The sequence below is a fragment of the Cucurbita maxima genome, unplaced genomic scaffold (assembly GCF_002738345.1).
Source record: "Cucurbita maxima cultivar Rimu unplaced genomic scaffold, Cmax_1.0 Cma_Scf00103, whole genome shotgun sequence".
NCBI classification, from domain to species: Eukaryota; Viridiplantae; Streptophyta; class Magnoliopsida; order Cucurbitales; family Cucurbitaceae; genus Cucurbita; species Cucurbita maxima.
The window spans coordinates 158,360-221,362 of NW_019272119.1; the positions used below are offsets into that span (position 1 = coordinate 158,360).

The following is a 63,003-nucleotide window of genomic DNA, read 5'->3' on the forward strand; positions in this document are numbered from 1 at the left end:
TCAGTTTACTTCATATGTTCATAGATGATTATAAACTTTTAGTTGGATTACAATCTAGATCTACAATGTTTCATTAATGTATTTTTCAGTATTAAAATTATTTATTTATTTTTAGTTATGTTTACGTGCTAATTATAGTTATAAAATATGAAAATGGCAAATCTTGAAATTTTTATTATTTTGAGTATAAAACCATATATAGAGTAAACTTAGAAAATGCATGACAAATAGTATTTATTTTATGCAATTCTATATAGTTCAAGTTCGTATGTTTAGAATCATTCAAATTTAATATTATCAATCTCACTTGAGTGATTTAAATCTCAAACAAATTTTCTTTATCTTAAAATAAAATTATTAGATCTATTATTTTGAAGTTATTATATTTTTTAGATCTAAAAATCTTATTTTTCAATAAAATTGTTACATCGAATTTTCAAGAACATTTAGATCTAATTTAGATCGAATTTTCAACCTGATTTTATATCATTAAAAAATATTTTAATTAGTTAATGAATCATATATATTTTTAAATCAATATTAGTTCATCTTTAATTTTTTTCAAGAGTAACGCATTCAGACTAACGATCGTTGGAAGCTTAAAAGACGAGCTCTTTTTCTCGCCCCTCTCCCTATCTCTAAAGGGGCATAAGCACTGAACTTGATAGGGCATTGGATTGGATCAAAAATTTTGTTGTAGACTCGAAATAATTCAACACATTAATAAGGCATCTATACTGATTCATTATGGAAGAACAGTTCTTTACAAATGTGGGTGAGAAGAGAACCTGTGATCTATGGCTGGTTGTGATCATTTATTTACAAGGGAACTAATGCAGAGGAAGCCGAACCTTTCCCGTCATCGCTCCGACTACGAGCCTCCCCTTTCCTTGGTGGTTCCGATTTCTAACAGTAAAACATTACTCTCTTCACATTTTCCTTTAGCCTCCCCTTTCCTTGGTGGTTCCGATTTCTAACAGTAAAACATTACTCTCTTCACATTTTCCTTTAGAGCTGGCAAGGGGCGAACCCCGGTCGCACTCTTAGCAGAACGACCACTCGTGCCATTCTCTTGCATCTCTGGTTCCATGTAGAATCGAGCTCGGAATGCTGCTAAATGTGCATAGTATGCTGGAGGGACTGCATCAATGCCAAGACTAGGAACTTCAGTANCACCAAATATGTAACTCGGAACCAATCAAAGAATGAAAACTGGCTTACCGACAGAAACCGAACGCGTACACCTTGCATACGTGTAGCAAAGATTATTGGTTAAGGACTGAATCCCATCTGCTGTAAAATTGTTTTCATCCCAAAGAACATGGTAATGGATTATTGGTTAAGGACTGAATCCCATCTGCTGTAAAATTGTTTTCATCCCAAAGAACATGGTAATGGGCTGGCCGGCTTGTCCCCTACAACAAATCAAAGAACAAGAACATGGTAAACAATTGGGTGGCATGGCTACAAAGAGACATGAAATCAATACCTGAATTCCAGCATGGCTACAAAGATAGAAATCAAAGCATGGCTACAAAGAGACATGAAATCAATACCTGAATTCCAGCATGGCTACAAAGATAGAAATCAAATTCTGTCGGGTGGCATATTTTGGAGTCGACTACGGTGCCTGAAGAACACGTAAGACGAACGAATATCGGATTAAAAACTGCATATTTTGGAGTCGACTACGGTGCCTGAAGAACACGTAAGACGAACGAATATCGGATTAAAAACTTGTCCTGCATCTCTAACAGAACATGTTTGAAACGAGGATTGAGCTGTGTACCAGGTAAAATGTTTCCACTCCTGTCTGTGCTACTTCTGTCTCTATGGNTGTTGGCAAACAGTTGGGTGTGATGTCGTGTTTCCACTCCTGTCTGTGCTACTTCTGTCTCTATGGTTGTTGGCAAACAGTTGGGTGTGATGTCGTTTTTGTACGATGATGAACGTCACGGGTGGCTGGTAATTCAGTTCTAAAGAAGCACATGCCTATACCAAAAGGAGAACTAGAAAACTTATGATCGGTAATAAGAATGGTTAGGAACAAAAAATGGAGAGGCTGAGTTCATTGGTTCATTACCTTCCTGATTGCATCTAACTCGTAAAGCAATACTTGATAGAATTGTCCTTCACTAACGCCATCCCTGCCAAGATGATAAGCAATACAGAGAACTATAGTAAGTAACTAGTTATGCATATGTAACTGCTCGAGTCCACCACTAACAGATATTGTCTTTTTTGGGCTTTTCTTTCCGGGCTTCTCTCGAAGTTGTAAAATTCGTCTGCTAGGGAGAGGTTTCCACACTCTTATAAGGAATGTTTCGTTCCCCTCTTCAACCGATGTGGGATCTTACAATCCACCCTCCTTGAGGACTCAGCGTCCCTGCTAGCACACCTACACTGGCTCTAATACCATTTGTAACAGCCGAAGCCCACCACTAACAGATATTGTTCTCTTTGAGCTTTCCCTTTCGGACTTCCCCTCAAGGTTTTAAAACACGTCTGCTAGGAAGAAGTTTTCACACCCTTATAAAGAATGCTTTGTTCCCCTCTCCAACCGATGTGGGATCTCATAATTCATCCCCCTTGGAGGCCCAGTGTCACAGTCATGCTTGCCCAAAGCATGTCGCTCATGGCCACATGCCCGTGACACGCTGAAACCCTGCCTTGTACTACTTTATTGCTTTCTTTTACCGCTTTCATGTTGTATTATTTCTTTCTTGTTTTTTTTTCTTTAAGAGTATGATGTTATGGTGAACTCATGGCTACGCTTGGTAGACATGAAATGCCTCAAAATGTACTATAGGGGGATGCGACTAGTTATCAAATTCTACTTACCCATAAAGTTATATATTGTTTAAGTTGTTGTTGCCTTTTTGCATGCATGCTATATAACACACACTCTCTCTCTTTCTTTCAAAACTCTCTTTCCAAAACCTCTCCCCCGCTTTCTAAAATCTTCTCTTGAAATTTAGACCCGAGGTTTGTATTCACGTAGCCCGACCATAGGCAACGTGACTTGAAGTAGACTTGACTCACTCAGTGCTGAGAGTGAGTGCCGCACAATTGCAAATTCCGCTACCTAGAAACCGCGATTGTGACACCCAGCATCCCCGCTGGCACACCACTTGGTGTCTGGTTCTGATACCATTTGTAACCACCATCATTTGTAACAGCCCAAGCCCACCGTTCGCAAATATTGTCCTCTTTAGACTTTTCCTTCCGAGCTTCCCCTCAAGGTTTTAAAACGTGTCTACTAGGAAGAGGTTTCCACAACCTTAAAAGGAATGTTTCGTTCTCCCCTCCATCCAACGTGGGATCTCACACTCAACAAGAAGCTAGCAGTGGGAGTGGAGGTGTCAGCCATTCTTCATGACAATGACTATGATTCAGTTGCTACAAGTATTGTTTTTTCTCAACATGAAATGTGTTCAATCTGCCTAAAGCAGGAAAAACTGCTTTACCTGTAAAATAGTTTTTTCTCAACATGAAATGTGTTCAATCTGCCTAAAGCAGGAAAAACTGCTTTACCTGTAAAATATTATTCTTAGAGGCTTCTGCCCTGTTGCTTTCCTAAACGAAACCAGAAGATCCCTGTGACAAAACCGGTAAAGTATAAATTACAGTCTATCTGTTTCCATTTTTGAAGAACGGAGTAGGATAAACCGATACCTGATCATGCCCCCGCTGACGGTGCCACGGACAGGATCCTGCCAAGTTTTGTAGGATAAACCGATACCTGATCATGCCCCCGCTGACGGTGCCACGGACAGGATCCTGCCAAGTTTTATACAAGTCTTGTATAAGTTCTTGTCTATGAGCCTGAGCACATACTAGTCCAGCATACTTTGTCACTTCAGGCCAATCCTGAGATGCTACAACCTGCCGTGGATCTAAATGCCATTAGTAACAACAAAGTCACTTCAGGCCAATCCTGAGATGCTACAACCTGCCGTGGATCTAAATGCCATTAGTAACAACAAAGTCAGGAATGTTGAATGAAAACAACCTCAAAATATCAGTAACTTCCTAGGAGACCGTACAGCAGCTATCGAAGGGCTTGAATCTTCGCCGTTCTCTGGATGAGTCACGTCTGCNCCAAATATTATAGTCGGTATGTCGCTTACGAGCGGTATCCTGCAGCTGATAGCATCTAGAAGAACAGTGTTTCTACCACCCATCTGAGGTATCAAACAGGAGAAGAACAAGAGCAAATACATCTAGAAGAACAGTGTTTCTACCACCCATCTGAGGTATCAAACAGGAGAAGAACAAGAGCAAATATCACTCATCAAGTGGATAACATTTATAAATTTGTGCTATCACTAAACTGCGGAGCTAAATTGTACCTTGACATTGATCTTCAGTGAAACATTAGCAAGATATTGCTTACTAATCTTGAACACATGTTTGTACCTTGACATTGATCTTCAGTGAAACATTAGCAAGATATTGCTTACTAATCTTGAACACATGTTTTGTAAGACAGCATTGTGATATTAAACCAAGATCCGTCTCACAGATTCGCTTAAGATCACCTACAAATCCGAATGATATCAAAGAAAAATCTCAGTTTAGAAGGGTCATCTCCGTTTTCGGATCATTTTACGAGTTGTATGAGCTCACCGTAAAGCGATCCGTTACTGTCGGGTAAGATCGTTTTCGGATCATTTTACGAGTTGTATGAGCTCACCGTAAAGCGATCCGTTACTGTCGGGTAAGATGGCTAATAATAGCTCTAACTCTTTTCCTTTAGTCTTGTTCATGGAAGCATGATAAACATGCTTCAAAGCTTTCTCTACTTGTTCTGGCCTAGCATTGTATATTGGAATAACTGGTTCTGTATTGAATTCCTACAATATGTTATGTTGCAGGTCAGTAAAATGAGACATCTTAATCTTGAAGAACCAATAAAGAATCAGCCAAAATGTTACCATTCCAGAAACTTGACACATTTGAGCAAGTTCAGAACAAAATCCACGAGCAACGCTCTCCTGCACGCTCCTAGAGAAGTTGATACATGCCCACCGACTAACCGTCATTCCATTAATCATTTTCTGCATTACGTGAGGAAAAATGTAAGCATGGATAATATGATATTTGATAAAACCTCATAAATAGTCTGTGAGATCCCACATCGGTTGGGGAAGAGAACAAAACACTCTTTATAAGGGTGTGGAAATCTCTCCCTAGAAGACGCGTTTTAAAACCTTGAGAGGAAGCCCAGAAGGGAAAGCCTAAAGAGAACAATATTTGCTAGCGGTGGGCTTGAGCCATTATAAATGGTATCAGAGCTAGACACTGGGTGATGTGCCAATGAGGAGGCTGAGCCTTGAAATGGGGTGGACCGCTGAGTCTCAAAGGGGGTGGACACGAGGTGTGTGCTAGCAAGGACGTTGGGCCCTGAAGGGGTGGATTGGGGGGGTCCCACATCGATTAGAGAAGGGAATGAGTGTCAGCAAGAAGGTTGGGCCCCGAAGGGAGGTGGATTGTGAGATCTCACGTCGGTTGGGAGGGAGAACGAAACACTCTTTATAAGGGTGTGGAAACCTCTCCCTACCTTGAGGGAAAGCCCAAAAGAGAACAATATTTGCTAGTGGTGGGATTGGACCGTTACATAGTCTCTACCGATTGATAAAATTCTCGTAAATAGCGCCTACCTCACAAAATGGCGAGAGTTTTATCAAACCATTGGGCCTAATTCTGACATTTAAAGCCATAGGAACTAAATTCTAACTTTTCAAATCTAAGTTGACGTTCGTATAGAAACGATGAAAAATAAGAAAAACGAACTAAAGTTTATAAAAAAAGAGGCATATACCTTATTCATCATATTCCATTGACAATAAGAAAAACGAACTAAAGTTTATAAAAAAAGAGGCATATACCTTATTCATCATATTCCATTGACCCACTTGAGGCAAGCAATCCTTCTCTTTTCCAGTATCATGGTATTTCAGCTGCATCAGTTCATCAAGAAGTTGATGTCAGCATAAACACGACTTTTTCGTTAACGTAGCAGTGGATAACATGCAGTTCATCAAGAAGTTGATGTCAGCATAAACACGACTTTTTCGTTAACGTAGCAGTGGATAACATGCGATTTGAAGAAGTAATGCATACCCATGGAGGAGGAAGAATTCTAGCTTCAACAGAAGTCATCTTTTCACTAACATTTATCCCAAACTCCTTTGCATAAGGATCGTTGTTATAGGCATTATGTTGAACTCTTTTCACTAACATTTATCCCAAACTCCTTTGCATAAGGATCGTTGTTATAGGCATTATGTTGAACAGTCTATCAAAGTTTGAAGGCCAAGAGAAGAAACTGTGTTATCCAGCAATCAGATAAAGAGTCAAGAAAGTCTACTGCCTAATTGGACATTGAATATCTTGTTCCTTTGAATGGATTATAGTCTCAGTGCAAACTTCACATCTGCCTAATTGGACATTGAATATCTTGTTCCTTTGAATGGATTATAGTCTCAGTGCAAACTTCACATGCAGTTTTCATAGGAATATTGGAAAAAATAGGACTTCATATGTGAGATCCCGAGCATACGTGTTTTAAAAATCTTGAGGAAAAGCCCGAAAGAAAATGCCCAAAGAGGACAATATCTGCTAACAGTGGGCTTGGGCTGTTACAAATGGTATTAGAGCTAGACACTGGGTGGTGTACCAACGAGGACACTGAGCCCTGAAGGGGGGTGGACACAGGATGGTGCGCCAACGAGGACGCTGGGCCCCGAAGAGGAGTGAATTGTGAGATCCCACATCTGTTAGAAAAAGGAACGAGTGCCAGCGGTGACGAGGCCCAAAGGGGGGTGTGGATTGTGAGGTCACACATCGGTTGAAGAGGAGAACGAAGCATTCTTTATAAGGGTGTGGAAAATTTTCTTTAGCAGATGCGTTTTAAAAACCTTGAGGGGAAGCCCGAAAGGGAAAACTCAAAGAGGACATATTACCTTTAGAATGTCGTTTTCTCGATCCCTTGGTCTTTGACATGTGACTTTCAGAAGTGCAGTTATTTGTTTCTCATTCAATCTCTTTGTATACCTTTGTCCCCCAACAATTTTGCAGGCCTGCAGACACAAAAGCATTCAAATAAGGCCGGTGGGCATCAATCTAACAACAATAGCAATGAGGGAAGAATTTTAAGCTACCTCCATTGGTAAATAATTGGCCTTCTTCTGATTTCCTACTTGGAATGAGGGAAGAATTTTAAGCTACCTCCATTGGTAAATAATTGGCCTTCTTCTGATTTCCTACTTGGAGGCAAGGCAGATGAGCATGTTGGATGGTGAAGCCATACATCTCCTGGAAGTACTCGACAACCGACTTCATGGTCGAGTTGTCGTCAACAGGAAACCTGACCGAGCATTAGCACGCATGGATTAGCCATATAGAGTAAAAGCTTACACTAATGCAAGTGTATCTGCTTGAATAATTCAAAAACTTACACTAGTTCTCTTGTAGGCTGTGACGTTAGCCCCGAAATACGATACTTACGCCTTACATTACCCCGGTGCGTTATCTCTTGTAGGCTGTGACGTTAGCCCCGAAATACGATACTTACGCCTTACATTACCCCGGTGCGTTACGTCGACTTTCACCCCTCTAAGAGCCTTTTTGATCTGTTTTATCCTCTCAAGTTAAAGGACAAGGAAACAGTGAAAAAATGGACGAGATCAGACAAAAACAAACACCTTTACGCGATCGGAATCAGACAAGGAAACAGTGAAAAAATGGACGAGATCAGACAAAAACAAACACCTTTACGCGATCGGAATCAGACAGTGGCCGTGACAAAACATCTTTCCCGAGAAGCTGAGCAACAAACTCGAGGATAGGGAGAGGCTCGATGAACGCAGCTGAAGCCATATCTATTAACATAAGAGCATAAACAATAGTAAGAGAAATCACTTAAGTAGAATCTGTAAGCCTTTGTTTTAAGATTCTTTAGAGCATAAACAATAGTAAGAGAAATCACTTAAGTAGAATCTGTAAGCCTTTGTTTTAAGATTCTTTTTACCAATGTTCAGAGACAGTCCCATTTGAGTAGGCCTTATACTCTGGTAAAAACCGCGCCATGATTCTAGGCCATCACCGAGCCGTTGAGGTGACCTGATATCAGGAGAAAAGAAGGATCTCCCTATATGATTCTAGGCCATCACCGAGCCGTTGAGGTGACCTGATATCAGGAGAAAAGAAGGATCTCCCTATAGGACAGTACCTACACGAATTCGAAACGCAACGAGCATAACAAAACTACGAAAATGAGCCATGTTTAGCTGATCTTTGTAACAAGTTTAACATAACAAATAGAATGATAATAAATTTAGTACCTTTTGGATGATAGCTCTCTCAAGACAATGTCCAGTATTTGAATGGCTTCTTGTGGTGCATTGGCACGCTTGCCGGCAAGAAACTGACCCAAATACTGCAAATTTGCCCTTGCAACAAACTTAATGACCACTTTATAATCCCTCTCCCTCCTGAAGTTTTCACTGCAAATTTGCCCTTGCAACAAACTTAATGACCACTTTATAATCCCTCTCCCTCCTGAAGTTTTCAATTGTATTAGTTGAATGACAAACAAAACATTCCCCATAAATTTCAAAACTTCCTTTCTAACACATTGGATACCTTTCATAATGAACAGATACATGAATTTGACAGTAGACAACGTAAAAGTTTTCGAATTCGAAGAGGGGCGGTGTAATAACCAAAGCCCACCGCTAGCAGATATTGTTCGTTTTGGCTCGTTATGTGTCGCTGTAAGTCTCACGATTTTAAAACGTGTCTACTAAGAAGAGGTTTCCACACCCTTATAAGGAATGCTTCGTTCCCCTCTCCAACCGATGTGGGACCTCACAATCCACTCTCTTGGAGGCCAGCGTCCTCGCTGGCACACCACCCGATTTCTAACTTTGATACCACTTGTAACAGTCCATGCCTATCTTAGCAGATATTGCCCTTCTGTACTTCCACTCAAGATCTTAAAAAGTGTCTGCTATAAGAGATTTTCAAACCATTATAAGGAATGTTTTGTTTCCCACTCCAACTGATGTGGGATCTCACAATCCACCCCCTCAGGGGCTAGCGTCCTCGCTAGCACACTACCCGGTATCTGACTCTGATACTATTTGTAACAGTTCAAGTCTACCGCTAGTAGATATTGTTTTCTTTAGGCTTTTACTTCTGGGCTATCCCTCAAGTTTTTAAAACACGTTTGCTAGGGAGAGATTTTCACACCCTTATAAAGAATGCTTCCCCTCAAGATTTTAAAACGCGTTTGCTAGGAAAAGTTTCCACACCTTTATAAGGAATGCTTTGTTCTCCTCAGTTGACGCGTGTTAAAACCGTGAGGCTGATGACGATACGTAACAAACCAAAACGAACAATAACTACTAGCAGTGGATAAAAAACAAAAGCTGTTTATGAATGTAAATTCTTACTTGGGACCACTGACTCCATCTTCTTCATCCACAAGCTTGATGTTAAACTCTCTCCATACAAAAGGAAGCTCACCAGCTGTATACAGACTCTTTCTGCCATCATAAGCTGGTAATCTCTTTCCCAGATCAGATTCTCTGTATAATCTCACCAATTCAGCCATAATGCCTCTGTTCAGGTAATCTCTTTCCCAGATCAGATTCTCTGTATAATCTCACCAATTCAGCCATAATGCCTCTGTTCACAGTTCTTGAGGCCACTTCTGGAGTGATTGTAACCTGTAAAACCCCATCCCCCAACGGCGGGAAAACAAAACCAAACAAAATCAAGCAGACAAAAAGAACAAAATGAAGGCTATTTAAGTTGAGAAAAGGACATCACGAAATGACAAACTTATTCATTTTCATCTGCAAAAATTTAAAATTGCAGCATAAGTTGATTGTCATATGGAAGGGACCAAAACTTACATCATATTGATTCAAATCTTTGTCGGGTAACTCTGCAAAGAAATGGTTTGCTTTTACCATACACTTTGTCCCAACTTGCCCAAATCCAGGTCGTGGGGCAAAACTCACAGACTTGCTTGAATTGCTTGCACCATTTGGATTTGGATTAGTACTCGCCACTAAAGCTCCGGCGGTAATCTCCGGTGCGTTAGGTTTACGTGCCACCGTGCAGGGCCGAGAATTTGGCATCATAACGACTTCTCCCTGATCGGATTTCCGACCGCCTCTGCTTCTTCTTCGGGCTCTGTTTTTGGTGTTTTGGTGTTCGAGATTCGGCTGGCCTTTACCATTTTGGATTGGTTTTTGAGCTTTTTGAACAGAGTTCTGAAAGTGGGGTTTGATTACAAGTTGCTGCTCCGAGCTCTCTGTCATTGCTGGTGGGCTGAGAAATCGACTGGCAATGGCTAAAGAACTTGCTAAAGCTTCACTAAATGATGAACATGATGTCTCTTCATAATCACGCTTACTCTGAACTCATTTTTTACCATCTTCTTCACGGATTCAAGACGTCATTCTACTGAGAAGGGAAAAAAAGAACCCATCATTTTTTACCATCTTCTTCACGGATTCAAGACGTCATTCTACTGAGAAGGGAAAAAAAGAACCCATAAGAGGAAAACTTCATGTCAGCATAAATATGACGAAGAATCCTTCAAAAGAGAAATGAATCATTGTTTGTTTTATACGAAAAGTTGAAAACATGTCCAAGACTTTGGCAGTTTCTTCAATGTTTTCAAGCATTACTATTCCTATGTTAAATCAAAACCCAATTTTACAGCCATTGTTTCAGCAAATTCAAACAATGGAATGCTTCGTTTCATATGATAGGGAGCCAAATTTTACAGCCATTGTTTCAGCAAATTCAAACAATGGAATGCTTCGTTTCATATGATAGGGAGCCAATACGATACACAATCAGTAAAAAAAAAACACCTCCGACGGCTTGAAAATTCCTAAATGCAAGGATAAGAGTCCAAAAAAGTGAACAAAATTTAGAAACCCAGATCTTGTTTGGGAGTTCATCATCGAAAAACAAGGACGAAATCTTCCGTTAAGGAAGACAACACAGAAAACCCAGAAGAATAAACTATGCAGAAACACCCAGCTGATACCCTAGTCAAGAATAAATATAGAAGAGTGTAGCAAAATCACTATCCAGCTGATACCCAAAGATTCAATGCTGCAAAAGTGGCGGCCCCATTGAATAACCACGAAGAAGAAGCAAACCCAGTATTCAAAAAGAAAAGAACTCACCCTAAAAACCAATGCAATCTACAAGCAGTAAAATTTCAGAGCTCCAGAACTCCAAACCAGAAAAGGGTCACTGCAGAATAGCTCTATAACTAAGCTAAGAAACAAAAAGAAACGAGAAAAGAGAGGGAAATAGTTAAGAACGTGAAAAAAGGATGCAATGGAAGAGAGGAAGGGCGTGGAGAAAGCGACGTGATGATGAAGAATAAGCTTTAAACACGCATGCAATGTGACTTTTGGTGTATTCTTTATCACCAAAAGGATTAAGAAAAGTAAAAAAAGGGAAGACTCTGTTCCTCTTCGTCTCTCTCTGTTTTACAATTCGGTTCTGTTCTGATGGCGCCCAGCCTCGGGGACGTACCACGCACCATAAATTAAAGGGTACAGAGAGAGAGGGGGAAAGAGGCCATTTTCAAAAGCAATCATGCACACTTCTTCTAATCCAATGGTAACAATCGAATCTTTTTTTTAATTCATGCACCATATGGGCACTAAGTTCTTCATGGAAACAGTATTAAGAGTAATTGAAATGAGGTTGAATAGCCTACCCAACTAAAGATGAACAAACACATGGAATAATCATCAATAATGAAGCCTTTTAGAATTATGATGTGAAAGAAGAGTGAAAAATCTCATGCCTATAAAAATAGAAACTTTAGTTTTTACTTTATTTCCCTAACTTAAGGACCTTAAAAAGGAAACAAATTATATGTTCCCTTATCTATCCATTTCACCTCCTAACCCTCACCAAACTCTCTCACTTTTCTTTTATTTCTTCGATTTCAATTCGAGATAAGAACGAAACATTCTCCACCTGATCAATCTAAGCTGGATCAACGACTAGAAAACAAAATGAGGAAAATAGGATGCGAAGTAGAAAATTATATCTCTGGCTGATGTGGACGAATGGAATGTCGACAAAAGGAATGAGTAGTGAGAACGAAACATTTTTCACCTTATCAATCTCAGCTCGATCGATGGCTAGAAAGAAAAATGAGGAAAATGGAAAGCCAAGTAAGAAATTATATCTCTTCACACGAAATTATATCTCTAGCTGATGTGGACGAATGGAACCCGACCAAAGGAAGGAGTAGTGGTTGTGTATGATGACATCCACGACTTGTAGAGGGGTGAAAATATGGGACCCAGACGCCACGTGTACCATATCAAGTTATGAGTTTTCCCAGTGCTGATTCAAAGAGCACTCATTAGAATTTGGACGGTTGTGATTGGATGTTGTTACAAGATGAGATGATTACTATAGTTGACTATTGACTGCATTCTGCAAGGCAGGGACACGCAATCATTTGTGTCCACTAGGCTCATAATTTTGCCACGTAATGACTAAACTAAATACCCAATATTTGGGGTTTACCATAATGAAGTATGATTCACTTGAATATAAAAGTGAATCTAAATCTAAAGTTTTAAATCAGTGAGCTTACAAATAACATATGTGAAATCAAATCACAATTAAGATTCGAGTTCAGTTTGAAAGGAATGGATTGAATTGATAGAAATTTGGCAGCAAATAGAAGTAAAAAAAATGTTACGAGTCGAATTTAGAGTCTATGACCCATCACCCACGTTAGTTTGAGGACCACAAGGTTGGCATAAACGCCTAGCTCCCAGTGAGGCATTTGGGAGGATCGAGTACAACTTGGTAGAGAAAGAGTGTATGTAAACCGAGTTTGATGCTATTTGAGTTTAGGTATCGGTTGCTCTTCGTCTTTGTCAATTTTCTTTGTTGCCATGTCAAGTATAACTCTAATAATAAAACGATGATAAACATCATGGGCTCATCCCATTAATGATTTACACACAAACGCCACTTTGATCTTAAGCACTAACTCTAAACATGGAAGACATTACGAACAGAGAGCATTAATATGGGCAAAGGAATTAAATATCCATCCACACATGCCCTCCAATTGTTAGTATAACAATACTCTTAATATCTTCATCCATTTTGAGTTTGAACAATTAAATAATATAATATAAATAAAAAGTGGTCAATAATTAGGCAATGTGGGCTTCCCAAAATAGAGGATAGAACAAAGTGGGAGTACATTTGCCCATGTTTCTCTCTTTCATAGATACATACCAATATTTCAATTCCCCTGTCATTTCTTCCGCTAAGTAGACAATATTATATCATTGTGGAGAGTTATGGTTTATAACCTTCCATTGAAAATTATAGGATTTTGAAGTCAGTTATTACATTTCTAATTTTGAACATTAATACACCTTTTAGAATCGAAAGTTCAAATTAAAATCAAAATCGAAGATTAAGGACAAAAAAATATTAGTTTGTTTTAATTTTAATTAAAAAAAAAAAAAAAATCATTCCATTTGTTTAATGACATTTCTGTCTTTTCACATTCTCTCCCCCTTTTTAAACTTTGGCGAGTTAGCCATCAAAAGGCACCAAAACACTTTAATCCTTCACCCAAAAAGCAAAACGGTCAGAACCCCAAAAAGAAAAATATAAAATAAAAAGAAAAAAGAGCCCAACAAAAAAGGCAAGGGCATTTTCGTCATTTCAAACCATGGAAAGTCCCATAAAAAAAATAAAAAGTTTGTCTTTTATTGTCTGGTTATTGGGCCCCATTCCACGAATACAAATCCGGAGTTGAGGAGTTCTTCAAGACTCGAGACCGAACATTATCCCTTTCTTTTTCTTACTTTTACAATTTTATATGAATTTTTATTTATTTAATTTATTTAAATTTACATTGTTACTATTTATTTTGATGAAGCTAAGAAAAGGGAATGATATTATTACCTTAATTTTAAAAAATCTAAACTCGCTGAAAGTTTCCAAAAATTAAATGCACTGGGCCTTGTTATTCAATTTGGGCTGCTTATTGGGCCATCTCACTTAGTCTATGTTTTTGGGCTTGGGTTTGGGCCTCATTATATATATATAAGGGTATTATTAAAAGAAGAAAGAAATGGCGGCTGCAGGGTGATTGAATCGGAAGGCATGAGAGGTTCCCAAGTTCCAAAATGTTGGGCCCAATTTAATTTCATAATAAATGTGGAAATTTTGCTAAGGCATAAATAAGAAAAGAAGAAAAATTAAATTTGGGTTTCTATTTTGTATTAAGGTTGGTGGAGTTTGAATTTGGGCAACAAAACGGGGAAAGTTCAAATGGACAAAATCTAATAAAGATATCATGCTTTAATGATAGAGGTTTGAATTCAAAGATTAAGAACATTCAAGGAACCTGAAGGGGCATCTTTATCTTTCCTATAGACATCATCCAATCATCTCAGTCGTTGATTCATACACAAAAAGCAACATGAAAATGGAAGGTACTTCAATATTTCATAAAAATGTTATTATATTAGCTAATAATTCATACACAAAGTAATTATTCTAAAATTGAAATGAAAATTACTTATAGAAAATAAATACCTGACCCTTTGAAGTAAGATGTAAAAAAATATTGTTCAAATTATCTAAATAGGTTTCAATTCATGTCGTGCAGTAAAGAAAAATCAAGCTTCATTCATTTTTAGATGGTTACAAATTTTGGGTGGGTAGATTATAGTTTAAAGTTACTGTGTTTTTGTAAGGCTTATTTACCTACGTACTGACTAATTATATTAGCCACTAAAATATGAAAGTTACTAAATGAGTGGTTAAGTGTTCTTACCTTTTCTTCCTAATTCTATATAGTTTATAATCATTCAGGCTTGACATGATTGATTTTGTTTGTGGAGTGATTCGAATCTCAAATAAGTTTCTTTATCTTGAGATATTCGATCAACAAAAATAACATGAATCTTACTCCCTTGTAGTGATTTCTTATCATTTGGTATCAGAAGCTTTCCTTTGGGTTGATTATATATCAACATGGAACAAAATTAGACCAATACAAAAGATTGAGCAACAAAACAAAGAAGATAAGAAATTGGGACAAATTTCTTACCTTCAATCTTGACAAGAGGTCGTGGCTAAGGTCGGGCTCATTAGGGGCCGTTCTTTTTTTACTTAGATAAGAACCCTAAAAAGTCGTAACTAAGCTATTCTCCATACTAACTATTCTTCTTCTCCTATGATTCTTAGTGTTAACTGCATATGTGGCTTTTTGCTCTTAAACAAAATTAAATCCTAAGAAATAGAGAAATTATGTATTTAGCATTAATTTTTCCGACGGAAAAATACAATCATTAACGGGTAGTAAGAATTTAAAATCTCCAAGGAATAGCAACTTGGAGCATCAAAATGGGAAGAAACAAAAAGAATGGGAGGAAGAAAAGGATGTCCAGGTTCATCCTCCCAACCAAAAATAATTATTCAACGAAAGAATCTTCATTATATATTTCTATCCCATCCCACTATCTCAAAAAAGTTGCAAAATCCCCCGCTCCGATTCCCCTTTTTGTTCCATCTCTCTCACTTTTTCCCCATCGGATTAATCTCTTCCCATTTCGTCTTCTTCCCTAATTTCAGGTTAATCTGTCCTTAATCTCGCTTTTGAAGCCTTGGTCTCCATCCGAGATGGCGTCCACGGCGACTCGTTTCATCAAAGCCCCATCTCCATTTCATTCTATTCAGAAAACGTCTTACACCCACTTGGGCGCTCCGATCAAAATCTCCTTTGCTGCTGGGAGCTTCAAGACCAAGAAGGCCAATCTCCGGCTCCGGGTTTCCGCCGGTTTGATCGAACCAGACGGCGGAAGGCTGGTGGAGCTTCTGGTTGAGGAGCCTCTGAGGGGTTTGAAGAAGAAGGAGGATGGGCCAGTCCTCTTACCGGATTCATGAGAGAATCCGAGTTCCTCCAAACGCTTCATTTCAATTCGCTCAGGCTTCCAGATGGGTCTGTGGCGAACATGTCAGTGCCCATTGTCTTGGCCATTGACGATGCCCAAAAGCACCACATCGGCGACTCCACCAGTGTGGCTCTCTTTGACGCCAACAACAACCCTATCGCTATTATGAAGGAGTAAGATCTTCTCTCATTTTTCTATTGCTTTTCATTTCTCAAGTTTGTGGTTCTGATTGGGACATGACGAATCTATCTCTACGCTATGATCTGGTGAAGCCATTGTGTGGCTTTGTTCTTGACGAATCTATCTCTATTCCATGTATTGTTCGAGGAATTCATAATTTTATTTATTTTCTCTTCTGTTTCTGTCTGCAAAAGAAAATAGTATATCCATAAAGTTTCTTGCTTTTTTCCTCTCGGTTTCTAATTCCCTAGGAGGTCAGTAGTGTAGCTTGTTGAGCGAGATCTCCTAACAGAGACAGCCTAGTTGAGAGTTGAGACACCTCTTAATTCATGCCTATGAGAAATAGTAAGTGCTAGTCTAGAATATCTTTATGTCGTAGAAAATCCAAAACTTGGATGATTCATCTTGCATGGGCTCCAATGGTGATTAATCTCTGTTTGGATTGGATTGGATTTCACATCTTTTGTCTATGGGGGATCATATCAATAGTGGCCTGGTGAAGATTTTGACAAACGTTCACTTTCTTGGAGGCCTGATTGTTATAATCCATTGACAAGATGCATGCTAATTCTAATAGTAGCAGTTACTTGCCTGCTGAGATCATTTCATACCATCTAATTAGTCTTCTAATTTCCTTTTTGGATGTATCAGTATTGAGATCTACAAGCACCCAAAAGAAGAAAGGATAGCAAGAACCTGGGGCACCACTGCTCCCGGGCTCCCTTACGTTGATCAAGCCATAACCAATGCTGGTAACTGGCTGATAGGAGGTGACTTAGAGGTTATAGAACCAATCAAGTACCATGATGGGCTTGACCGTTTCCGACAGTCACCTGCAGAACTACGGGAGGAATTTACCCGGCAAAATGCAGATGCAGTGTTTGCATTCCAACTTCGAAATCCAGTACATAATGGGCATGCATTACTAATGACGGATACCCGCCGTCGACTGCTTGAAATGGGGTACAAGAACCCCGTTTTGTTGCTTCATCCTTTGGGTGGCTACACCAAGGCAGATGATGTTCCACTAGGTTGGCGAATGAAGCAACATGAGAAGGTGCCTAATTTTGAACCATCTTTCCTACTCTATTTATTGATTGTCCATGGAAAGTTCTAAATTTTTTGATCTGCACTAATTCTACCAGGTCCTTGAGGATGGTGTTCTTGATCCAGAGACAACGGTCGTCTCCATATTTCCATCACCTATGCACTATGCAGGGCCAACTGAAGTGCAGTGGCATGCAAAGGCAAGAATCAATGCCGGAGCCAACTTTTACATTGTTGGACGCGACCCAGCTGGAATGGGTCATCCTACTAAGAAACGGGATTTGTATGATGCTGACCATGGGAAGAAAGTTTTGAGCATGGCACCTGGACTAGAGCGGCTGAACATCCTTCCCTTCAGAGTAAGTCTATATAGAATGCTCTGGACCAAACTTGGTAGATTATCACTTAAGTCGAAGAGCCGCTCATCTATTTTATTGCACTTTCAGGTTGCTGCTTATGATAAAACTCAGGGCAAAATGGCTTTCTTCGACCCCTCGAGAGCTCAGGATTTCCTATTCATATCCGGCACCAAGGTAATTGCCTGCTTACATCATAATTCTAATCATTGCCTGCTACCTTTATTTATAGTATCTAGTGGAGTGTGGAGTGAGAGATTCAAATCTCATTTAAAAATCCAAAGTGTATGCTAAACTAATTGAGCTATGCTCATTCACATGAATCTAATCTCAAACATCAACTATCCAATTAAATCGATAAAAACATTAATATGGCGTCACGTGAAAGATGGGTGCGGTTGGCAAGGCACCATATGCAACAAGTGACATGACTGTCACCTTGGTTTTCATACATGGCAACCATTGAGTATATTAATGTGTGCCATGTCAGCTCCCACATGGCGCCATATTAGTTGCCAGTTGACTGGAGAATTAACAGAGAGGACTAAATATATACGTCAGCACCATTGGTTGTATAATGAAAAAACATATTACTTGGATGATGCAGATGAGAACTCTAGCGAAGAACAAAGAGAATCCACCAGAAGGGTTTATGTGCCCAGGTGGATGGAAGGTGTTAGTTGAATATTATGACAGTTTGGTACCTGCAAGCAGTGGCAGACTGGCTGAACCTGAAGCTGTTCTGGCATAGGGTGCTGTATCAGAGAAAAGTATATTAGCAATTTGAACATATGAATAAGACCAAGAGATGGATGGAACTGAAGCAAAACATAATTTGCCTCTCTTTGTAAATTATAGATGCCCTCATCGCATCTTTGGATTTGGTACAAGACTCTGCAGCTTGTGTATTAGTGTTCTTTATGTTCAGTTCTATGAAGGAGATGGGCTTGATGATGGATTTGATTTTCAGGTTAAACAACTTTCACTATATTATTCTAATAGAATCCCTTTGCGAGTTCTATAGTTGAAGGCATTGTTTCGAGTCACTGCAGAGTAGTGATAGAGACGAGTGAGCATTGTTACTGATGTACCAATGGAAATCAATAGATAGAATGTTTAGGGTTGGATTCTAATTTCCATATAGCTATTGCAAATTATTTTGTTTTTTTTTTATAATAAAAAAAAAAATCAGTCGTAGGTTCATAATTTTGTTCCCAGACATTTTTTTGGTTCCAGAACTTAGCCTATAAGTACTACTTTAACCTATGATCCACCCATAAGTTTATTTGTTTTTTTTTTACGTGTTTTAAAAATGTTTTGAAATTTAATTATAAATTGTAATGTGTTCATAAGAAAAATGAAAATAGACAGGATGAGTAAACAAACAGATTTTGTTTTTAAAATTAAAAAAGAAGAGAAGTTAATTTATTAAAGGCAAAAAACATAAAATAATTACAAAAGTAGCCGATGGTATGTCATTAACAAATAAATTATTAAAGGTAATACGTTACCTGCGTCAAATTTTGATGGATCAAATAATTTTCTAACTATTTTATTTTTGTAATCATTAAATCATCAACAATAATTGATCAAATTTGAAGTTCGAAAACTACACTGTAACAGAAACAAATGGGCAGATGTACGGTCCCAATGCGTATATTCATTTCCTTCATCAATTGTTTGCCGGAAAAGCTGATTAGTGGGTATCCCCCACCATTATTTTTTGATTTTGTTAATGAGGAAAAAGCAGAACAGCCCAATTATTTAACTCTTAAAGGTGTAATAGACAGGTAGAGAACTTACATACCAAATTACTGATATGATGAACTCGTCCTCAAATAATGGAGTTCAGCCACCTTGCATCAACCACCAACAAGATTAAAGCTCAAGAAATGTTGATCAATCGGCCCACCTGTTCGAAAAAAAAAAACCTCCAACCGAGAATGATTATATCAGTTAAGCTCTAACTTTAATCAAAGGGACTCATAACTTCTTAGTTTGTAATCNGAGAATCCACCAGAAGGGTTTATGTGCCCAGGTGGATGGAAGGTGTTAGTTGAATATTATGACAGTTTGGTACCTGCAAGCAGTGGCAGACTGGCTGAACCTGAAGCTGTTCTGGCATAGGGTGCTGTATCAGAGAAAAGTATATTAGCAATTTGAACATATGAATAAGACCAAGAGATGGATGGAACTGAAGCAAAACATAATTTGCCTCTCTTTGTAAATTATAGATGCCCTCATCGCATCTTTGGATTTGGTACAAGACTCTGCAGCTTGTGTATTAGTGTTCTTTATGTTCAGTTCTATGAAGGAGATGGGCTTGATGATGGATTTGATTTTCAGGTTAAACAACTTTCACTATATTATTCTAATAGAATCCCTTTGCGAGTTCTATAGTTGAAGGCATTGTTTCGAGTCACTGCAGAGTAGTGATAGAGACGAGTGAGCATTGTTACTGATGTACCAATGGAAATCAATAGATAGAATGTTTAGGGTTGGATTCTAATTTCCATATAGCTATTGCAAATTATTTTGTTTTTTTTTTATAATAAAAAAAAAAATCAGTCGTAGGTTCATAATTTTGTTCCCAGACATTTTTTTGGTTCCAGAACTTAGCCTATAAGTACTACTTTAACCTATGATCCACCCATAAGTTTATTTGTTTTTTTTTTACGTGTTTTAAAAATGTTTTGAAATTTAATTATAAATTGTAATGTGTTCATAAGAAAAATGAAAATAGACAGGATGAGTAAACAAACAGATTTTGTTTTTAAAATTAAAAAAGAAGAGAAGTTAATTTATTAAAGGCAAAAAACATAAAATAATTACAAAAGTAGCCGATGGTATGTCATTAACAAATAAATTATTAAAGGTAATACGTTACCTGCGTCAAATTTTGATGGATCAAATAATTTTCTAACTATTTTATTTTTGTAATCATTAAATCATCAACAATAATTATTTTGATGGATCAAATAATTTTCTAACTATTTTATTTTTGTAATCATTAAATCATCAACAATAATTGATCAAATTTGAAGTTCGAAAACTACACTGTAACAGAAACAAATGGGCAGATGTACGGTCCCAATGCGTATATTCATTTCCTTCATCAATTGTTTGCCGGAAAAGCTGATTAGTGGGTATCCCCCACCATTATTTTTTGATTTTGTTAATGAGGAAAAAGCAGAACAGCCCAATTATTTAACTCTTAAAGGTGTAATTATTTTTTGATTTTGTTAATGAGGAAAAAGCAGAACAGCCCAATTATTTAACTCTTAAAGGTGTAATAGACAGGTAGAGAACTTACATACCAAATTACTGATATGATGAACTCGTCCTCAAATAATGGAGTTCAGCCACCTTGCATCAACCACCAACAAGATTAAAGCTCAAGAAATGTTGATCAATCGGCCCACCTGTTCGAAAAAAAAAAACCTCCAACCGAGAATGATTATATCAGTTAAGCTCTAACTTTAATCAAAGGGACTCATAACTTCTTAGTTTGTAATCAAGACTTTCTAACTCTAAACAATTTTGAGGAGTGCAGTTCATTTACAGATGTCATCACAGAATGATGACAATGCAATAATATAGCAATTTCAATTCTAGTTAGCCGACCCATGCCCTTTAAAAATAGGGAAAATGATGAAAAGTAAATATGGGGGATTGAATTTGTTAATGAAAAACACAGCAAGAAGGCGCTTTACCCCAGAAATGGCAGCTCCAGTGATGTCCAGTTTTGATGTACCCCTGCTTTAAGGTTAGGCGCTTTACCCCAGAAATGGCAGCTCCAGTGATGTCCAGTTTTGATGTACCCCTGCTTTAAGGTTACCACTACAACAGCCTTTTCCAACAAATACTGAAAACAGTCTAGAAATTTTAGTTGCAAAAGCACAATCATAACGACAGATCATTAGCGCTCATTTGAGTGGAAGATTGTCGAACTTTATGTACTAAACCACAATCATAACGACAGATCATTAGCGCTCATTTGAGTGGAAGATTGTCGAACTTTATGTACTAAACAAAATCTTGAAAGCTATAAAGCTGAACCAGTGTCAGAGAGGAATGAGAGGTTGAAAGAGTTCGGCTGACAGATTACTCATTTAGAGCTTATGTTCTAGCAATATTTCTGAAATTGTTTAATCTTGTGTCAACAACCTAGCTGTCTACAACAGATCAAGCTGTCAAATATCATCATGATCATCACAATGGTAAGGAAGTTTGAAGTATAGAAGCCCCCTTTAATTCCGATTTTATTCAGCTTGTCAGTTATAGAATTGTGAGTGTTGTGTATTAAACCCCTTAATAGCAGGATTTGTTGAGTTGAATATGGGAAATGAGATGGGAAACAATAACACATCTGAATTTAGAGGTAATTTTGAAGTCTGAATAGCCTGGGTAAGACTAGTTTACGACATGTATAATCGTGTTTTCTGTTCTATTGATGCAGAGGAAGAACAGGCAAGAACTGAAGGTCCAGAACAATCTTTACTGGAAGGTGGGGCCAACGAAGTCAAAGCGGATGAAGTTGCAGACTTCAGCCAAAAAGAGGCTAGGCCAGGTTCTGATGGTGCAGATAAACTGAATGAAAATCACCATGTCATAGAGAAAGGTCTGCACAGAATTTTAACATCTCTGTTATAGATAAATTCTAGTATTCTAGAGTCTTATCCAACCTACTGTCCCTATATATTTATGCAGAGGAAGAAAAAAATAAAGAATGTAATACGGCAGAGTTTCATGTGGTTTCTGAAAAGCTACCAGACAGAACTAAAGAGGACAATGAAGTCCAGGCCAACTCTAAAGAGGATAAAACAAAGGAGTTTGATTCGGAAGAGAATAGATCGGATGGAAATGAGCATGAGCATGAAAAGCAGGCTTCAAATCAGGAAGGTCAGCAGAAGTTCCCTTACTTCTGTAATTTAATTGTATGTAGTACTAGTAAACTTCGTAGCATCTAATCAATCGTTTTGTCTGCTCCAAATTGAAACAGAGGAAGAAGGGGAGGGAGTTTCCAATTTGAACACAACAATACTAGCATTAGATGAACCGAAACCTGAAAAGACTTCAGATTTCAAAAGTACTCAGCATGAATTGCTCAACATTAAAGCCGAATCTTTCATAGAAGATAGCAACAAGTCTCCAGAAGAATGCAAGGATGCTGTGGGATTGAGTTCGAACGACACTTACCATTCTGCAGACTGTGCCATGGCAGATTCAGAAGAAACCACCAATATGGATCGAGTTCTCGGTATTGGCCGAGGTATTGATAAGGAAAATGGAGTGAGGGGAAAAGGTTCAAACTTCGACATGATAACACAGGCATCAGAAGATCCAAAAACTAAAAAGATTTCAGATTTTGATGCTGATCAAGTTATTGATACTGATCGAGATGCAGATTCCAAAAACTAAAAAGATTTCAGATTTTGATGCTGATCAAGTTATTGATACTGATCGAGATGCAGATGAGGAAGATGATAGAGAGAGGGGTAAAGGTTCCAACTTAGATCCAAAAACTGAAAAAACAACAGATTTTCATGTTGATCAAGTTCTTGATACTGATCGAGATACAGAAAAGGAAGGTGATATTGAGAGCAGATTTTCATGTTGATCAAGTTCTTGATACTGATCGAGATACAGAAAAGGAAGGTGATATTGAGAGGCTCAAGGGTTCAAACTGCAATACGATGACGCAAGCATCAGAAGACCCAAAATCTGAAAATTTTTCAGATTTTGTTGCTGAGCAAGTTATTGATAATGATCAAGAAAAAGGTGATATTGGGATGGTCAAAGGTTCACACTGCAATACGATGACACAAGCATCAGAAGACCCAAAATCTGAGAACTTTTCAGATTTTGTTGCTGATCAAGTTATTGATAATGATCAAGAAAAACATAATGAAAATGATGGAGCAAGGGGAAAAGATTCCAACTTTGACACGAGAAAACAAGCATCAGAAGATCCAAAATCTGAAACGACTTCAAATTTTGATGCTGATCAAGTTATTGAAACCAATCAAGATACTGATAAGGAAGGTGATGGACTGAAGGAAAAGGTTTCCAACTTCGACATGATAGCACAAGCATTAAAAGATCCAAAATTAAGAAAGCCCTCAGATTTCGATGCTGATCAAGTTATTGATACTCTTCGAGATACAGATAAGGAGAATGATGCAGAGAAGGGAAAAAGCTACGATGTCAAGACGTTACATGTACAGGACGATCCAAAATCAGAAAAATGCAGAGAAGGGAAAAAGCTACGATGTCAAGACGTTACATGTACAGGACGATCCAAAATCAGAAAATAATTCAGATCTTAAGTCTATTCATCATGAATTGCCTGAAACCAAGGCAGAATCATTGGGGGGATCAAGTGATGATGGATCCGTACAAGAAAGCAAGTATTGTTCCGGCTCTAGTTTGGAACATACTGAGGAGAATGGTCACGTCATGTTCACAGAAAAATTAACTGACGTGGACTGTTTCGGCGCAGAGGCAGAGACAGATATGGAGAAGAAAAAATGTGATATAATAGAGCCAAGGGCATGCCATGAATATACAATGCCAGCAGCCAAAATTGTCGATACTAAAGATGAAGAAATTGCGAAGGGCATGCCATGAATATACAATGCCAGCAGCCAAAATTGTCGATACTAAAGATGAAGAAATTGCGATAGATTTGATCGGTCATAATACTTCATGTTCACAACCAGAAGAGAGTATGGTGATAGAATTACCGAAGTCATGCATGCAAGTTCCTGAGTTTGAAAACAGATGCACGGTTTTGAAAGAAAACCCCCAATTAAGAGAAGAACAGGGAACTGAAACAATCGTTCAAGACAATCCTCCAACTCAATCTAAGATTTCAAATGAGGTCCAAGAGGAATTTAACACGATTAGGTCGCACTCCGAGGAAAATGCAGCTTCTGAATCTGTTGTCAGAAACCAGAACGAGACTCCTGGAGAAGATTGCGAGGATTCAGATGGAGAATATCTGGAAATTTCTGAACAAGTTATGGAAGTTTTAAATTCATCTATTGGAGATTGCAAGCAGAAGAATGGGGGGATGGGAGAGACAACGGAAATTTCAACAAACATTGGACATGAAGGGGAAAGACGAGAACCAAAGGAAAACTTATTTGAACCTCTTTTAGGGCTTCAACCTCAAAGCCATCAAAAGGAAGCTTCGATCACATTTCAAACTGGAGAAAGTACAGATGAATCAATCTCAACACTGAGGCAAATAACCGAAAAAGCAACTGAAAAATCCAAGAAAAACTCCTCAGACTCTCCACATTATATACAAACAGCTTCAGCAACATTCACGGAAACTAAACCATCGACAAATCCGATCGACGAACAGAATGTAACAACACTTCCCCTCTCAACATTCACAGAGGAAAATCAAGAATCTCCAGGAAGAACAAGCAACGAATCAAATTCCGACAATTCAGTCGGTCATATCGAAATGCGTAAATCGCCTAGCTTCAATATAGATATCCAAAGCGAAGGAAAGACAGTAGAAACAGAGAAAATTCCATTGTTATACCAGATCAAGACAATCGAAGACTTACAAAATCTGCAGGAGATTAGCTTCCCAAATCCAACGGAGAAGCGAGTTGTAAAGTTAGGAAGAAGCGAATCAGAGAAATCGAGACCTTCATTCCCAGGGTTCGCAAAAGAAAAAGAAAAAGTTAGGAAGAAGCGAATCAGAGAAATCGAGACCTTCATTCCCAGGGTTCGCAAAAGAAAAAGAAAAATCGGAGATGGAATCCACCGCAATCAATCAACATAAATTAGGCGCCACTAAAAACGCAGTGAAAGACTTACCACCACCATCGCCGATTCGGAAAGGGAAGCGCAGAAGCAAATCCCTAATCTTCGGTGAAAGACTTACCACCACCATCGCCGATTCGGAAAGGGAAGCGCAGAAGCAAATCCCTAATCTTCGGAACCTGCATCTGCTGTGCTACTGCAATCAATTGATCGGATTTTCTCTCGAATTCAAATTTCTGAGTGGTTTTTACTGGTTTTATTCCCTTCCTGCTACGGTTCTACAAGTTTGTTCGCACTGTCCGTACACTTCTCTTCCCGCCAAATTTACAGGTCATCATCTCATCTTGTGGTTTAAATTTGCATTTAATTCTTTTTCTTATTTGGATTTGTTTGTGAATGCAATATAGAATTTATTAAATATAATGTTTTATTTAATTAAATTATAGCCAAATATAGTTTATAATAAACATTATTTAATGAAATTAATAAATCAATACGTGGAGTAGAAGGTGATAAAAATAAATCAAATAAATTTAATTCTCAAGAACACGCGTCTTGAAGCTGATTGGATTGGATATTTGGATGGTCCAACAAGGCATGGTCAAAGTCAATATTCACCAAATACCCTTTTAATATTTATTATGATGTAATTATTACCCTAAAAAAACATATTATAAATCTTTTGAAAAAAAAATAATAGAAGTATATATTTTTCCATATTTTAAATGACATTTTTAACTCTCAAATTATTTAATTTTACTTTCAACCTATTCAAAATTCATAATTAAAATATTTTTTAATTAATTGAAATTAATTATTCTTTTAACTCAGTAACAGATAAACGGGGATCCAATTTTAACTTTGTAGTTTGAGATATAATACCGATAGAGTTATTTTCGAGTTAAAATGTTAATATTAAGCTAATTTGTTTTTAAATTTGTATTTTATTAATGTTATTAAAATAATTTTATTTTTGTTAATTCACAAGTGGAAATTTTAATATGAGAATTAGCATCAAGTAGCATATTAACTTATCTAAATATTAATAAAATAATTATTCAATGCCACATCAGCTTTTTTATAAAACTTTTTTTGTTAACAAACTTTCGTAGGAGGACAAAATTGTTTTTTTTTATTTGACTAAACAATTAAAAATTGAAAAAAAAAAAATCGTAGACCATATTTTATATTTAGACTTTTATTATTTATCTACCAAAAATAATTTTCATAAACTTAGGGATCAAAACAAAAAGAAAATACCACAAATAAATAATTATGCAAAAGATGAAAGGCTAGTTTTAATCATCATCCAACGGTCATCATCATCTTGACGAATTCATCAAAATTGACTTGACCATCACCGTCCAGATCGGCTTCTTCGATCATTTGCTTCACTTCGTCATCTGTTAGCTTCTCCCCGAGATTGATCATCACGTGCCTCAGCTGTACATCATTAAATTAAACAAATTTCAGCCGTTAGATTTTCCACTGAAAATCATTCAACTTTATTAAATATGAATTATAATTTTTTTAAAATTAGTGTTTGGGAGGAGAGAAAATAAGAAAGAAAATGTGGGAAAATTGTGAAGGAAGTTAGACGATAAAATCCCCGTAAACTAATTTAGGAAATAATTGGGTTTATAAACAAAAAAATATCCTCCCTTAATATGACGTATTTTGGGGAGTCCCAATCAAAGTCACTAACACTCATATTGAAAGTGAACAATATCATACCATCGAATCTAAGTGCCAATAAACTGGTAAATACTCAAACATCGAATAAAGACTCCAAAAGAAAAATAAGTCGAGGAGTCGAGCCTCGATTGTGGAGAGTCTATCATCAAAATGGGAAGAAGAAAATTGACCTCAGTAGCTGAGATGAAACCATTTTGATCTTTGTCGAACACTTTGAAAGCTTCTTTAAGTTCTTCGTCTGCATCAGTTTCCTGTTCAAAAACAGAATCAAGATTCAAACATTTTGACTTTGAAATTGTCGGAACGACATGTCGTGAATTCGTTGGTTTGGTCGTGTGTTCAAACCTTGATTCTGTTGGCCATCAAATTGAGAAACTCAGAGAACTCGATGGTTCCATTACAATCGGTGTCCACCTCCTTGATCATATCCAGCAGCTCCTCCTCCGTCGGATTCTGATCCAGCGACCGGGTCACCGTCGCCAGTTCCTCAATCGAAATGCAACCTAAGAAATAACGTTAATATCGGAAAAGGAAAGCGGAGGAGAAAGAAAGGGGACTCACCGTCGCCGTCTTTGTCGAAGAGACAAAAGGCTTCCTTAAACTCCACGATCTGTTCTTCACTCAGTATTTCCGCCATGTTTTTTTCTTTCTTCAAACAGAGGATTTTCTCGGGAAACAACCAGAAACAGAGAGGAGAAAAAGAAAGGGGTGAGTTGGGAATGGCGGAATCTGAAGTGTATTTAATTTTAAAAAGAAATTAAAAGCTACTATTAATGAGAGTCAAATTTAGGTTATTTTGTAGAGAAGAATTTCCAAGTCCACCACCAGCTTGACATAATGGACAAACTTTAGCAACTTGTACGCATTCATATAAAAAAAATATATATAAATATCCAACCATATCATAAATTTAATGTCTTCTAGAGAACCATTTAAAAAATTAAAAAAAAAAATAGACGGAAATTCCTATTTTTAGAAGATAAAAATGAACAAACACGTGTACACGTGTACACGTGGGAGACTTGTGTGTAGATAAAAGAGTTAAAAGGTTCAAAAAGGAAGACGTGGAAATGGGGAATTGACTTTCAATTCAAAACCCTAAAATCAACCTTTGTCGGGACATAATTATTATTATTCTTATTTCTTTTTGGTCTTTGCGTGTTAAAATTTCATGACGACAATTACATTTTACCAAAACTTTATGACGATAATTATTATTAATTCCGAAAAGAAACCTGGAAAATAAGAAAATGCCATAGTATTATCAACTAATTTATTATAATATTTAATATTAAAAATTATTCTCAACGTACATTGTAACCTATTTTGAACCATAAAAAATCAAATTATAATCGAGTGGAAATTTAATTCCGAGGATTATAAATAATCCATTAGTAGTAATAATGGTCGAAAGTAACCTTCCACATTAACTAATCATAATCAACTAATTATATTATACTTAATAATTTTATAAGTAATACATTCATTTAATTAACTTTTATTTGTAGAAATGAATTACGTATATGTTTAAATGTTAATTATTTTGGTAATTAATTAAGTATATTAAAAATATAATTAAAATGGTAAACCAAAACCTCAAAGCTTTTCCCCTCAAAGCTTTTCCCCTCAAACCCACCCACCCACCAACCAACCAACCAACCAACCAACCAGTGATTAGGCATAAAAAAAAACCGATTAAAGATTAGAACTTGTGATTTAAGAGCCGACAGATTACCAGTGATTAGGCATAAAAAAAAACCGATTAAAGATTAGAACTTGTGATTTAAGAGCCGACAGATTACTGTTGGATGATGAAAGTCCCACATCGATTAATTTAGGGAATGGTCATGGGTTTATAATCTAAGAATACACTCTCCATTGGTATGAGGCCTTTTGGGAAGCCCAAAGCAAAGCCATGAGAGCTTGTGCTCAAAGTGGACAATATCATACCATTGTGGAGAGTCGTGTTCGTCTAACATGGTATCAGAGCTAAAGGTTTATTTTTAAATGTCTACCATATCTTCCTCCTCCTCTCCATCCACCATCTCCAACACCGTCTCAACTACAATGGAGACTTTTGGCCCAAGCACTCTACACCATGCTGTCACAATTCGTCTAACCAAAAACAACTTCATCATATGGCGCGCCCAGCTCCTCCCCTATCTACGGAGTAAGAAGCTTATGGGCTACCTCGATGGCACCAATGTCGCACCTGCCAAGTTGGTACCTTCCTCAATTGCGGCTGGTGCTGAGATGGTCTCTAATCCGGCCTATAATCAGTGGTATGATCAGGATCAACAGGTTCTTAGCGTTCTTCTCTCCTCCATGTCAGAGGAGATTCTTCACGATATGGTTGCTGCTACTACGTCCAAGGAGGCGTGGGATACCCTNTAGAGAGAGGGGTAAAGGTTCCAACTTAGATCCAAAAACTGAAAAAACAACAGATTTTCATGTTGATCAAGTTCTTGATACTGATCGAGATACAGAAAAGGAAGGTGATATTGAGAGGCTCAAGGGTTCAAACTGCAATACGATGACGCAAGCATCAGAAGACCCAAAATCTGAAAATTTTTCAGATTTTGTTGCTGAGCAAGTTATTGATAATGATCAAGAAAAAGGTGATATTGGGATGGTCAAAGGTTCACACTGCAATACGATGACACAAGCATCAGAAGACCCAAAATCTGAGAACTTTTCAGATTTTGTTGCTGATCAAGTTATTGATAATGATCAAGAAAAACATAATGAAAATGATGGAGCAAGGGGAAAAGATTCCAACTTTGACACGAGAAAACAAGCATCAGAAGATCCAAAATCTGAAACGACTTCAAATTTTGATGCTGATCAAGTTATTGAAACCAATCAAGATACTGATAAGGAAGGTGATGGACTGAAGGAAAAGGTTTCCAACTTCGACATGATAGCACAAGCATTAAAAGATCCAAAATTAAGAAAGCCCTCAGATTTCGATGCTGATCAAGTTATTGATACTCTTCGAGATACAGATAAGGAGAATGATGCAGAGAAGGGAAAAAGCTACGATGTCAAGACGTTACATGTACAGGACGATCCAAAATCAGAAAATAATTCAGATCTTAAGTCTATTCATCATGAATTGCCTGAAACCAAGGCAGAATCATTGGGGGGATCAAGTGATGATGGATCCGTACAAGAAAGCAAGTATTGTTCCGGCTCTAGTTTGGAACATACTGAGGAGAATGGTCACGTCATGTTCACAGAAAAATTAACTGACGTGGACTGTTTCGGCGCAGAGGCAGAGACAGATATGGAGAAGAAAAAATGTGATATAATAGAGCCAAGGGCATGCCATGAATATACAATGCCAGCAGCCAAAATTGTCGATACTAAAGATGAAGAAATTGCGATAGATTTGATCGGTCATAATACTTCATGTTCACAACCAGAAGAGAGTATGGTGATAGAATTACCGAAGTCATGCATGCAAGTTCCTGAGTTTGAAAACAGATGCACGGTTTTGAAAGAAAACCCCCAATTAAGAGAAGAACAGGGAACTGAAACAATCGTTCAAGACAATCCTCCAACTCAATCTAAGATTTCAAATGAGGTCCAAGAGGAATTTAACACGATTAGGTCGCACTCCGAGGAAAATGCAGCTTCTGAATCTGTTGTCAGAAACCAGAACGAGACTCCTGGAGAAGATTGCGAGGATTCAGATGGAGAATATCTGGAAATTTCTGAACAAGTTATGGAAGTTTTAAATTCATCTATTGGAGATTGCAAGCAGAAGAATGGGGGGATGGGAGAGACAACGGAAATTTCAACAAACATTGGACATGAAGGGGAAAGACGAGAACCAAAGGAAAACTTATTTGAACCTCTTTTAGGGCTTCAACCTCAAAGCCATCAAAAGGAAGCTTCGATCACATTTCAAACTGGAGAAAGTACAGATGAATCAATCTCAACACTGAGGCAAATAACCGAAAAAGCAACTGAAAAATCCAAGAAAAACTCCTCAGACTCTCCACATTATATACAAACAGCTTCAGCAACATTCACGGAAACTAAACCATCGACAAATCCGATCGACGAACAGAATGTAACAACACTTCCCCTCTCAACATTCACAGAGGAAAATCAAGAATCTCCAGGAAGAACAAGCAACGAATCAAATTCCGACAATTCAGTCGGTCATATCGAAATGCGTAAATCGCCTAGCTTCAATATAGATATCCAAAGCGAAGGAAAGACAGTAGAAACAGAGAAAATTCCATTGTTATACCAGATCAAGACAATCGAAGACTTACAAAATCTGCAGGAGATTAGCTTCCCAAATCCAACGGAGAAGCGAGTTGTAAAGTTAGGAAGAAGCGAATCAGAGAAATCGAGACCTTCATTCCCAGGGTTCGCAAAAGAAAAAGAAAAATCGGAGATGGAATCCACCGCAATCAATCAACATAAATTAGGCGCCACTAAAAACGCAGTGAAAGACTTACCACCACCATCGCCGATTCGGAAAGGGAAGCGCAGAAGCAAATCCCTAATCTTCGGAACCTGCATCTGCTGTGCTACTGCAATCAATTGATCGGATTTTCTCTCGAATTCAAATTTCTGAGTGGTTTTTACTGGTTTTATTCCCTTCCTGCTACGGTTCTACAAGTTTGTTCGCACTGTCCGTACACTTCTCTTCCCGCCAAATTTACAGGTCATCATCTCATCTTGTGGTTTAAATTTGCATTTAATTCTTTTTCTTATTTGGATTTGTTTGTGAATGCAATATAGAATTTATTAAATATAATGTTTTATTTAATTAAATTATAGCCAAATATAGTTTATAATAAACATTATTTAATGAAATTAATAAATCAATACGTGGAGTAGAAGGTGATAAAAATAAATCAAATAAATTTAATTCTCAAGAACACGCGTCTTGAAGCTGATTGGATTGGATATTTGGATGGTCCAACAAGGCATGGTCAAAGTCAATATTCACCAAATACCCTTTTAATATTTATTATGATGTAATTATTACCCTAAAAAAACATATTATAAATCTTTTGAAAAAAAAATAATAGAAGTACATATTTTTCCATATTTTAAATGACATTTTTAACTCAAATTATTTAATTTTACTTTCAACCTATTCAAAATTCATAATTAAAATATTTTTTAATTAATCAAAATTAATTATTCTTTTAACTCAGTAACAGATAAGCGGGGATCCGATTTTAACTTTGTAGTTTGAGATATAATACAGATAGAGTTATTTTCGAGTTAAAATGTTAATATTAAGCTAATTTGTTTTTAAATTTGTATTTTATTAATGTTATTAAAATAATTTTATTTTTGTTAATTCACAAGTGGAAATTTTAATATGAGAATTAGCATCAAGTAGCATATTAACTTATCTAAATATTAATAAAATAATTATTCAATGCCACATCAGCTTTTTTATAAAACTTTTTTTGTTAACAAACTTTCGTAGGAGGACAAAATTGTTTTTTTTTATTTGACTAAACAATTAAAAATTGAAAAAAAAAAAATCGTAGACCATATTTTATATTTAGACTTTTATTATTTATCTACCAAAAATAATTTTCATAAACTTAGGGATCAAAACAAAAAGAAAATACCACAAATAAATAATTATGCAAAAAGAAAAAACAGGAAATAAATTAAATTGTATGAAAATAAATGAATTGGAGTAAGCTTTTTGGTCCGTTGATGAAAGGCTAGTTTTAATCATCATCCAACGGTCATCATCATCTTGACGAATTCATCAAAATTGACTTGACCATCACCGTCCAGATCGGCTTCTTCGATCATTTGCTTCACTTCGTCATCTGTTAGCTTCTCCCCGAGATTGATCATCACGTGCCTCAGCTGTACATCATTAAATTAAACAAATTTCAGCCGTTGGATTTTCCACTGAAAATCATTCAACTTTATTAAATATGAATTATAATTTTTTTAAAATTAGTGTTTGGGAGGAGAGAAAATAAGAAAGAAAATGTGGGAAAATTGTGAAGGAAGTTTGGGGATTGTTTGACGATAAAATCCCCGTCAACTAATTTAGGAAATGATTGGGTTTATAAACAAAAAAATATCCTCCCTTAATATGATGTATTTTGGGGAAGTCCAAATCAAAGTCACTAACACTCATGTTGAAAGTGAACAATATCATACCACCGAATATGAAGAGTTGTATTCATATATGGTGATATCAAAGTCTAAGTGCCAATAAACTGATAAATACTCAAACATCGAATAAAGGACTCCAAAAGAAAAATAAATCGAGGAGTCAAGCCTCGATCGTGGAGAGTCGTATTTGTCTATCGTCAAAATGGGAAGAAGAAAATTGACCTCAGTAGCTGAGATGAAACCATTTTGATCTTTGTCGAACACTTTGAAAGCTTCTTTAAGTTCTTCGTCTGCATCAGTTTCCTGTTCAAAAACAGAATCAAGATTCAAACATTTTGACTTTGAAATTGTCGGAACGACATGTCGTGAATTCGTTGGTTTGGTCGTGTGTTCAAACCTTGATTCTGTTGGCCATCAAATTGAGAAACTCAGAGAACTCGATGGTTCCATTACAATCGGTGTCCACCTCCTTGATCATATCCAGCAGCTCCTCCTCCGTCGGATTCTGATCCAGCGACCGGGTCACCGTCGCCAGTTCCTCAATCGAAATGCAACCTAAGAAATAACGTTAATATCGGAAAAGGAAAGCGGAGGAGAAAGAAAGGGGACTCACCGTCGCCGTCTTTGTCGAAGAGACAAAAGGCTTCCTTAAACTCCACGATCTGTTCTTCACTCAGTATTTCCGCCATGTTTTTTTCTTTCTTCAAACAGAGGATTTTCCCGGGAAACAACCAGAAACAGAGAGGAGAAAAAGAAAGGGGTGAGTTGGGAATAGCGGAATCTGAAGTGTATTTAATTTAAAAAAGAAATTAAAAGCTACTATTAATGAGAGTCAAATTTAGGTTATTTTGTAGAGAAGAATTTCCAAGTCCACCACCAGCTTGACATAATGGACAAACTTTAGCAACTTGTACGCATTCATATAAAAAACATATATAAATATCCAACCATATCATAAATTTAATGTCTTCTAGAGAACCATTTAAAAAATTAAAAAAAAAATAGACGGAAATTCCTATTTTTAGAAGATAAAAATGAACAAACACGTGTACACGTGTACACGTGGGAGACTTGTGTTTAGATAAAAGAGTTAAAAGGTTCAAAAAGGAAGACGTGGAAATGGGGAATTGACTTTCAATTCAAAACCCTAAAATCAACCTTTGTCGGGACATAATTATTATTATTCTTATTTCTTTTTGGTCTTTGCGTGTTAAAATTTCATGACGACAATTACATTTTACCAAAACTTTATGACGATAATTATTATTAATTCCGAAAAGAAACCTGGAAAATAAGAAAATGCCATAGTATTATCAACTAATTTATTATAATATTTAATATTAAAAATTATTCTCAACGTACATTGTAACCTATTTTGAACCATAAAAAATCAAATTATAATCGAGTGGAAATTTAATTCCGAGGATTATAAATAATCCATTAGTAGTAATAATGGTCGAAAGTAACCTTCCACATTAACTAATCATAATCAACTAATTATATTATACTTAATAATTTTATAAGTAATACATTCATTTAATTAACTTTTATTTGTAGAAATGAATTACGTATATGTTTAAATGTTAATTATTTTGGTAATTAATTAAGTATATTAAAAATATAATTAAAATGGTAAACCAAAACCTCAAAGCTTTTCCCCTCAAAGCTTTTCCCCTCAAACCCACCCACCCACCAACCAACCAACCAACCAACCAACCAGTGATTAGGCATAAAAAAAAACCGATTAAAGATTAGAACTTGTGATTTAAGAGCCGACAGATTACTGTTGGATGATGAAAGTCCCACATCGATTAATTTAGGGAATGGTCATGGGTTTATAATCTAAGAATACACTCTCCATTGGTATGAGGCCTTTTGGGAAGCCCAAAGCAAAGCCATGAGAGCTTGTGCTCAAAGTGGACAATATCATACCATTGTGGAGAGTCGTGTTCGTCTAACATGGTATCAGAGCTAAAGGTTTATTTTTAAATGTCTACCATATCTTCCTCCTCCTCTCCATCCACCATCTCCAACACCGTCTCAACTACAATGGAGACTTTTGGCCCAAGCACTCTACACCATGCTGTCACAATTCGTCTAACCAAAAACAACTTCATCATATGGCGCGCCCAGCTCCTCCCCTATCTACGGAGTAAGAAGCTTATGGGCTACCTCGATGGCACCAATGTCGCACCTGCCAAGTTGGTACCTTCCTCAACTGCGGCTGGTGCTGAGATGGTCTCTAATCCGGCCTATAATCAGTGGTATGATCAGGATCAACAGGTTCTTAGCGNTTCCTTGCTTATAAACCTATGATCCTTTCCCTAAATTAGCCAATGTAGGACTCACTTCCAACAATCCTCCTCTCAAACAAAATACAACCTAGAGTCTTCGAATAGCCTCCTCTTAATTGAAGCTCAACTCCTTCTTGGAGTCCTCGAACAAAGTACACCCTTTATTCGATACTTGAATCACTTTTGACTACACCTTCGAGGTTCACAACTTTTTTGTTCGACATTTGAGGATTCTATTGACAAGACTAAATTAAAGGCATGATTTGGTATGATATTGTCCAATTTGACCGTAAGCAATCATGGCTTTGCTTGGAGCCCAAAAGGCCTCTTACTCATAAACATTTATTTCTTGTTTATAAATTCATGATTTCCTTCGACAGCGATCATAAAAGATAAAACAAATAGACGGAAAAATAGGAGTAAATTGATAGATCGACTGTACCTCGAATCGGATATTCTTGTACACGAGCTCTTCAACATTGCTTCCAACCGTAGGATGTGTAGTAACAACCTCTCCCAAGTGCAATTTGTAAAGAGTCGTCGTCTTTCCGGCATTATCCAACCCAACGACCACGATTTTGTATTCTTTTGCCGGAAATAACATGAACCAGAATCTCGAAAAGAAAGCCCCCATCGTATCCCAAAATCGCCTAAATGCCCCAAAAGTGAAGAAAACATAAATTCCTCATCAACAGCAACACGCAACTTGATAGCTAAACAGAAGAATAATCACCTAGAAAAGAAGAGCTACTAAATCCAATCGGACGAACGACAAATCACAGATCCAGATCCGAATTGTTTCAAATAACGAAAACCGCTAAAAATGAATAGAGAGTTACCGAACCTGAATTAATCGAAGCGGGAAATCGGATATCGAAGCGCAAAGTACAAGAGCTTTACAAAAGAATCGATCAAGAAGCAGAAGAGAAAACCCTAATCGCGATTCAGAGATGAAATTTCCAAGTTTTGGGGGCAGCGATAATATTTGGTCGGCAAGTTAAGGGAGCTTCGGCGAAGGTGATGAACAGCAAAGATTATTTGATCCATCGTGGCGGCTGACGTGTGCATCCCACCATTACCAACTCTTTGCACTAATAATCACATAACAATATTTTAATGTTTTCCTTCCCAAAAGTAAAATAAATATTTTTTATTTTTTATTTTTTAATTATATCCTGCGTGGTTGGGCTGTTATTTGATGGGCTCAATCTTACATATTGAACCTAGATGTGGATGTGGCCCAGCCCAATAAAGCAGGGCCCGATTCGTTTGTTCCGGCCCAGTTGTAGCTAATTACTTGGATGAAATATAGGCGAAATTTATATGAATAATCATATAAAAAAAAATTAAATTAAATTAATAAAAATGCTTCTATTTTTTTTGTACCATGAATATTAAACTTTAAAAAACTAAAATTAAAAATCACGCTCCCACAAACCAATAAGAGTTCTTCTAACCTGCTTTATTATCACTCATATAAGTCTCAGGAACTTCCTTGGAGCATATTTAGTCATCGTATACTCAATATCACTCTTATTCGAATATAGTCTCGGTTCATTCATATACTTCCTTTATTCGGGTCCAACATATGAACTCTCTATTTCTTTATGGCTTTTCAACCTCTTCTTTACCATTTTGATTTACGAGATTCTTCGCATCTAATCTCATATTCATTTTAGTTTTCTTTCTTTATTCTTTTCCATCCCTTCCACTCCAAGAAACTCGAAATCATAACCCCTTTTTTCCCTTCACAAGTTATGTTGTAATACCTTTGAAGAATCTTCAACATGAATACGAGTGTGAATAAGAAATCGTGCTTGTTTTTTTTCGTTTTTCAATTATTTAGTTCTTGTTTATTAATTATTTTATTTGAATTTGATTGGATAATCCTAATTAACAAATTAGATAGTGATCACATCTATATCATATGCAATGGACCCAAGTTTTGATGGTGAATTAGGGATGCAAGTTGTGGGATGTTGAAATACAAAAGGTGTTTGGGTGTGACATTTGAGCCCCACATAGCAAACTTCATGGGTTGTTTTCCCTTCCGTTCCACTTCACATTCACATTGACACTGATGGTCAAGTAAATTAGACAGTAGTCAAAGTAGATAATATCACACCAATGTAAAGGGTCGTTGTTCTTAACACTTATACGACATTCAAATGATATTGATAAGGTGCATCTTTATTTTCAGTGGCTCAATAACGAAGTCATGCCACACAGAACAACAACGGTTGTAACGTTTAGAACAAAAAAAAATCTAGTCTTACATGAAATTTGAGCCATTTAATAACGGGACCCGCTTTTAAATCCTGGTGGGGGCCGAGTGGCCCGTTTGCGTATATCGAAAACGGGGCAAGGGCTTATAAAAGAGAGGCTATTTTGTCATTGGTAGGAACAAAGCCAAACCCATCATTTCATTTCAATTTTATATTTTTCATACACATTAAATAGATTTCCTCATCAAACAACTTTATGTCTTCATCATTCATCATTCATCATTCATCATTGATCCTCATCCTTTTCTTTTTAATTAATTAATTTATTAATATATATATATAATATGGATGATGCAAGCTTGTTGCATTTGTGAAGGACAACACAATCCCTCACATCTCAAGGCTTAGTTTTTAATCACTTTTATTACCATAAAACCCTAATTAAATCCAAATCATAGAAATAATTAGCAACAAGAATAGAATATAATAGGTGATGATTAAAGAATATTATCTTTTTAATCCCATCATAGATGTGCTTAAAGAATATGGCCATTTAATCAAAATCTTTATTAACCCAAACCATATCTTAAATATATAATTAATCCATTAAATCATTTTCATTTAATCTTTTTGGTTATAGTGGGCCCACCCCCATGTGGGTTTGGCTTCTTCCTTTTTCTTCAACTTTTTCCTCCCTATACTCATCCATTTCCCTTTAATTCTTATTTTATTATTTCTTACCTTATTCGTCTACTCTGAAACATATCTCTAAGAAAAGGTTTCCACACGTGGGATCTCACAATCCACTCTTTTCGAAGCTTAACGTCGTTATTGACATTGTTCTCTCTATGATCTCACTGTTGGATGGTGCAAATCTCACATCGACTAATTTAGGGAATGACAAAGAATACTTTGTCCATTGGTATGAGCATGAGAGCTTATGTTCAAAAGTGGACAATATCATATCATTATGAAGAGTCGTATCTCACAATAAATAAATAAATATATATATATATATATATACACGCACATACCTATATATGTAAAGGGGAAATAGGGCAAGAGGTTGAGAAAATTCATGTCATGGGACATTGATAGATAGGATTAACCAATTGGCACATTAATTTGGTTTTGGTGGTTGCTTGGGAAAATGACATTGTGATAGATAGGATTAACCAATTGGCACATTAATTTGGTTTTGGTGGTTGCTTGGGAAAATGACATTGTTTACTATATTTGGTGGTAGCTTCTTCAGTGGCTTCTGGAATCCTCCGAAAACGTCGTCGTTTTGAACTTTCATGTCATTTTCAATGGTTTTTTTGTGGCTTCTGGAATCCTCCGAAAACGTCGTCGTTTTGAACTTTCATGTCATTTTCAATGGTTTTTTTAATTTTATTTTGGATTGGGTTGGAATTTTTGGTACTCTTTTTAAATTAAAAAAAAAAAAATTAATGGGGATGTAGAAAATAACATTATTATTATTATTATTAGTTTGCATACATAAATAATATAATTATTGAGGGTGTCTCCACAAGGATTTGACCCCTTATCTACCATGAAATCATACATAAATAATATAATTATTGAGGGTGTCTCCACAAGGATTTGACCCCTTATCTACCATGAAATATAAACGACATTTGGTAGGTCCAATGGGCCCAATGGGCCCAATAATTAAATCACTACAACAATGGAAAATGACACTCATCTACTTTAATCTTATTCCCAATGGGCCCAATAATTAAATCACTACAACAATGGAAAATGACACTCATCTACTTTAATCTTATTTCATCTAATTCTTCTTTCCATTTGGGAAATTTCCACTCACAATGATCCATAAACCTATTGTCATCTTATCATCCTCTTTTTTTTTATTTTCTATTTCTTGTAATTGACCTATTACCCTTTCATTTTCATTATTTTGTACATTTCCCCCAACATACCATATTCATTTATAATCTTTTCCATTACTTTTTCGTCTATAAAATAAATACATTTCCCCCAACATACCATATTCATTTATAATCTTTTCCATTACTTTTTCGTCTATAAAATAAACATACACGACAAGATTTCACTTCACGCTTTTGTTTCCTAGGTTTTACAGCTACTTACTGAAACTAACTATCCAGCTCAATTCTAATTCTCAAATTGCCTAAATAATTGTAATAATTACTTAAACGAATTAATTAGTTAATTAAAAACATAATAATTGATCAGATGAATTAATTAGTTACTTATATATTGTGAATAAGTTAAAATTACTCAAAGATATAGGTTATGAAAAGGAGCTCGAGGAAATTAAATGTGATACGCTAGACTTTTGAACTTGGACCATTTGAGTATTGAAAAAAAAAAAAGGTGGGTTTTTATATGTGGTCCTTTGGTTGGGTAAATATATAGAGAATAAGGTTAATTTAAAGTATAAAAGATTATGAAAAAAATAGGGTGTGACATAAAAAAGGTTGGGCCTTTAATATCCTAAAATAATTCTAATTCTTACCCACTAAAGGAAAATAGATGGAGGAAAATACCCACTTTTTATTTTTTTATTTTTTTTATTTTTTTTATTTTTTTATTTTTTTTTTTTGGGTGGATTTTAGGGTTTAAAAGTCATAAAAAGAAAAAAATAAATAGATTGTGAAATTGAAGGCATCTCAAAGTGTCCAAAAGCTAATGACAAGCCCATGTTCCCAAAAGCTTTTAAAAAGAGAGAATGATGAGATTCAGAAAAGAGTGAGAATTCAATAATTTCATTAGACATCATCAAAAGAAGTTCACTAAAGTGGCATCAATGCCTTTGCCCCCATTACCACCCACAATTCACCAATTTCCTCGCACAAATCATTCAAAATTAGTGGATAATACGTGTAATAAAATGAGTCCTCTTTTTCTAATCTCATCAGTCGCCCTGATGAAAATACGTCAACGTTCGAATTTTCACGATTCTTTTCTGATCCGATCTTTTTATTATTTATTACTACGACTTATTTTCGTCTTCGACAAAAGGTCAATTTATATACAATAATTGCATTGTAGCGGATATAGTTGAGTGGTAAAAGTGCGATTCGTTCTATTAATCCCTTAATAGTTAAGGGATCCTTCGGAATTATTAATATTCCGATCAAAAACTTTTTTTCTTAAAAGGATTTAATCCTTTACCTCTCGATGAAAGATTCGAGGAAAAATATAAATTCTCGTGATTTGTATCCAAAAATAAGTTAGAAATTGAAAAAATTGGATCTCATTTGAAGTATATTCAAAATCTGAAACTTAATAAAAGGGAGGGGAGGGAAGATGTTGAATTAGAAGTAAAATTATAACGTAGATGTCTAACTTTTAAGTTCATCGTATGCATTTTAATTACTTCAATTATATACATATTGTCTATTTTTTTTTTCATATATTATTGATCAAAATGTTAAAAGTTCAAATGCTCTGAACACAGCATCTTATTGAATTAGAAAAGGAACATGTATTCTGTTACATAGGAGTTTGTACACGAGTTATGTTGGAAAATCTTTTGGACGAACTCGAAATTCAAGTTGGTTGGTAACCCAACAACCAGAATGAGTTTATAACTCATCCTGATCTGGTTTTTTAAAATTATTTTAAAAATATTATAGTTATCCATAGTACATATTATATTAATAACTAAAATATCAAACTATGACATCTGAATAAAGGTGAAGTACCGAGAATGTGAATTTTTCTTTTAAGTGAATCAACCATAAGAAATCCTTGCCAAACAAAGTACACTTTCTAGAAATTTCCATGAGATGCATGTGAGTGAGGACAAAATATGATGGAAATACTCTGTGTTGATTTGTTGGGATAGTCTTTACTCTTAAGAAGTGAAGAGTATATAACTATGTGACCATGTCATAAGGGAAATGTCAGGGTCATCAAATGCCAAAGATTCTAAATCCAATCGACTAGAATTTTTTAGTTAAAAAAAATAATAAAAATAAATAAATTATTTAAACCATTTCTCCCGGACAATAATATTAAATCCGACCATTCTTATTGTTTAGGTATTATTTATTCAAAGAAAATAATTAAAACATTTATTTCAAAAGGTTGACGAGGTAGGCCAACCAAAATTATTTTGCCGTGTTTTTAAAATATTATGACTTTGCAACCGAATATTAAAAAAAATATTCATGGTAAAACAAAACATTTTCAACTGTAATTATGGTAAAATAAAATAATTATTTAAATTTATATAAAAAATACAAATTAATCTGTCCAAAGTCTTTTTTTTATTTGTTACGAAATAGAAGACGGTACAAGAATTAATTTTTAATTAAATAAATAATGAAGATCTCTATAAAAAGTTGCTTTTTCAACGTCTTCCTAAGAAATAAAAAATAAAAAATAATTTAAATATTTATTTATTTTATTTTCGAGAGTTTTTTTTTTTTTTTTTTTTGCTAACACCGTAAAATTTTNCCCGTTCGCATATCCATAAAAGAAAAAAATATATATATAAATAAATAAATAAAAACATTTTTGAGGTAAATTGTGATTTGCCACGATCGCTTTCGATGGTTTTCGATATCCACGGAAAACGAGGGGTATCTACCCGATATTCTATACTAGTGGAGGGGTGTTTTTGGAATTTCACATGGTTTTCACCTCGGCTAAATTAATTATTTTAAAAAGGGGTAAAAAAAACTACCCACCGTTTCAACCACGCGACACGTCGCACTATCTGGCCCATCTACATGGACCAAAACTACGTGCAATAATTGTCACGCGAGCAAACTGCCAATTCAGGATAATTACTGCCATGTAGGACTCCACGTGGCAAATATCATGTCCACTCAGCAACCCATCTTCTTCTATTTCCTTATAAATTCCCCGGCCCGGTTCTCTCCCACTCCATAACACTCGCCCCATTCAGGACAACCACTGAACAAAACCACTCTCTCAATTCTCATCTTCTCCGGCGACCTTCCCGGCGGAAGATGTATTTTCCGATTTCCCTCCCTTTCAGATCCAGACTTGCTGTTTCCTTCTCCGATCATCGTCGTCATGTTTTCCACGAAAAGTCTCTGAGATAAAACCCCCTTTCTTTCTCTTATTTCCCTATTCTGTATACTTGCTTCTTGCTCCAGTATTTTTCCGCAGGTATCTTCTCTTCCGATCTGTGTATATGTTCTTGCGGTCGTTTTTTCGTTTCGTCTTTTCGATCGCTGCACGGATAATCTGAGTATCGAGTCACTTAATTGGATTAGTGGTGGAAGGGCAACATTGATTCCGGAGCTGTCTTGTACTTCGTTTTTTAGTTTGAAGTTTTGGAGTTGGGAAATTGTGAATGTACATGCAACTTTCTGGAGTTCATTTCTCTAATTTTTTCCTCTTGTGAGTCCGTGAATTTCAATGTCAGTAATTGTTAGTCATCAGTCTCTGTAAATCGAGCTGCACAGTGCAGAGTTTCAGGAGGCGTAGGTAGAAATTTTAGTCCGGAGCAAATCTGTACTGTTCTATTTTTGTCTTTTGTGTTCTGGAAATCTCTTTAAGGAGACGAGATTTTTCTCTGTTTCTTCTCGGTCATGCCTTTTCCGATGAAGATCCAACCGATCGATATCGATGTTCGGACGGTGAGAGAGCAGGTTCGGACCGACACAGCCAAGCCTCTGTTCAAATCGCGACTCAGGCGACTTTTCGATCGGCCATTTCCGAGCGTTCTGAGGAGTTCTACGGTAGAGAAACCGATTGTAGGGGAACCGGCTCAGTTTAGCAGAGGGACTGAGTTCGAGCCAAGCTCGGTTTGCTTAGATAAAATGGTGCAAAATTTCATAGAGGAGAGCAGCGAGAAGCAGCCGGTGGCCGTGAAGTATGGCCGCAATCCCTGCAATTGTTTCAACGGCAACAGCAACGACAGTTCCGACGACGAATTCGATGTATTTGGGGGTTTCGGTGAATCGATCACCTCCGGATCATCCGGTGGCGATGCATATGATATACTCAAGGTAAACGCCTCACATTCATAAATTCTTCACTCGAAAACCTGGATTTTCCTACCTCTTTTAACTGTAACTCCAAATTTTGGGATTCGAGCTTTCGCAAGTGTATTTGACAAACAACAATTTGTTACAGAGTTTAATTCCTTGCGCGAGCGTTACGGAGAGAAACCTTTTGGCAGACGCTTCGAAAATTGTTGAGAAGCACAACAAAGTTCATAAAAGGAAGGACGATTTACGAAGAATCGTAACTGATGGCCTCTCATCTCTCGGTTACAATTCCTCCATCTGCAAATCCAAATGGGAGAAATCCCCCTCTTTCCCAGCTGGTACACACACTTTCTATGAACCCTAATTCCGTTACATTAATCCCAAATTTTCATTTCTTAAATTCGTTTTCGATTCTGTTTTAGGTGAATACGAATACATGGATGTGATTGTGGACGGAGAACGATTACTTGTAGACATCGATTTCAAGTCCGAATTCGAGATCGCCCGTTCGACTGGAACATACAAGGCGATCCTCCAGACACTGCCGTACGTCTTCGTCGGAAAATCGGATCGTCTCGGACAAATTGTATCCATTGTATCGGAAGCGGCAAGGCAGAGCTTGAAGAAGAAAGGAATGCACTTCCCGCCGTGGAGGAAGGCGGAGTACATGCTCGCGAAATGGCTCTCTTCTCCGATTAGAACCGCCGATTCAGTCACCAACTCTCCTCCAGAGACCGAACCCGAAGTAATCTTACCTCAAATCCACAACGACCCGCTTGTAACCGACACCGATTGCGGTGAATTCGAGTTAATATTCGGCGAGGAATCAGCTCCGAGAGAATCCGTCACCGGCGATCCCGTATCGCCGTCGTCGACGTCAATCTCCAGCGATAAAAAATCGCCGGCGGGGACTGCTTCCCCGTGGCAACCCCCTGCAGTCAAGCCAAAGAGCATAGATAAAGGAGCTAAGATAGTCACCGGATTAGCTTCCCTCCTCACAGAGAAATCTTGAGAAAAAAAAAAAAAGTTTTGGATTTTTTCTTCTTTTTTTCTTTTAATTTTTTTTAACCTTCAGGTTTAATATATATAAATTATATATGAACATAAAAAAAAAATGATATATATTCCGTTGAATACTTTCATAATACTTCAGATTTCTCCTATCATTTCCAATCCTTTTATATTAAAATAATTAAAACGATAATAATAATAATATTTATTATTAAAATAAAGAAATAGGTATGGTGAGATTGGGGTGGTTTCCTTGGAGTGAAACAAGAACAATATCGATAAACGGAGGGGGGCTTCTGCAAATTTTGAAAAGAATTTTCACATCTTTCAAGGGCATAAAGAAATTTTTAGAGGGGGAGTTTCGTAATAAAGAGAAAGATTGGGGGGGTTAAAGAGAATTGAAGGAGTCTCGAAGGGCGTGACGGTAAATGAACTCATTAGAACGGCGTGATATTCTGTTTCCGTCAGTCCTCGTGTTTAAGCTCTTGTTTACTTATCCGTTTTTGACCGTTTCGCCCTTTTCCGCCACTTGTAATTTGAATTAAAAATTCAAAATCATTGAAAAATATTTAATTTATTTAAGTGCAGAAGAAGATGGGTGAAAAAGCATGGAGTCAAATAATTGGAAATAAATAAAATAAAATAAAATAAGGAGAAAAAGGAGAGGAAGGGTAATAATGTCATATAATTATATGTTATACTTTTGATGGGAGTGGGTAGGGTCGGTTACTGGAGAGCTGAGAAGACAATAACTATTTAAAGAAGGTGTGGGGTTCTTTTCTTTTTTCTATTTTTCTATTTTCTTTTTTAATTTACTTCTTTATTAATAATAATATAATTATTATTGTAGGCCGTTGAAAGCAACCTGTCACCTACCTTTATTATTTATTTTATTTTTATTTTTTTAAACAATTTGGAGGTTGCTTGGGAAGGTGAAAACTTGATTTTGAACTATTGTTCTGAGCCACACGATTTGAGGAAAAAAAAGAAGGGCGAGATAGGGAAAGATAAGATGCAGGTGTCCTTATATTAATTACAATGGACTCTCACCTTTTTTTTTTCGTTTGTGGATTATTTATTCCTTGGAATATGCTTCTGGCTTTACTTTTTATATTTATTTATTTTAATTTTGATGGGCATAATCCCAATATTGAAAAATATTCCAAAATTTGATGATCCCAAAAAATTCATTGCTCCAACCAAATTGCATGTATTAATTATTTATTATTTTAAATTAATAATTTTATTAAGAGAAAATTGATGAGTATTTAATTAATTTATTAAAATTATTATCCATGTATTGAAAATAATAATAAAAAAAAAACACTTAAAATAAATAATAAAAATAATACAATAATAGAGATGGGCCCTTAAAGTTTCGGCCTTATCCGTTGATGATTGGACATGTCGGCCCAAACGAAGTCTATATTCAAAGTTGTTTATCCCTTTGAGTTTCCGCTTTTCAATTCTCAACACATCTTGGTCCCCATGTGGTCCCCACCCCCCCATCCTTCTCCACCTTCACTTTTTTCCCCTTTTAATTTTTATTGTTTTTTAAAATAAAATTTCATATTATTCAAAAAAAAAAAATACATTAATTTTTTTTATTTTATAAAATGTGACCTATGACAATACTTGAATTGCTAAATTATATGATTTTTTTTAAATATTTATAAAATGTAAATGGTAACGTTGTAATTTTATTATAAAGAATATAGGAATATTTATAAATAATTTATTTTATTTATTTTATTTTTGTGATTTTGATGTGTTTTTGCATTTATTTAATGTGAATATAATATTTGAAAAACTGTACTTTCTTTTCCACCTAGGATATTAGGACACTAACTAAGGCTACTTGTCTGGTTACATAATTAAAATATACATTATTTTTCAAATAAAGTAACGTAACAATGACGTGTATTTTAAAATATTATTCCTTCTAGGTTAAATAAATATTATTTTAGCTAATATTTTTTGGAAAAGAATATTTTTAAATTACTATATTATCCCTTTTCAATTCAATTCAATATTATTGACTTCTTTGAATAACTTTGAAATATTAGGGCAAAACTATATAAAAAAAATAGTATTTATAAATTTAAAAGTCAAAAAGGAAAACAAAAAATTTAAAAAGGTTCAAACTAAAAATTCAGTCAAAAAGTAAAATTGCAGTTGGGCCTGATTTGGGCTTCCAAAGTCATTATTTTGAGAATTGGGCTTATTGTTTGGGCCTATGTAGCTGTCGTGATCCATATTTCCAGGCCCATCAGAATCATGTCGCTTCCCTTCGTGGTTGAATAATCGAATTCATTCTGCATCGTTGTGCCCTAATTTAGATTTCAAGCTTTCTGATTGTTACACGATTGGGTCGCCATTGCTAGATCACTTGAAGTTCAGGGAGAAGAAGCCAGGCCATGCAGAAGAGAGAGCAGAGTAAGTTGGGCGGTAATGTTGGCGGCGTCTCGGCGCCTCCGGCTAAGCGAGGCCGTCCATTCGGCAGCGTAAACAGCAACGCCGCCGCTGCAGTCGAGATCTTGGCTCCATCGGCACTGCTTGGCCCTTCTTTCCATGTTCATACTTCCTTCGCCGGTCTGTTAATCGAAATCCTTTTTCATTTCCACTCTTAATTTGCGGGACTCTATACTGGAAATCAGCTGAAAGTTCAGTTTTCGAGTTCTTATTTTATATTGAGACGTTTATTTGATATGAGTTCCTGTTTTTTTATCTCTAAAATTCATTACAAGAGCAGATCAAAACAATAAAAAGATAGTGTTGGCGCTACAGAGTGGCTTGAAGAGTGAATTGACATGGGCACTGAACACTCTAACTCTTCTCTCCTTCAAAGAGAAGGACGATATGCGCAGAGATTCTACTCCTCTAGCAAAAATTCCCGGCTTGCTTGATGCTCTTCTTCAAGTTGTATGTATTACATTGCCTCTCAGTCATTTTCTCGCGTTTTCTTTTGCTATGAATAAATATGATATCTTGGTTCCCTCGGGAAGGTTTAATTGTCCTACAGTGTTCCATTTTGCTCATGAAATTGAATTTTGAAATTGGCAAGACTGATTTAAATTGTTCAAGTAAATCCCGAGATTAATGATATCATGATGTTACATCAAACAGATAGATGATTGGCGTGATATAGCACTTCCGAAGGATCTTGTAAAGAAGGCAAGGATCAGAACGTTAGGTGTAAATTCTTCTGTAACGGGATTTGGGAATGAATATGAGGCATTGGGCTCAAATGGGTATGCATCTAATGTCATTTTGTTATGTTTGCTCAGTTTACTGAATATTAGTTCTAAGTATGGCGTAAATTATGCCTGGCAGCCTGAGACCTGGTTCTTCAGCTTCAGAGGTAACGATTCACACTTCCAAATCATCTCCTCGACATTGGTGGCTTGATGAAGATGGTCTATTTAGTCTGGATGACGAAGGCCGAGCAGAAAGACAGCAATGTGCTGTTTCTGCTTCAAATATTATCCGAAACTTTTCTTTCATGCCAGAGAATGAATCTATTATGGCTCAACATCGACATACTCTGGAAACAGTGTTTCAGTGTATAGAAGATCATGTTACAGGTCAGAAGTTCGTGACCCTAATGAGCATTGCTTTGAGAGTTTCCTGTAGACATCTTATGTCATTAGTATTGAATGTTGCGTTTGAAATTTGAAGTGTCAAATTTGAATATGTTTGTCTGAATTATGTCTGAAAGCTTTTATTGTTGACAGAGGATGATGAACTTGTTACAAATGCACTAGAGACAATTGTGAATTTATCCCCACTCCTTGATCTTCGTATCTTTAGTTCATCAAAGCCATCCTACATCAAAATAACGTGAGAATACGATCTATATTTTAGGCCGACCCAGTTGATGATTAGTTCTAATAAGCTTGCTTTATACTTTTTTACCAGAGAGAAACGAGCAGTGGAAGGCATCATGGGAATGCTTGGATCTTCTGTCAAAGTCTGGCACTGTTCTGCTGCAGAATTACTCGGACGATTGATAATAAATCCCGACAATGAGCCTTTCCTTCTTCCCTTTATCCCCCAGGTTTGTTTCTTTTAAAACCCATGAACCTCCCGGTTTTCTGTCGTATTATGCCTGCTTTATCATAGCAACGTTTTGTTGAATCTTATTAGATACACAAGCGTTTAGTCGACCTTATGAGCATCCCAGCATTAGATGCACAAGCAGCAGCTGTTGGTGCACTGTCCAACCTTGTTGAAGTTAATATGGACTGCAGATTAAAGCTGGCAAGCGAAAGATGGTAATTATATTCTTTTTCATTTACCGCTCTTGCGAAAACAACAACGAGTTCTTTCCTAAGCCACTTGACACGTAGTAGATACTGAAGTATATTGCCATCTTTTTCCTGTACTTCGAATTAGGGCGATCGATCGACTTCTTAAAGTAATCAAGATGCCTCATCCAGTTCCGGAAATATGCAGGAAAGCAGCAATGATATTGGAGAGTCTCGTATCTGAGCCACAGAACAAGGGTGTGCTCCTAGCATTTGAAAATGCATTTGCAGAAATACTCTTCTTAGATGGCAGATATTCAGATATATTCGCTAGGATATTGTATGAGCTAACTTCCAGACCAAACAATAAAGTTGCTGCTGCTCAAGGAGTATGGGGCATGTGATCAGAAGTATCCTACAACCAATTGTATTCTTCGGCTGGAGATCACTGGACTAGTAGCTGCTAGATTCGAGCCTAGGACGAGATCGCTGGACTAGTACCTGCTACCGATTCAAGCAAAGGACTCGACCCATGTCGTTGCTGTAAAATGTAAATATCATCAGTCTACTAACTTACATATACATCTAATTCAAGCTATGTATCTTCCAACTCTGTATTTCTACTGCTTACTTATAATCTCTTGTAAGTTACTTCTATTTCCAATATTACTTTTTTTTTTTTTTTTTTAATATCTAGCGGGTTTTATTGGATGATGTTAAAATATTTAAGTCCCCGTCCTTGAACGAGTCTATCCCTTTTGCAAGACTTTTTAGTGATTCGATATGATTAAATTGTTAAAATATTTAAAGTACAGCTTGATTGTCGGCAGGAAGGCAAAAATTAGGTAGATTATGCGATTCTATTTCCTTGGATTGGCTTATTGTGATAGGGGATGTGATTGGAATTCGTTTTTTCTTTGTTTATATCACTGAGACACCAGAAGGGCTGGCCACGTGTACCTCGCCTCAAGAGACCCGAACCTACGACTAAGGGGAATGGAATGTCGACCACAGGGTGAGATGATCTTCTAATACTTCTAATACGAAGACGAGTTACTGGTCAAGATGGCTATACTATAAGTGGACCGGATTTATGTGTTTAAATAAACTGGCTAAGATTGTTTACCAAAGTTTTATCAAACATAATTACATCTAAAACTATAAAGATTAAATTCTAATTTTTTTTTATAGGGATTAAATTTAAAGTTAAATCGTTAAATATATTAAGAAAGTTAGTTAAAAATGGTNGTCCCCGTCCTTGAACGAGTCTATCCCTTTTGCAAGACTTTTTAGTGATTCGATATGATTAAATTGTTAAAATATTTAAAGTACAGCTTGATTGTCGGCAGGAAGGCAAAAATTAGGTAGATTATGCGATTCTATTTCCTTGGATTGGCTTATTGTGATAGGGGATGTGATTGGAATTCGTTTTTTCTTTGTTTATATCACTGAGACACCAGAAGGGCTGGCCACGTGTACCTCGCCTCAAGAGACCCGAACCTACGACTAAGGGGAATGGAATGTCGACCACAGGGTGAGATGATCTTCTAATACTTCTAATACGAAGACGAGTTACTGGTCAAGATGGCTATACTATAAGTGGACCGGATTTATGTGTTTAAATAAACTGGCTAAGAAGTTACTGGTCAAGATGGCTATACTATAAGTGGACCGGATTTATGTGTTTAAATAAACTGGCTAAGACTGTTTACCAAAGTTTTATCAAACATAATTACATCTAAAACTATAAAGATTAAATTCTAATTTTTTTTTATAGGGATTAAATTTAAAGTTAAATCGTTAAATATATTAAGAAAGTTAGTTAAAAATGGTTTTTTTTATAGGGATTAAATTTAAAGTTAAATCGTTAAATATATTAAGAAAGTTAGTTAAAAATGGTCAAATGCACGTGAAAAGTGCGCAATCTAAATGATATTAAATTTTCGTACCATACTCAAGGTACATACTATTTATCTACTTCTTTCCATTTTGGAACCAATATAGACTTTTCATCACTAGATTTAGATATTAGATTTAGATATTAGACATCAACTATTAATTCGATTATTTTTCATATAATTATTGAAAAAATAATTATTAAAATATAACAGACTAAAATATTAAAACAACTACGGTTAAAAGAAATTAAAAGAAGTGAAAAATTAAAATTAAAAGGTATAAAGTAAAATAATGGGTCCATTAATTGAGTAGTATGAATGAATATTACACCTTTTATAAATAAAAATTAAAAAAAAAACAATAATTAATTAGCATCCAATATGAACAATATGTTGTGTGACACACAAAATAAACGCACAACTTAAAAAGAAAACATTATTAAAATTTTTTAAAAAAAAAAAAAAAAAAAAAAGGACCCAAACAAATTTGGAGTTAAAACCCTAATGAATCTCCAAAGAATCTTCTTCTTCAAGCTCTATTAATGGCGGCCACTCTGGGAACATCAACAGGGAACTCATCAATCTCATCCATCCATGGATTCTTCTCCTTCGCCGGATCGACGGTCCTCAACGCCCGCCATACTGCACTGTTACACTTGAAACCCGACCCGAACGCAATCTGCCATGTCCGATCCCCTTTCCGGATCCGCCCTTTCGCCTCACTGTAAGCCAATTCGTACCACAAAGAACTGCTCGACGTGTTCCCAAATCTATTTAGAGTCATTCTCGACGGCTCCATGTGCCACTCGCTCAGATCCAGATTCTTCTCCAGTTCATCCAGCACCGCGCGGCCGCCGGCATGGATGCAAAAATGTTCGAACGCGAGCTTAAAATCAGGTATATACGGCTTAATTCGTTTCATTTTGAGAATCTTTTTAGCGACGAGAGTCGCAAAGAAGAGAAGCTGCTCCGACATTGGGAGGACGAGTGGACCAAGAGTAGTGATGTTGGTCTTCAGGGCTTCGCCGGCAACCGCCATTAGGTCTTTGGAGAGGCGGACGCCGACACGGCCAGTGTCGTCTTCTTGCTGGAAGACGCAGTTATAGCATTTGTCATCGGAGCCTTTATGGGTTCGGACGGTGTGGATGAGTTGATACTTGGAGCGACGGCGGTCTGAAGGGCGGTTTGAGAGGAGGATGGCGGCACCGCCCATACGGAAGAGGCAATTCGAAACGAGCATTGATCGGTCGTTTCCGAAGTACCAATTAAGCGTAATGTTCTCCATGCTGACCACTAAGGCGTATGAATTTGGGTGAACTTGCAAGAGCTGTTTAGCAAGATCAATGGAGATAAGCCCAGCACTGCAACCCATCCCACCAAGATTATAGCTCAAAACATTGCCTCTAAGCTTATAATGATTCACAATCATAGCCGACAAGGAGGGCGTGGGATTAAACAAGCTGCAATTAACCACCAAAATCCCAATGTCCTTTGCCTTAACACCTGTCTTCCCCAAAAGCTCATCAATGGCGCCAAACATGACAGCCTCCGCCTCTTTTCTGGCCTCCGCCATACACGGATTAGGCGGGACTCTCATCACCGCCTCCGGCAAGTAAGTCTTCTCTCCCAAACCAGACCTCTCAAGAATCTTCTTCTGAAACGCCAAATTGTCCTCTGTAAAGCTGCCAGTCATCTCGGATCTTCCAAGAAACGCGGCTCTGTCGCACATTCTAGCCGTCTCCGGTTTATAGCAGGAGAAATTCATGAGGTAAATCTTTCTGGGTCGGGTCATTACGTAAAGGGTAGAGAAGAAAACGATGAGGGAAGAACAGAGTGTAACAGAGAGGAGGTTGAATTTCAATTGGTTCCAGAGCTGGAGGAAGTGGTGGAACTGGAAGGTGGAGAGATGGGCGGAGGCGGCTGCGAGGAGAGGGAGGAGGAGGAGGTACATGGCGTTGGAGATGAGGTAGTGGTAGCCGAGCTTGACGTACTTGAGGCGGACGGAGGAGAGGAAGTTGGGGAGGTCGGCCATTGTTTCAGGAGGAAGAAGAAACAGAGGAGATGAAGGGAGCGTTGGGGGAAGAAGGTGAAGGGGAAGGGGGTTTTAAAAAGCAGGGGATGGGAAGTGTGAAGGGAGAGGGAGGATGCAACTACCCCAACGAACTTTTAATTGTGAACCAGGCGGGGCATTCAATTTGCCAACCCGGAAAAGACTGTCCAATAAAATAATATTAATAATATTCATAATATTAACCTTAAATTATTATTATTAATAAAAATATTCCTATACTTTTACTCTTAATTTTTAGTTAACTTTACAAAATTTTATTAATATTTTTTATTTTTTAAAAGCTTTAAAAAAACCTTCACGTACCCATGTTTTAAAAATACCTATAAACATTTAATTTAAGAGTATTAATGATACTTTTACGAATAATTTTTTTTATTTAAAAAAATTAAATGTATTTTTTAAGTTTTAAAAGAGTTAAAAGGATATTAGTTAAAAAATAAAAAATAAATAAATAAAAGGTTAAAGAGTATTTTTAAACTATTTAAAATTTTAAACCAATTTTTGAAATAAAATATTAAAATATTTTATAACATTTTAAAAAGTTTGTATTTTAATTTTTTTAGTAAGAATATTATTAAACTTTTTGAAAAATTTTAAAATAAAGTATTTTTATTAATTTAGACTAATAATAATAATTAATAATAATGATGATGTGAAATGTAGGAATAAAATTGTTTTGAGTAAGCCGTAATTTTCAAATTATTTAGCGGAGATTAATTATAATTTATATTGAACCGATAATTTTGGGTGAGCTACTATGAAGTGCGTAATTTGTCGGATAATATAGCTGACGTGGCGAGAAACTAATGGGCAATACAGTTCCGTACGCCGGTAAACTACGCGTTGACCATGAGAATTGAGGTGTACAAGTGGGTTGCCAAACCCACGAGATTTAATTTGTTCATTTCTCAAGTAATTTCAATTTTCTATTTTATTTACTTTTTTTCTTCCACTAAATTTATTTTTCATTATTAAAATATATTCTTTTATCCATTCAAACACGTCATCAAAATTTCAATCCATATTATAAAATATTAGAGAACCCTTTTAATGGTAGATTCCAAAAATAAATATGAATTTAAAAAGAAAATCAATAACGAAGTTAGCTTGAATTAAGCTTCTCGGTAGCCCAAGAGCTTTTTCATAGCCATTTTCGAGGCTAATTAATTCGACACCTACCCGCATAAGTTCTTTGTCTATAGACAACTCTACCACTTGTCTTAGTTACGGACATTTACATTCAGACTCCACCTATAGACTACTCTTATTTTAGATCATATTTACATAGATATAAATTTTAATACAACTACTTAATCCATATCAAAGATGTTGCTATTAAAGAGTTACCCACTACAAGACGTCACAAGGGGTTGAGACAAATAAATAATGTATCGACATCTCTACCGACGTGACATTATAATGATTTCTATCTGATATATATAATATAGTGTCAGGAGAAGTCATCTCCTCGTGGTAGGTTATAGTGTCGAGAGAAGTGACTTCCTATAACAACTTTTGTGGCAATGAAACAAAATTGGCGCGAACAAACCGAAATGTTCTTTTTAAGAGTATTTATAAGGTTGAAATTAGGGTCGAAAACATTTTTCATATACATAGACAAATAATCTTACAGTGATTGGTTGGGACTGAATTGAATGGAATTGAATTGTGTTCCAAACTTTTTATTTTAATTGAAGCTGTTCTTATAATGTTCTACCCACTACTTTCCTGGTCCCACCTTAATTTATAATAACTCAATAATTTAACTAATTAAAAAATGCGCAGGGCTCAAATCATAAATGTTGAGTTGAATTTTTGACATTGGTAACATGTGAACATGTGACGGCTCAACTGAAAATAGAGGATTGGGTTGTGAACTCTATTTAAGTTGTTCGAATTACTAACTCAACCAACTTGAAATCGTGTACGACACTAGCTAGTTCATAGTTATTTTCGAGTGTCCATATAGTTTACTTACGACGTGGACGATTGATCGGAACCTTATAACTATTTTTATTTGATTAATATGAAGATGGTCAAAGTTGGCGTTTGAAAGAGGAGGTGGAGCAGGTATGGAATCCCATAAGGCGCAAAGGTTGCTGGGTTTGACTTCTCCAACACGTAGACTTATCCGATAACATATTTGCGTGTCCAAAACTAAAGCATTTAATTTTCTTCCCAATTATTAATTCCTCTAAAACTCCCAACTAATAACCCACCAATTTATTGTTCTTTTCTTTTACTTTTCCAACCAAACATCCAATTTTCGTTGGATATTTCGTAGAAGCTTTATTGATGTTGGTGATGAGAATGCTATTTAAACATTTATTACCTTAATTAAGTATAATTAATTATTGTTAATTGATTTTCTTTTATTACGTCATTATATCAAAATAATTTTAACCAGGTTAAATGTTAGTTTAATTTTCATTTATGTCTGTGAATTTATTTAACAATTAATAATTATTATTATTCTCAAAAGAAATAATTTTAAAATTTTAATTATGAAATAGTCTTATAATAATGAGTCTTTCCTTGCACTCTTTTGACCTTTAGAAATTAAATTTTTTAAAACGTCGAGTAGGATTGAAATTTCGTTGATTTATGGTATTTTATTAAATGGTTTGAAATAGCATTCTTTTGAAGTTTTTTATTCGGCTTAGAGTTAGAGGGTTTATGTGAGATTTTATATTGGTGGGAGAAAATAATCAAATATTCCATAATAGATGCATTTTAAAATCTTAGCAGTGACTTAGACTATCTCGTATATAAATAGATGTAGGCTTACGTGGAGGAAGTTGACCATCTTACGTGCAACCTACATGTAATTGCCACATGGGTAAGCTGCAGACTTTGGTCTACGTGGCGAGGTTTTCATTGGTCCCCTACATGTAATTGCCACATGGGTAAGCTGCAGACTTTGGTCTACGTGGCGAGGTTTTCATTGGTCCTTCTGCCAAGTAGGACTGGAAGTTACGTTATTGGAGTTTTGGAGTTTATCGTTGGAACAAAAGGCGGGGATTTAAAGCCCAGAAACTAAAGAAGATAAGCCCGAAAATGGCGCTCTGTTCTTCCCTCAAGGCGGGGATTTAAAGCCCAGAAACTAAAGAAGATAAGCCCGAAAATGGCGCTCTGTTCTTCCCTCCCCGTTCTTTCTTTCAATCCACTCCCCAAAATCATCTTCAAATCTTCTGGAATTAGTGCTACAGCGTTCTCGAATCGGAGTATTCCAGGAATCAATGGAATCTCCGCCGCCAAGTTGCTCGGAAAATCCAGCGTTCTCGAATCGGAGTATTCCAGGAATCAATGGAATCTCCGCCGCCAAGTTGCTCGGAAAATCGGCGAGGGGAAGCCGCTTACGGCGTCTCAATGCGGCTGGATTGTCCGAGATTGAACCCGACTTAAACGAAGATCCTGTAGATCGTTGGGAGACTAAATGCGGCTGGATTGTCCGAGATTGAACCCGACTTAAACGAAGATCCTGTAGATCGTTGGGAGACTAACAGTGTCAGCGCTGTATGAATCGCTCTCCTGTCCTGTCATTGTGCCTCTTTTATCTTGCTGATTTTTTAACAACTTTGTGTTTCGTTTCAGGAAGATTTTGAGTATGGAGTGTACGATGGGCATCACAATTTTTTAACAACTTTGTGTTTCGTTTCAGGAAGATTTTGAGTATGGAGTGTACGATGGGCATCACACTTACTTTGAGGGCGAGAAAAAAGGTTCGTTCATTGTCATTAACATATCTAGTTTCTGCTTTGGATGAAGTCTTCTGTTTAGGCTGGTTGGAATCTGGATTCAATATTTGGAGGTGGTTCTTGATTTATGGAGCCCTTGGCTCTGTGAATTGGTTGTCTGAATTCCAGTTTATATGAAAATGTGGTTAAGAAAAAACAGAAATGTAATTGTAATTGTCGGTTCTGAATTAGAATCCCAAGCTTGGAATTTAGCTTTCCCGTGAGTCTTTAAAGATCAATTTCGTGAGTTATGGGATCAAGATTCCCATCTCTCACTGCCATCATAATTTGGCCAAGATGAAACTGTTTATCATCAATCTCACTCATAATGTATAACAAATCACCTTTAGCATGGTGAAAAGTGTTTAATCCACCATTGAAACAATTCAAAGTTTCTCACGATGTTTGGTTATATGGCTAGAAAAAGATTCTAAAAATTTTAAAAACACTTCAAACCAAGGAAGAACTAATGTTTTGATCTGTACTAACTTCAAAAGTTATCCCGAACTCACTTTCAGCCGGTCGAATTGAGAAGTCGACGGTAGCTATGCTATAGATTTTGTACCTCTATAAGCAGTATCAATTATTCGATTGTTCTTTGAAGGAGTAACCACCTAGTTTTCGTACAATGGATATTCCTCGTTAGGAATGGTTGGATGAAAAGAAAAGTCTCACGTCGGCTAATTTAGGGAATAATCATAGGTTTATAATCTAGGAATACTATCTCTATTGATACGAGGCCTTTTGGGAAAGTCCAAAGCAAATCCATAAGAGCTTATGCTCAAAGTGGACAATATCATACTATTGTGGAGAGTCGTGTTCATCTAACATGGTATCAGAGCCATACATAGCCATGCACTAAACTTAGTCATGTCAATAGAATCCTCAAATGTTAAACAAAAGATTCCAAAAAAGGAGGCTCTTCGAAGGCATAGTAAAAAATGACAAAGACTCTAAAAAAAAAGGAGGCGTACTTTGTTCGAGGGGAGGTGTTGGATGAAAAGAAAAATTCCACATCGGCTCATTTAGGGAATGATCATGGGTTTATAATCTAGGAATATTTCAAAATCATTTGGGTGGTAACTTCTGGTACTGATTACTTTTCACTGGCAAGTTCTTCTCAGGAACATTCTGGGGAGCCATTGCAGATGATATTGCTGCAGTTGGACCTCCAACAGGCTTTCAGGGTAAACCATTGTCACTCTTAAACAACTCAATCCTCTGACTTCAACACTCGGTTCGTATCTTCACATTTGACATATTTGGCAGGCTTCATCTCGTGGCTCTTCTTACCAGTAGTTGCCGCTGCAATGTACTTCAATGTTCCGGTAATTTCGAATTAGATCTTCGAACGCCATCGATATCTTTCTTCCCTACTTCTGGGGACGCTATGTTCTTAATGGGGACTGTATTTCAGGGGGAGTATATATACATTGGAGCAGCTGTGTTTACAATAGTATTCTGCATAATTGAAATGGACAAACCAGACCAACCACACAACTTTGAACCTCAAATATATAACATGGAGCGTGGGGCTCGTGACAAGTTGATATCAGATTACAACACCATGGACATCTGGGAATTCAATGAGAAGTATGGAGACTTGTGGGATTTCACTGTGAAGAATGATGATATAACAAAGAGATGATTGTCGACTGCTTCTCAGTAATGTAATGTAAGTGAGAACTCCTTATCCAAATTTTTATGAAAAGATATATATAGTGGATGTAAATTGTAATTATGACATGAACTTATTATCAACCGTATAGCAAGAAAATTTCTCTTGTTCTGTGCAGCTCTGAATGAATGATGTTTTCATTTGAAGTATTGAAGTAAATCTCTATGGAGATAAAGAACTATGCTAGTTTTGTGGTTATGTTAGTTTATAGTTCATTGATCTGAATCTCACTCATTTCTTTCTTGTTCAGGAGAACTTGATGATACAGGCAAATATGAACAAAAAATAAGCATAAAAATGTCCCAACCAGAGTTTCAAATTCTTAAGGTTAGAAATCATCCTGCAAATTTAATTACATTACATCCAAAAGTTCAAACATTGCTCTATTTTGCAGGCTTGTCTAGTAATTGGGCTGAAATAAAAAAAAAAAATATTAAAGGGTATTAGACATGGGCGGGCTAGTCCGCATCCATGGGAGCAAATGGATTCTATACGATGCCTTTTTGATCTTGTGAATAACTTCGACTGGTCCATAGTATTTTCTCACGAGTCTTCGACTCATTGTTTTGATCTCGGAGTTGATGTGACCTCAACTTAATTAGAACTCTCTCTCCTTCTTGAAACTGTCATGGTCGACGCTTTCGACCAACCCTTCTCATTCTCTGTCTCGATGGTACTTCTACGTGACCATGTGTTGTTTCTGAGGTTTGTCTTTATCTCCCTCCTCAACGACAGTGTTGGTTTGGTGTCTCCCTCTAACCCTTAGGTGATCACGGTATTTGAGTGCGTGATGGACCCATTTTGTTAGTAAGTCATTTAGATGCTAGTAGAAATCGACGGGCTATATATAAGAGTTTTTTAGGTTATGAACGAAGACAAAAGCAATCGATTAGTTTTAAAAAACATAAATTGAACCAATTAGTTCACTAGTACAGACTAGTTTTTTAACACCTGTACTCGTATGGCCCGTTTTGTTTAAGGTTTCACACATTAGAAATAGAATATGCTCGAGAATAATGTCTCATAATAAAATATTGCTGTATTTAATTGTTGGAAATAAATCAAGTTTGTATTTATTCTATGAAACTATTAATTAATTTTAATTGATTTCTTAATTCAAGGTAGTTACAAATTAATTAGCTAATAATAAAATAATTGGTTTGATTAGATAATTAATTAGAAGTACTATTAAAAAAATGAATGAATGCATACTTATGTTAGTTTAACTCAAACTAAAATTAATTCATTAATATATTTTCAAATTTGACAACCTTTATTATTTAATAAGTTTCTCATTTTTTTTTAAAATGTTTATTTATTTGTGAAAATTATAAATTTACTATACATGAGATTAGAGTTATATAAGATATATAATTTAATTTTAGATACAAAATTAAATTTTAGTAAATATAAGATTAATTAAAAAAATATGGATTGAAATTTCAGTTTAATACCTATTGTCAATAAAAGTTTTATTTCACATTTTAAATGTTTTCTGGAATTTTTTTTCTCTTCCATTCTGTGTTTTTTAAAAACAAAAGTTATTTTAAATAAAATATAATATTATTATTTTCCACCTATTATTTGAATGGTTGACTAGTACTTTGACTATTCTTCTTTTCTTCCGTGTTTGTTTGTTTTCCTTTTCTCTCTCACTGACTGTTCAGTTGTGCGCTATAAATAAAATATAAAAAACACAGAAAATAATACCTTAACCAATGGAACCCCAAATCCGCCATGGCTGCTCTCTTCTGCTCTTCATCTTCTTCATCTTCCCCTTCCCTCCCTCCTCCGCCCAATCCCCCGACGCCGATGGCTACTCCTGCACCGCCAACCAGACCACCGCCCCATGCCAGGCCTACGTCTTCTACCGAGCCACCGCCCCCGATTTTCTCGACTTAGCCACTATCGCTGACCTCTTCTGGGTCAGCCGCCACGAGATTTCTCGACCCAGTAACATCTCCGACTCCAACGCCACCTTCCCCCTCGTCTCCGGCCAGCCCCTCTTCATCCCCATCACCTGCTCCTGCAACTCCGTCAACGCCTCTGTCAGCATCTCGTACGCCAATCTCTCCTACAAAATCAACTCCGGCGACAGCTTCTGGCTCGTCTCCACCTCCAAGTTCCAGAATCTCACCACGTTTCAATCCGTCGAAGTCGTTAACCCCACTTTAGTCCCCACCAATCTCTCCATCGGCGTCGACGTCGTTTTCCCCATTTTCTGCAAGTGCCCTAACTCCACCCAATTCAAAAACCGCGTCAATTTCATGGTCTCTTACGTAATCCACCCACAGGACACTCTGTTTTCCATTGCTTCAAGGTTCGGAGTACCAACATCGGAAATCACCGCCGCGAACCGCCCCAATCCGAAGGCGTTCGACACAATCTTCATCCCGGTAAGTCGTCTCCCGAATTTGACGCAACCCATTGTTCTTCCACCGCCGCCAGAGCAGCCGCCGGCTCCGGCAATAGAGGGAAAAAACAGGGCAGTAACAGGGCTGGCGATTGGGATGGGGATTGCGGGGTTTTTACTGATTTTGATGGTGGGTTTGTGGGTATGTGGAGTGGGGAAGCGGCGGAGAAGTGAGAGGGAAATGAAGGAGGGAATTGAGAGGCAGAAATTGCAGGAAGTTGGGATTTGGAAGGGAAAGGGGAAAGAAATGGAGATGGATTTAATGGCGGACGTGTCGGATTGTTTGGATAAATACAGAGTGTTTAAGATCGAGGAGCTGAATGAAGCAACAAATGGGTTTCATGAGAGGAGCTTGATTCAGGGATCGGTTTACAAAGGGAGTATCAATGGAGTTGAGTTTGCTATCAAGAAGATGAAGTGGAACGCCTATGAACAGCTCAAGATCTTGCAGAAGGTAACATTTTTTTTTCCTTTAATATATTTAGAATTTCCGAATACTATTTTTGATATTATAACTCAAATTTATGATTTGCATTAAATTTCTTTAATGAAAATTTGGAGGCTAGTGGGGTTATTTATTTATTTATTTATTTATTATTATTAAGATAAACCACTTGTATACGAATTAACTCATGGTTTGAAAAGTGTATAAGTTGAAGGTTAAAAATGGGAATTTACATAGTCCATAATTGAATGATTATTAAAAAATAAATTTTTTTAGGGATGAAAAGTTTTGATTATTTCCAAATTTTTATATTAGTTGCTATTTGTAAATTATTTTTTTAATTTTTAATTTTTTAAAAGTGTGAGGTATTAATAATTTTTTTTGAAGTTTAAAGATAGTATTTTTAAATTATTAAAAAAAATGTAAAAAATAGTAACCTAACTTTGGACTAATCACCCCTTGAATGTGAAAGGAAGAACCATAGGAGCTTTTTTCAAAAGTTTTTTTCATTAAAATATTGAAAGTCGGTACGGAATAGGACAATGGAAAAGACGAAAATAGCCTTGAGTGCTTTCATTTTCTAGTTGACACTGCTTCAATAAATATAAATATATATATACGGGCATTTCCTTTTCTTATTACATATGTTTGATTTGATTTGAAGGTGAACCATGGTAATCTAGTGAAGCTTGAAGGCTTTTGCGTAGACCCTGATGATACAACCTGCTACTTAATTTATGAATATGTAGAGAACGGTTCTCTACATTCATGGCTACATGGAAGCCAAAAGCGAAAGTTGAATTGGAGAAGGAGATTGAGGATTGCGATTGATGTTGCTAATGGACTACTCTATGTTCACGAGCACACGAGGCCACGAGTTGTCCACAAAGACATCAAAAGTAGCAACATTTTGTTGGATGCAAGCATGAGGGCTAAGATAGCCAACTTTGGACTTGCGAAGTCAGGATGCAATGCTATAACCATGCACATTGTTGGAACTCAAGGCTATATAGCACCTGAATACATAGCGGATGGAGTCGTGTCGACAAAGATGGACATCTTTGCGTTTGGAGTTGTTTTGCTTGAGCTCGTCTCTGGTAAGGAGGCCATTGACGAGGAAGGAAGGGTTCTATGGATGCGAGCGAGTGGGTTTTCGGAAGGGAAAGAGAAGGAGAAGTTAGACCGGTTGAAGAATTGGATTGATGAAGCTCTTTTCGAGCAATCGTGCCCGATGGAGAGCGTGATGGATGTAATGAATGTGGCTGTTAGTTGCTTGCAAAAGGACCCGACGAAGAGGCCGAGCATGGTGGAGGTGGTTTATGCACTGAGCAAGAGCGACGACGCCGTGTTCGACTTCTCTGATGATACTCTATCAGCACCTATCTTAACAGCTAGGTAGCCAACTAGTCACTCGAGTTTCTACTCTTGAAAACGAGAAGCATATTGTTCATAGAATAATTAAAAGCTTCATGTTTATAATTTTCATATCAAGCCCTTGCAATAATTGCATATAATAATAATAATTATTATTATTATTATTTAACTGAATTTGATAAAAAAAAAAATAAAATAAAATTATTATTAGTATTATACAGCGCATGACAGTTTGGATTCCTTGCTGGCACGTGCGAACTGTCGGTGAATTTGGAAAAAGTGTAGCAAACTCTCGGACGCGAGGGAACAAATTTTAAGATTTATTCTGTCGGTGAATTTGGAAAAAGTGTAGCAAACTCTCGGACGCGAGGGAACAAATTTTAAGATTTATTAAAAACACAAATATTTAAAATTCAACTTCTAGATTTAAATAAAATGATATAACTTTTTTATTATTATTTAAAAA

General features: G+C 36.5%; 9 protein-coding genes and 1 pseudogene across 15 annotated transcripts; 6 read left to right on the top strand and 4 right to left on the bottom strand.

The window, feature by feature from the left end:
- Nucleotides 1-708: 708 nt before the first annotated feature.
- Nucleotides 709-11,638, bottom strand: LOC111473106 (protein argonaute 10-like). Its single transcript, XM_023118677.1, has 28 exons — nucleotides 11,220-11,638; nucleotides 9,927-10,479; nucleotides 9,695-9,737; nucleotides 9,462-9,627; nucleotides 8,349-8,498; nucleotides 8,195-8,236; nucleotides 8,036-8,127; nucleotides 7,777-7,886; nucleotides 7,605-7,637; nucleotides 7,464-7,537; nucleotides 7,234-7,372; nucleotides 6,962-7,085; nucleotides 6,127-6,230; nucleotides 5,892-5,963; nucleotides 4,938-5,060; nucleotides 4,697-4,856; nucleotides 4,420-4,541; nucleotides 4,047-4,184; nucleotides 3,743-3,885; nucleotides 3,535-3,597; nucleotides 2,084-2,147; nucleotides 1,877-1,992; nucleotides 1,790-1,809; nucleotides 1,557-1,630; nucleotides 1,399-1,415; nucleotides 1,222-1,331; nucleotides 947-1,140; nucleotides 709-879 (listed from the first exon to the last, which is right to left on the bottom strand). The coding sequence occupies exons 2-27, from the start codon at nucleotides 10,335-10,337 to the stop codon at nucleotides 974-976; spliced, it is 2,877 nt and encodes a 958-aa protein (XP_022974445.1). The 5' UTR covers nucleotides 10,338-10,479; nucleotides 11,220-11,638; the 3' UTR covers nucleotides 709-879; nucleotides 947-973.
- Nucleotides 11,639-15,491: 3,853 nt separating this feature from the next.
- LOC111473083 lies at nucleotides 15,492-18,706 on the top strand (annotated as a pseudogene).
- A 2,871-nt stretch (nucleotides 18,707-21,577) lies between these two features.
- Nucleotides 21,578-31,763, top strand: LOC111473109 (serine-aspartate repeat-containing protein F-like). Of its 4 annotated transcripts, none has more exons than XM_023118682.1 (8): nucleotides 21,578-21,801; nucleotides 21,900-21,962; nucleotides 22,041-22,202; nucleotides 22,292-22,483; nucleotides 22,584-22,939; nucleotides 23,007-23,172; nucleotides 23,240-23,426; nucleotides 29,621-31,763. In XM_023118682.1, the coding sequence occupies exons 2-8, from the start codon at nucleotides 21,920-21,922 to the stop codon at nucleotides 31,623-31,625; spliced, it is 3,111 nt and encodes a 1,036-aa protein (XP_022974450.1). In that variant the 5' UTR covers nucleotides 21,578-21,801; nucleotides 21,900-21,919; the 3' UTR covers nucleotides 31,626-31,763. The 4 variants fall into 4 exon arrangements, with proteins under 4 accessions (XP_022974450.1, XP_022974448.1, XP_022974449.1 ...); XM_023118680.1 differs by having other exon boundaries at nucleotides 23,007-23,121; nucleotides 23,189-23,426; XM_023118681.1 differs by having other exon boundaries at nucleotides 21,903-21,962; nucleotides 23,007-23,121; nucleotides 23,189-23,426.
- On the bottom strand, nucleotides 26,656-27,795 carry LOC111473111 (calmodulin-like protein 11). The gene is made up of 4 exons (XM_023118684.1): nucleotides 27,623-27,795; nucleotides 27,407-27,564; nucleotides 27,232-27,312; nucleotides 26,656-26,809 (listed from the first exon to the last, which is right to left on the bottom strand). Exons 1-4 carry the CDS (start codon nucleotides 27,696-27,698, stop codon nucleotides 26,672-26,674), a joined length of 453 nt encoding a protein of 150 aa, XP_022974452.1. The 5' UTR covers nucleotides 27,699-27,795; the 3' UTR covers nucleotides 26,656-26,671.
- Nucleotides 31,764-32,664: 901 nt separating the features above from the next.
- Nucleotides 32,665-33,947, bottom strand: LOC111473087 (calmodulin-like protein 11). Its single transcript, XM_023118645.1, has 4 exons — nucleotides 33,795-33,947; nucleotides 33,579-33,736; nucleotides 33,404-33,484; nucleotides 32,665-32,923 (listed from the first exon to the last, which is right to left on the bottom strand). Exons 1-4 carry the CDS (start codon nucleotides 33,868-33,870, stop codon nucleotides 32,786-32,788), a joined length of 453 nt encoding a protein of 150 aa, XP_022974413.1. The 5' UTR covers nucleotides 33,871-33,947; the 3' UTR covers nucleotides 32,665-32,785.
- Nucleotides 33,948-42,579: 8,632 nt separating this feature from the next.
- On the top strand, nucleotides 42,580-44,719 carry LOC111473084. Its single transcript, XM_023118642.1, has 3 exons — nucleotides 42,580-43,681; nucleotides 43,809-44,001; nucleotides 44,086-44,719. Exons 1-3 carry the CDS (start codon nucleotides 43,262-43,264, stop codon nucleotides 44,673-44,675), a joined length of 1,203 nt encoding a protein of 400 aa, XP_022974410.1. The 5' UTR covers nucleotides 42,580-43,261; the 3' UTR covers nucleotides 44,676-44,719.
- Nucleotides 44,720-47,006: 2,287 nt separating this feature from the next.
- Nucleotides 47,007-49,605, top strand: LOC111473100 (armadillo repeat-containing protein LFR-like). The gene is made up of 8 exons (XM_023118667.1): nucleotides 47,007-47,266; nucleotides 47,427-47,596; nucleotides 47,801-47,925; nucleotides 48,008-48,258; nucleotides 48,409-48,514; nucleotides 48,593-48,731; nucleotides 48,821-48,948; nucleotides 49,070-49,605. The coding sequence occupies exons 1-8, from the start codon at nucleotides 47,092-47,094 to the stop codon at nucleotides 49,323-49,325; spliced, it is 1,350 nt and encodes a 449-aa protein (XP_022974435.1). The 5' UTR covers nucleotides 47,007-47,091; the 3' UTR covers nucleotides 49,326-49,605.
- A 1,495-nt stretch (nucleotides 49,606-51,100) lies between these two features.
- On the bottom strand, nucleotides 51,101-52,921 carry LOC111473112 (3-ketoacyl-CoA synthase 20-like). Its single transcript, XM_023118686.1, has one exon. It carries the CDS (start codon nucleotides 52,849-52,851, stop codon nucleotides 51,349-51,351), a length of 1,503 nt encoding a protein of 500 aa, XP_022974454.1. The 5' UTR covers nucleotides 52,852-52,921; the 3' UTR covers nucleotides 51,101-51,348.
- A 3,064-nt stretch (nucleotides 52,922-55,985) lies between these two features.
- LOC111473099 (photosynthetic NDH subunit of subcomplex B 5, chloroplastic) lies at nucleotides 55,986-59,005 on the top strand. 3 transcript variants are annotated; one of them, XM_023118666.1, is made up of 8 exons: nucleotides 55,986-56,160; nucleotides 56,228-56,279; nucleotides 56,347-56,406; nucleotides 56,552-56,612; nucleotides 57,752-57,814; nucleotides 57,897-57,955; nucleotides 58,045-58,302; nucleotides 58,556-59,005. In XM_023118666.1, exons 1-7 carry the CDS (start codon nucleotides 56,015-56,017, stop codon nucleotides 58,273-58,275), a joined length of 672 nt encoding a protein of 223 aa, XP_022974434.1. In that variant the 5' UTR covers nucleotides 55,986-56,014; the 3' UTR covers nucleotides 58,276-58,302; nucleotides 58,556-59,005. The 3 variants fall into 3 exon arrangements, with proteins under 3 accessions (XP_022974434.1, XP_022974431.1, XP_022974433.1); XM_023118663.1 differs by lacking the exon at nucleotides 58,556-59,005 and having other exon boundaries at nucleotides 58,045-58,483; XM_023118665.1 differs by lacking the exon at nucleotides 58,556-59,005 and having other exon boundaries at nucleotides 55,986-56,123; nucleotides 56,191-56,279; nucleotides 58,045-58,483.
- Nucleotides 59,006-59,924: 919 nt separating this feature from the next.
- LOC111473098 (serine/threonine receptor-like kinase NFP) lies at nucleotides 59,925-62,660 on the top strand. Of its 2 annotated transcripts, XM_023118662.1 has the most exons (3): nucleotides 59,925-61,172; nucleotides 61,828-62,585; nucleotides 62,624-62,660. In XM_023118662.1, the coding sequence occupies exons 1-2, from the start codon at nucleotides 60,024-60,026 to the stop codon at nucleotides 62,560-62,562; spliced, it is 1,884 nt and encodes a 627-aa protein (XP_022974430.1). In that variant the 5' UTR covers nucleotides 59,925-60,023; the 3' UTR covers nucleotides 62,563-62,585; nucleotides 62,624-62,660. The 2 variants fall into 2 exon arrangements, with proteins under 2 accessions (XP_022974430.1, XP_022974429.1); XM_023118661.1 differs by lacking the exon at nucleotides 62,624-62,660 and having other exon boundaries at nucleotides 59,926-61,172; nucleotides 61,828-62,598.
- The last annotated feature ends 343 nt before the right edge of the window (nucleotides 62,661-63,003 follow it).

Excerpts from the sequence above, each read along its gene's own strand:
- LOC111473109 (XM_023118682.1), top strand. The coding sequence starts at position 21,920 with ATGGGAAATGAGATGGGAAACAATAACACATCTGAATTTAGAG. Across the intron at positions 21,963-22,040 it reads TAACACATCTGAATTTAGAG|AGGAAGAACAGGCAAGAACT; the intron begins GTAATTTTGAAG and ends CTATTGATGCAG. Across the intron at positions 23,173-23,239 it reads TCGAGATACAGAAAAGGAAG|GTGATATTGAGAGGCTCAAG; the intron begins GTGATATTGAGA and ends CAGAAAAGGAAG.
- LOC111473111 (XM_023118684.1), bottom strand. The coding sequence starts at position 27,698 with ATGGCGGAAATACTGAGTGAAGAACAGATCGTGGAGTTTAAGGAAGCC. Across the intron at positions 27,565-27,622 it reads CTTCGACAAAGACGGCGACG|GTTGCATTTCGATTGAGGAA; the intron begins GTGAGTCCCCTT and ends GTTATTTCTTAG. Across the intron at positions 27,313-27,406 it reads TGATGGCCAACAGAATCAAG|GAAACTGATGCAGACGAAGA; the intron begins GTTTGAACACAC and ends GTTTTTGAACAG.
- LOC111473087 (XM_023118645.1), bottom strand. The coding sequence starts at position 33,870 with ATGGCGGAAATACTGAGTGAAGAACAGATCGTGGAGTTTAAGGAAGCC. Across the intron at positions 33,485-33,578 it reads TGATGGCCAACAGAATCAAG|GAAACTGATGCAGACGAAGA; the intron begins GTTTGAACACAC and ends GTTTTTGAACAG. Across the intron at positions 32,924-33,403 it reads GTTTCATCTCAGCTACTGAG|CTGAGGCACGTGATGATCAA; the intron begins GTCAATTTTCTT and ends AATGATGTACAG.
- LOC111473084 (XM_023118642.1), top strand. The coding sequence starts at position 43,262 with ATGCCTTTTCCGATGAAGATCCAACCGATCGATATCGATGTTCGGACG. Across the intron at positions 43,682-43,808 it reads ATGCATATGATATACTCAAG|AGTTTAATTCCTTGCGCGAG; the intron begins GTAAACGCCTCA and ends AATTTGTTACAG. Across the intron at positions 44,002-44,085 it reads ATCCCCCTCTTTCCCAGCTG|GTGAATACGAATACATGGAT; the intron begins GTACACACACTT and ends ATTCTGTTTTAG.
- LOC111473100 (XM_023118667.1), top strand. The coding sequence starts at position 47,092 with ATGCAGAAGAGAGAGCAGAGTAAGTTGGGCGGTAATGTTGGCGGCGTC. Across the intron at positions 47,926-48,007 it reads GAGGCATTGGGCTCAAATGG|CCTGAGACCTGGTTCTTCAG; the intron begins GTATGCATCTAA and ends TATGCCTGGCAG. Across the intron at positions 48,515-48,592 it reads CCATCCTACATCAAAATAAC|AGAGAAACGAGCAGTGGAAG; the intron begins GTGAGAATACGA and ends CTTTTTTACCAG.
- LOC111473112 (XM_023118686.1), bottom strand. The coding sequence starts at position 52,851 with ATGGCCGACCTCCCCAACTTCCTCTCCTCCGTCCGCCTCAAGTACGTC.
- LOC111473099 (XM_023118666.1), top strand. The coding sequence starts at position 56,015 with ATGGCGCTCTGTTCTTCCCTCCCCGTTCTTTCTTTCAATCCACTCCCC. Across the intron at positions 56,407-56,551 it reads AGACTAACAGTGTCAGCGCT|GAAGATTTTGAGTATGGAGT; the intron begins GTATGAATCGCT and ends GTTTCGTTTCAG. Across the intron at positions 57,956-58,044 it reads CAATGTACTTCAATGTTCCG|GGGGAGTATATATACATTGG; the intron begins GTAATTTCGAAT and ends ACTGTATTTCAG.
- LOC111473098 (XM_023118662.1), top strand. The coding sequence starts at position 60,024 with ATGGAACCCCAAATCCGCCATGGCTGCTCTCTTCTGCTCTTCATCTTC. Across the intron at positions 61,173-61,827 it reads AGCTCAAGATCTTGCAGAAG|GTGAACCATGGTAATCTAGT; the intron begins GTAACATTTTTT and ends TTTGATTTGAAG.